Raw genomic sequence first — 60213 nt, 5'->3', positions numbered from 1 at the left:
CTCTCTCCCCACTGCTTTTCTCCCTCACTTGCCCCATTTTAGCATGCTGCATTGACTCCACACAATAGTGCTGCATATATTAAGGGCCAGTGTGTCCCCCTTCCCTGCGCTTCAGTTCTGTCTTTTGCCTGACATGAAAACACACACCATACTCACTTCCCCCAGTGGTTCTATTGTGACTTCATGGTGAAAGACTTCAGACATGTTGCTAACCAACCCCTCTCCTGGCATTAGACTTTAGACCTAAGCTTTAGAAAGGCTTGGAGGATAAAACTGCATTGTAGTGTGGATCTTTTGTTGTTTGTGAATTCAGCCTATATAGAGAATCTATGGCTGAATGTTTACATATAGCTTACTGCTTGTTAAATGCAACGCAGTATGTAGAAAATAGGGCCTACTATTTAAAAATATTATATAAAATATTATGCATAAATAGAACACATGCAAAAAATAAAATACAATAAAATAAATAATACTAAATAAATAAAAATGTATTTAAATCATTAATACATAATCACATTGCACATTCAGTTCACCTTGGAAATAAAATGTTATTTTGTGTTCCATGCTTCCTTTCAAATGTCATTAATGAGCTAAACAGAGTGAAATTTGAATATGTGTAATCTTGCTTTAAGGTTTATGAAACAATATTTGTATTATGGGCCTACACTAGTGTTGTTTGCAGTGTAGCACTGCAGTTCCCAGCATGCACTGCAGGGCCACTAGTGAAGCTACTTTAGCATTCAAGAAGATGATTAAATGTAGAACAAGCAAAAAATAAACATTTCATAATGATAATGGTAATTTTAGATGACCTTTCAGTTGTATTTAATTATAAAACACTTTATAATCTATAATAACATTTATTAACAACTTTTTTAATATTTTCTCTAAACCTTCTTGTATATTTAGACAAGCACCTGCAATTCTGGCCAAATTAAAGATACGTTGTTGTGTGTGAATTTGCACATATTACTTTGCAAAAACGTTTGCAGTTAGTTTTTAATATTACATTCTTGAAGACTCTATGCTTACATTTCTTTTCAGGAGCACTAGTGCTCCTACTTAAAAATAAATTAATCAAATAGAAAATAGGTACAGACCTTCTGATCAATGACAGGAGGGTCATTCCTGGGATTCGGTAACATTTCAAATTGGAATATACATGTTTTTCAACTACATGTGATTCGATTTCTAAATACCCCACATCATTAGGCACATATCAAACCTCCAAAAAAATATTAATCATATTTTAATATATCATATTCATAATATTATATTTTCCCACCTCAGGCATTAAAGACCTTTTATTATTTTCAGTTTTTTCCAGCTTTTTTTCCCCCCCGCAACCCTGTAACGGACAAAATGGGATTGGTTTAAAAAGGATTTTACACAGCAATCATTATATAAACAAACATCTACCTACTGCTCTTGTGTCCCTGATATCAATTTAATGATAACAAATGTAACATTTATCATCATTTTCACATTTTTTATTGGACTGAAGCTAAAAATACACAAATTGTGTGTGTACAGTCTCTTTATTTTTGTCAAAAATATTTTTAATTAAAAATTGTAACTAAAACCACAATTTTATTGTTTTAGCCCTTAACATGTCAGGTGGTAATCAGCAAGAAATACTTTTGTTCTTAATTGTCTTACCTATATTTTTCTAAAAATATTAATGTGACAAGGTGTAATGGGGTTGAAGACTGTAACACATTTGAAGGGATACATTGCCTTAAATTTAAATTTTAGATTTTCTTTCTCTCTCATATTGTCCCCTTGTTTCTGGGTCAACATATCTGCATGGCCAACATTGTCTTTCTGCTGCAAACGTGGGCGCAATTTCTGATTTATGATGCTTGACACCGTTTAAGTGGACATATTACGTCAAACATTCTATTTAAAACAAAAGTATTAGATGTCATGATTTTGGAGTATATATATTTACTGAAACCTTAACTATTTTATATTTTTTCATTAAAATTATTAATAAATGAAGCAAATAACTCATTGTAAACACATTGTATATACTTATGAATTAAAATAAAATGTTAAAAAAGTAATAATTTCCCATCTTAATTTTATATGACAGGGTTGAGTTGTTAAGCTTGACAGTACCCTCCCTGACTATAACATGCCTCAACAATATGAATAAAAAGTATGATACCACTAACCATTTTCTGCACCACTATTAAAGAGACCTGAATGAAGTCACATATGAGTGGAGACTAAATTATTATGGTCAAATAATTGTTAGTGTGACGGGGTTGAGTTCAGATTGAGAGACATAACTTTAAAGTCTGTTTTTTATCAAATATTTTGCTTTTTTTTTTTTTTAGAAAAATATTTTTTACAAGAAAGGAACACAGGTAAATGCTTACATTGTTGCCAGAAATCACAGACACTATGCACATTTTGTTAATAATTTTCTAAGTACAAACTCAGGGACATTACAAAATGCTTGGTTCAAGATGGATATAAGACATTATTTTATGTTAAAAATATAAAAATTAAATACTTATTTTTATTAATTATAATATTAATTATATTCCCAAAGTTTTGTGAAAAGCTTCTAACAATTCATTTTGGTGAACCATCACTTTAGAAACTGACATATTACCAAATCCCAGGAATGACCCAGAAATTAACCTTCCTATTGATATTTGACTCCTTAAAGTTTTTTTTTTTTTTTTTTAAACCTTTGTAATGCCATTTTTCTAAATTTATTAAATGTATGTCATCTTTTGTGCCAAAAGATTTAGATTTATAAACTTTTATCAAAAGATTTTAACTAAACAATAAATTCAATTAAAATAATAAGATATAACAATAACAATCAGGAAGAATAAGTTTCCAGTCAAATGAAATCAGCATCAACAATTCATCTTTGCATGGCACAGAAGAGCACAAATGTGGCATTAAGGAATATTTACAGAATTTAAGAAATTTTTGACAAGACAAAAATGGCATTAATGCATCTCTTAATAACAATGTTATGAGATTAATGTTTTAAATATAGAAATTTCAATGAATTAAATGACTCAATTTATACTATAAAAATGAAACAGAAACTGCCAGTAGGTGGCAGCAAGTCACTGTCTTTGTCACGGAATCATTCATTCAGTCAATTCGTTCAAACGGCTGATTCATTTAGGAACGAAGCCTCTCTTTATGAATGGGTCATTGAATCGTTGCCTCACTAGATTTGTTCAAAAACAGCGCTGTGTCAAAGACTTGCGCAGAGGCTCAGCTGTGACTTTGTTTTTTAACTATAATTTTGTTGACGAAATAGAGAAAAATAGACAACAGTGTTGCTAAAATGTAAGTCACTTAATATTAACTTTTGTATAAAATCCAAAATGTATAAACTGTTGTATAAATTCAATTTCACATTTGCAAACTCTCTATAATCATTAAAAAGCTGTTACCCTCCTTAGTTCATCGCTATCTCACAAACTTCCATTTTACTGAATGAAGCTCTCTACACTGCACACTGAATATATTATTTACATAGTCTCTACACTTTGTTTGTTACAATGAATGACAACAACTGCAGTCTGCTTTCACGATCTGTGCTGTGAGGAGCGGGACGCGCAGCGATAGAGAAGCATTTCTATTGGCTGCAGTCTGCAGGTATTAAATGGCAAAAGACTGCATTGCGCAGCGAACCATAAACATGATGCTACGTTTATATGCAGAACTGGGATCGCTTTTGTAGACTTTTGAATAGATAAAATATAGAAATCACTTTAATTTCCAAATAAACCTAATCAGTTGGAAATGAAAATGCCGTCCCCTCGAAATTCACTCCCAGGACTAAGCCCCCATTACCAGCCCTGGTGTAACACATATTGAATATGTGTTCCCTAATCTGAAGTGTTACCATACTAACTAACTAAATAAATAAACTGGAATCAGTGAATCTTTTGGAATCTTTTACAAGAACCAATTCAATAGGACTTCCCAAAGCTATACAGAGGGTACTCATGTTGAATAGTGTTTTTGGTAATTTATTTATTTATTTTTTGCTGTTGCCGCTGTTTCTGCAGCAACATGCATTTGTTGCTTTTGACCTTTCAATGACGCTATTACCATAGACACTAGTTAGGAACAAAGCACATTTTCATGAGTAGCAGAGAGAGAGAGAGACTGTTCAGCACAAATAAAAGAATAAATAGACTAGTTTTTTTCCCCTCAGCTCGCTCTGCAGTGAAATTGCATTCACAATACAAATGTGACATTAAAACAACAAAGTAATGCATGTTACTGGAAAACTACATTGTTTTGAAAGCAGCTGAACTACTGCTTTTAATTTAAGTGGTTGGAGAGTCACTGTCATAGTGGTTTGTGTGTTGGATGTTAAAAATGCCACATGCTGTCAAACTATACCTTGGCTTTCAATAACTCTTTATCCACAGATCACACAACGGTTATTGTTACTGTGTAAGAAATAATTAATTTCTAAAAATTAGAAAACAAACATAGAATGTGAATAGGTATCTGTGTGAATTAGTGGTGCAACATTTATAGAAATAGCAGTCGAAAGAGTATGAAATATTTGCTATGGAAAGTATTTTTGAAATGTATGATGAGGAATAATGAATATCCATCAGAAAAATGAAATGTGAGGGGTGAATAGTTATTGTGCAAATATATGTAGTTATACTTGAGTAATGTAATGTAAAATACACCTTTCAGCACCGTTTGACAGTGTTTCCGCCTTCAGAACGCCTTCACAGCATGACTATTATAGATACTGCCACTGCCTGTTCAAACTAGTGCCCTGTAACGACATATTGGTCGCAAGCTACGAGAAACTCTATTATCTTGTGGAGTGCAGGAAAAGTCAATGAAATCTTGCTCAGCAGCCATGATTGGTGTGTTTCTCCTTGCGTGTAAGTACTGAAATTACAAAATCTATCGTTGATGATCAATAGATAATAAGCACAAATGCTTGTGGTGTTTGTTTAATAAATGTTGATTATCATTTTCAGATATCTCCGTGAATTTACTCCTTAAGTGTCAAGGTATGTTCCAGTAATGCACTAAATAAACAACTTGTAAATGTAATATTGTACTTATCAGGACTAAAATGTTTATAACTTCTTTTCTTCACAGGTCAAAAGATTCATCAAGCTAAGATTTTCTGTGAAAATACAGAAGTACCAGAAGGTGGTAGACTGGAGGTTACGTGCAGCACATTTGGTTTTACAAGAAAGGCAGTTTATTTATATTTGTGTAGAAATGGTAAAGCTATTGATGCGAAAAACGGACCCACTCGACAAGACACCGCCTTTAAAATAGAGAGAATGGAAATGAACCATTCAGCCAACTACAGCTGTGTGTTTTCGGAAGAGCAGTTGCAAATAAACAAAGTGATGGGATATGGTCATAATTACATCTTCATAAATGTGATTGGTAAGATGTACCGCAATTTTGCTTACATTTTTGTGTGTTTTTGATTCCTGAGCACAGATGAAATTTTAAATTAATTGTGCAATTTAACCACAGTATTAGATAGAAATGTTTGGTATTGTGTGTTTTTGTTTTGGATGGATTTGTCCTGGAATATATTAACATTTAACCATAAGTGTTCTCTTTCTCGCCACAGAATCTTTGATTTTTACACAGATACATTTGCTTAAGTCTGAGGTGCCAGTGGGAAGTAATGCCGAATTCAACTGCACAACATCCAATCCTTTACAAAACAAACAGTCCAGGAACATGATATTGGTTTATCTAATCAAAAATGGAATGATTATTAAAGTTAATATTTGGGACACAGAGAAGATGATGACAACATTCATCCTCAGAGAGGTCCAGATGGAAGATGCTGGGACATACAGCTGTGTTTTATTGTTAAACATACTCCCTTACCATGGAATGAGACTTCGTCAAAATCTTAAAGTTGATCTTCAGATAATTGGTAAGAATGGGGGGTTGCATGCAATTAATTCCACGTAATTGCAATTAATGCTGATTAATTGCAATTACATAAAATTACATGAAAATGTATTATAGTTTATTAAATATATATAGTTTATATAGTGTATTAAATGCAGCTATTCTATTAGCTGAACTTTACAGTAGTTCTAACCCACATAATTAAGACTTATGTGATGTGCAATTTCATAATTCGGTTGTCTGCAATATGGTTGAAGTGTGTACTGATTTATGGCAAATTACAGTCCACTTTATGTGATTTCTTCAGAAACTTGCATGTCACTTATTTAAATATATTTATAATTACACATTCATAATTATGAATTTGCAATTTACTTCAGTGGTGGCCAAAATGATTAGAACACTAGTATTTTTACCAGCTAAAAATGGTTTTAAGTCAGTTATTTCTATCTTTTGCTGTAGTGTGTAAGTAGGAAATATCAGTTTACATTTCCAAACATTCTGACAAAAGCCAGTGCTCCACACAGAGATCTGATCTGATCATCATCCAGTCTGTCTGGAGTGACACGAAGAAACAGAACAAACTGAGACAGACTAAATCCAGTAGAACTGTGGTAACGTCTCCAATATGCTTCAAGAAACCTACCTGCAAAGCTACAGTACTGTTAAAAGTTTTAGGCACTTGTGTAAAAATGCCGTAAAATGAAGATGCTGTCAAACATAATGTCATAAACAGATTTTCTTTATCAGTTAACTAAATTAAATTGACATTTGGTGTGACCATCCTTTGAGTTTAAAGAAGCTTTTTGCCGTAGGTGCACTTGCGCATTTTTTTTTTTTTTTCAGGTAGCTTTGCAGGTAGGTCTCTTGAAGCATCTTGGAGATGTTGCCACAGTTCTTGTAGATTAAAATATAAGAATTAAGTAAACTGTCAAAATAAGACCTTTTTGTGTTTCTGGGTTTTCTTTGACAGCGACATCTAACAGCGGTATTGACAAAGTCATAATTGCCATAATGTGCTCTACCATAGTGTTACTTCTCAGTCTGTTTCTGGGAATCTGGGCACTGACCCGAAAACGAGGTAGTATTTTCTCTGACACATTTCACTTTCTTGAATTGTTCTGTTTAAATCCTAATCCTCTCATTTCTTTCTTATAGGATGCCTTAGAATCCAAAATGAAAGGTTGGTTTGAGAAGTTATGAGAAACTAAATTAAAATATACCAGATATTAGATTTAGAACAATTCTGATGCATTCTTAATCAACAGATCCTCGAAAAACGAGACAGAGCTCAGAGGAACAGAAGTGTTATATGAAGGTATTCATTGTATGGTTCTTGTTTCTTTTTGGATTATTTCCTATGGAAAACAGGAAGCTAAGGTTGCTATACATAATAACTGAGCTCATGGACTTTAATTAACTGTTGTGTTAATGAACTGTTATGTTGTTTTATAACTTTCATACATTGCCGAGTCAACCCGATCTCATGAGACAATCTAAATATACTTTACAAAATGGAAATATCATATGAATTCGTAGTTTTTAGAAAAAAAAGAAAGAAAAAAAAAGTAAGCATGAAGCTTCATTATAGGCCATACACTGTAAAAAAAAAAGAAAAAAAAAAAGTTGAGCCAACTTAAAATTTTAAGGCAACCAGCTTCAGCAGATTTTTGAGATTTCTCAACTTGTCGTTTTAAGTTTATACTTAAACAATTTGAGAATCTCCCACAAAAACAAGTTAAGCAAACTCAAAAATCTGCTGAAGTTGGTTGCCTTAACATTTTAAATTGGCTCAGATTGTATGAATTCATTCAAATTAGCAGTCAATTTGCTAAAATGTAAAATAATTGCCATGATATTTGTCATAGTTAAAAGTTTAGGTATTTCTGTACATAGGATAGTTTAAGATATTTATGTACATAAATTTAAGTAGCAGTGGTACACATATTAAAGCGATAGTTTACCCCCCAAAATGGAAATTCTTTCATCATTCACTTACCCTTATGTCTGATTGACTTCTGTGGAGCACAAAAGGTTAAAATTAGAATCATTAGAAAGACTTAAAAAAAATCATATATAAATAAATTAAATAATTAAAATTATATAAAATAAATAAAATTATAATAAAATTAAAATTAATAATAAAATATATACCTGTATGCATGTATGAATGTAATGTTTTCAGCCATTGCAAGTTAATTGCAAATAAATTAAAACGTGTGTGTGTTTGTGTGTATATATACAGTATATATAATATATATAGCTGCTACAAATATGGATGTTTTAAATATATTATATATTTATCTGCTGAAAGTTAATTTAGTCAGCATTTAGGAGTATACTACAATACAAATAACCTCAAGCTAAATGGACTAAAACCCCCTAAAACTGCAATTTCTCTGCTCTCTCCTACTGTAATTTTGTATCTTACATTAACAAATCTATGTTATAGAAATTGAGAAACCTGACTCATCTGGTACTGGTCACATACCATGTGCTGTCTGGTAAGCCACTAATTTATGTGTGAATATGCTTTGTGCTGTTTTATCTTTGTACTGTTTATTGTGCTATTTTCATCTTTTATTTTACATACTACTTCCATACTGATTTCACAGGTCTTTTATCTTGTCTGTGTCAATATCAGCTTTCACATGAATTATTATTTTTTTTTTTTCTTATTTATTTGACTGTTTCTACAAAAATGCTGTGGATGCGTAAATCAATGTCTATAATGGCTCAGGGCTGCCTCAGAGTCGGATAATTCCTCTTTTAATGGTAAGTCTGCATTGAATGAATGAATGAAGGTAGAGGTCTGCGCGGGACTGTTTTTTAAGTCCCGCTCCCGCGAGGTTATATCCCGCACCCGCCCGCTCCCGCTAAATTTAGATCTCGTTTCCACACTGTAAAAAAAAAAAAAAAGTTGAGCCAACTTACAATTTTAAGGCAACAAACTCCAGCAGATTTTTGAGTTTTCTCAATTTGTTGTTTTAAGTTCATACAACAAAAAATTGAGAATCTCCCACAAAAACAAGTTGAGCAAACTCAAAAATCTGCTGAAGCTGGTAAAAAAATGTTTTTTCTTTTTAAGTTCGCTCAACTTTTTTTTTTTTTTTTTTACAGTGCAGAATCTCACATTTAAATTTCCTCTACTGAAAGAAAGACAGATCGGCTAACAAATAAAAGTGTAGTCTGCACAAAATTGTATTTGTTATTTTATTCGTCTTGTCAAGAGTCTTTTATTGACAGCAAAATGTTAAACGAATTTTGTGTCTTAAGACACGAAATTCGTTTAACATTTTGCTGCCAACACAGTAGGAAAAAAAAAAGTGTCAGAGAAAATAAAAATGTACAAAAATTGTATTCCTTATTTTTATTCGTCTTGTCAGGATACAATTCGTTCAACATTTACAACACAATAAGAACAAGTGTCGCAGAGGGAAACAAAATGTAGGTTGTACAAAAATGGCCTATTATAATTTTATTCGTCTTGTCAAAATACTAAATTCGTTTAACATCTTGCTGTAGACACAGTAGCCTAGGAAAAGTGTTGCGGAAGAAAAATAAATGAATAAATAAATTCGACATCTGTTGAGATGTTAAGGCTAAGCAAAATATAAACAAAACCGAGTTGAGCGTTCTTCAAGGACAGCGCATCCACACATTTCTCCATCTTTATTCTGCTCTGTCACTCATCGACAATCTGCCTGTTCTGTCTGCGGGCCGTATATTCACCACCGGTAGCCTGCTCTGAGCATCGTTATGCACATGCTGCACACAGACACTCGCAAATAAAACGAAGCACTGGTTCATGCATGCAGCGCGTGCATAACAGTCCAGTGCAGGCTGTACCGGTGCTTGAATAAAGCGCAGATATGCTGCTCTGAAAAGACGTCGGGAACGGGATATTGTTAGACCGCCCGCTCCCGTTCAAACTGCACCAGAGTTACCGACCGCAACCGCGTTTTATTCGGGAATTTAATCCCGCGTCGCAAGAAATCTGGACAGCCGCAGGAATGCAGACCTATAAATGAAGGAATGTTGTGTAGTTATGAAAACAATCTTACAGTATTGAAAAACAGTAATATATTCACAGAAATTGAGTCATTTTGTGCTGTGCAAATTACAATGACTAGCTGCGTCTGCATTACACAAATGTCTTGTATTTTTACAGATGAAGAGTATAATGAAGTGGAATGTGCAGTACAGCATCTGCATGCATTAAAGCATGATTAAATTATACTGTTGCAGCTTTGTGGTGTTATCTTTTGCTGTTTTACAACTGTTGCTTTTTGTGGTTTACTTTAGCTTGTTTTTTTAAGTTTCTGTTTTAACTGACTATTATTTGTTTACTGTCATTATTGTTGATTTTTTTTATGACACTGACCAACCAAGTGTTGATCACTTAATTCACTGTGCATATTATTATTATTATAATTATTATTATTATTATTATTTTTATGTAAACATTACTGTAAATGAACTTTCAAGACTGGAAATTAATTCTCAGTATTTATAACAAAATACAATATACATATATGTTAATGTAACATGAAATTGTTGTAAAAACAAACTGTTGTTGGTTTTATTTAATTTAGCTATCTGCAGTGTGTTAGTGTCACGGATGTATGGAAAATATCTCATAATAAAACGCGTGGAATTTATTTCAGCTGTTACAGATCATGTTTCCTAATTTTTTATGCACTATAAAAAAACTTTCATTTTGTCAGACAAAACTATTTAAAGGTTGATTGAACTGTCAAATGTACAAAATGTTGGCATTACATAAAGACTAAATTGAAGTCAATTTTAGGTAATTTAGTATGAACAAGTTACTAAAAAAACTTATAAAACTGAGCATACACTTTGTGTTTAATAATTGGGCCTTTTTTTTGGTTAAAGCATGGGGACTTGTGATTGCAAATATTTGTTATTCAGAATCGGAATATATTTTTAATTCCATGTAGTGTTTTTGTTTATATTTTGCTTTCAAAGTAGAGTAATTCATGTTTTCTTTGGTGAAGTTTCTTCCATTGCAACATGTATACAACTTGTTTTGGATGTAAAGAAGTAACTCTATATAAATTTTTCAGTGTGCTTAAACTGATTACACAAGTTATACTAAGAAAAGAAATAAGGATGTTCTATAACACAATTATGTAATGTTTATGCTCAGCTTAATTTAAAGTGCAGGATTATTGAATTTGTATCCACAAGTAAAAATAATATTTTTTTAATATATATATATATATGTTTTTTTCAAATTCTGATTTGTTACAGCGTAAATGTTCTTTTTAAAAAATATTATCTTTACTATCTCGAAAATATTGACAAAAAAGTATATGCACTGGGAAAGGAAATCTGCTTATACTGTAAAAATATTCAGCTATATGTGTAATTCAAATGACGCTAGCTTTTTTATCATACTAACATTAAAATTTCTGTTCTATTTTTACATAAAAGTACGTAAAATGTACATTGATTCTACATAAAAGAATCAATGTCTTTGCAATGCTTGTAAACTAAACATTTAAAGAGATGAGCAGAATGTAACATCTTTAATTGCAGGAAACTACATGTAATTTAGCAGTTTAGATTCCTAACTCTTTCTAGGTATGCAGACATATGTACAATTCTGCTTTTGTCTGTCTTTGAAGAGGCTAAAACAATTATATTTCAGATTTTAAATTCTTTCACATAAAAATCACCTGAATTCTGATTTCATTACTGTAATGCAGATGTGCATTTGAGATACATTGGGTTTCTTTGTAGATTAGTAGTATTTCAGTGCAAATGCCTGAAATAGATTAAACGGGTCTAAACACATTTACATAAACACACCAAAACTAAAATTAAAATTGGAAATCAGAATGAATGTTGGTGTGCTCACAAATGATTTATTTTTGTTTGTTTACTTGCATACTTGTCTATTGAGTATTTACATACATTATATATCACAGGGAGATGACTTTGTCTGTTCGTATTTTTTTACTCTTTACAAGTATAAAGAAGAACCGGAGAAATGTTATCTTGTGTTCTCTGCCACTTCAGCAGTGTGTTTAAAATTACACCTGATGGAAAATTTGCAAAAGGTTTCAGTGCTAGTGGCTTAAGTGGGTATGACTGTTATGACACACAGTACACATTTATAATAAGTATAGTACAGATGAACAGATGAAACTAAATATGAATTGGCTGGTTAAACTGAGAAAAATACAATCAACAGACAAGCAAAGAGATTTTGGGCTGTATTACAGGTTATGAACTAATGAACAAGTGCATATGTGCACATGTATAACCCTCCCACACACACACACACACACATACTGTATTTAACCACTTTCCTATCATATGTCTCAGCAAATGTCGCCAGAATAGAGGCGAAACTAGAAATAGAGCAAAGTTCTGCATCACACGCCTAGTACTGCATATGTATGTCTACTCAAATAATAGCTTTAACCACAGTCAGTTGCACTGCAGTGGAAATTTACACAATGACTTTCTGTAACTTCAATCCACTGAACTTCAAATGACATCAAGCACAATGCACATATTTGCCTGTGAGAACAGTTACTATCCATAAACTTTGTTCAACCTTTTAATTATTAATATGCAACTTGATATTTGCATACATTTTGTATATACTTGGCTAAAAAGATGTCATTAATCAAGATTTATACCGAGAGTGTGGATCTGTGCCCCAACAATTAGCTCAGGTAATTTAGAAATTCAACCTGTTCTTGATGAAACATATTGCTGGGTATCATCGACAAAACAATGGAAACTAATCCCCTGCCTTCTAACAGTATTTCCCAGGGGAAGTATATGCATATATTGAACATAGTAGAGGGACTGAATTTTGGTAGTTGACAGTGATAAAGAGGAGTTGATAATGTTGTGAGGAGGATCTCCTTGCTACAGGTAACAATTCTTACATTAATTTAGTTGGTATGGAATTACCATACCAAGCATGTTGTTAGTTTAATTTCATTCATTAATTCATTAATTCATTCATTCATTTTGCTCTTTCTGTCCTATAGTTATGAAGCATTGTATTAGTTTTTGGGGAGAGCTACAGTATATGAGACTGCATAATAAGACACTGCCAAAAGTTGTACGTCTTCTATTGTTTTTCTGATACTTTCAGTTTTCTTTGTGAAGAAATTCATTAAGTCATTACTACTAAACTGTGATGAAATACTCTGTTTGGACAATGTCTGTTTTTTTTTTTTTTTTGTTATTCTTGCCACTGTAATAAATAAAAACCTGGGATTGTTTTGATTATTAATGGAGACATTAAGCCCTGGCAACTCTAAATTATTTTTTCCCTCCATTTTTATTTTTATTTTTTATTTGATGGGGGCAGTGACATGCTAGTGAAGCTCACATTTCATTTAATTTTACTTGAATGAGATGTGAGATGAGAGATCTTCCCAACCAACACTCTTGTATGGGAATACTACTTGGCAAAAATTTAATTTATAGTGTTGTTACAAATACATTACTAAGTAATATAGAAATTTACAATAACAATACAATGTGTAAGTGCAAGCAGGTTTTTTTCACGTTTTTAATGTAAAAAGAAGATTGTAAATAGGGTCAGCTTTCATGTTGAATTTAATATGGTACTATACATGTTTTATTTATAGTCCAGGCCATAACTCTGTCGATTTTACACAATGTAATAAAGGATCTCTGCTCACTCAGTCTCTCTATCCACCAAAGGGTCATTAACCTAAAAACTGCTTAAGACCTCTGGTGTACTCTCATTAACATGCATGTTTTGAGCAAGAGAGGGCAGACTTGGGGATAATGGAGGATCCAGGGCTGTGATTGGCTGTTTTTTTCTGTGCGGGAAAATGTGAGGGGGGTGGGCTTGCCTTTCTGGAGAAGGAGGAGGAACAGGAGACCGTGACAGAGTGTGTGTGTGTGTGTGTGTGTGTGTGTGTGTGAGAGAGAGTAAGCAGCCACACACATGCTGGTTGGCATGGACACACGACAGGCAAATGGAAAAGAAAAATTCTAAAGATTCTGCTTCCTTCCAGTCCATAATCAGGTAAGGAAAAGACTGACAAAGAAAGAAAAACGGAGACAGATAGAGGGACACTGGTTGTTTGCACACTGATGAACGTGTGTAATCTCAACAGACAGGTGGATAGATGCATGCTTTGTGTGTGAAGGTCCGCTCACATGTGCATGATGCAGAACATGGTGGTTTTCCTATAGACTATCATATTACATGGCTTGTTTGTGAATAGATATATTTGTGGTCATTTGCACATACATGAAAGACGTAAAAGATGCAGCATGCAGGTCTTCACTGCATATCACATATATGTTTAATGGCTAACAAGCTTGTGAGTCTTCAATAACAGCTCGGACTGTATTTATGCATAATAAAGTGCTTGCACGTTTATGGCTGCTTGCAGGTCTTCTCTGTGGCTTTGCTGCTCCTGATGGTATCATGGTAACAGCTCAAGACGCTGTCAAATCTGTCCTCCTGCTAGTTTGCTGTGCAGTCCTTTGCTCTTCTATAGGTGAGTGTCTCTGACCTTGGCTCAATTCTCCACCTAACATCTGTGCCTGAGTGAAATCTCATGAAACCTGTCAAGAACATGCCCAGGTCATAATTCAACTCAAAATGAAAAGAAATAAATTAAAATTGATATGTACTATATAAATAATTTCTATAATTATTTTAGGACCATTAAGAAAAATTTTCACTAAAACCATTTAGTTACCAACATTCTTCAAAATATACATGTCCAGTTCTCTCTCAGTGGTGGTGGATTTTTAAGTCTGCAGATTGCATTATTACCTAAGTAGGTAATTGAACCACATCACATAATTTTGTGATAAATCTGATTTACATTGGTTTATTATTCCACTTATTACATAGATACTCACCAAATAATAAATAAGTGGATTGAGAAATATTGATTTGAATTACTTGTGTAACTATACAGTAGTTGTATATTATATTTAAAGTTTTTGCTAAGAAAAAAAAAAAGTCTACTACAATGTAGTAGATGAACACTGTAACTATATTTTTCCCGATTCTGATCAGACTGGATTATTTTTTTTTTTTAACAAATCACATCTTTAATATAATTAATAATATAATATAATATAATATAATATAATATAATATAATATAATATAATATAATATAATATAATATAATATAATATAATATAATATAATATAATATAATATAATATAATAAATATTATATAATATAATAATTTTTAGTATTATTTTGGGATGAAATGTGACCTGTGATTCACTCACTCGTCCATCTGTGACTCACGTCTCTTTATCTAATTATTATTTCCAACAGCTCTCTTGCTCTCTGACCCTCTCTGTGATGGAGGCTCTCAGTGACATAGAGGTGTAGATAAGATCACACTCTAAAATGGATTTTCTCTTCTATTTTTGTCAATGAGGGGCTATAAAATCAGGACCAGACAGAAACATAGACTGGTACATATTATAGAAATATCAGGTGCCACAATACTGCATGTGGTATGTACTGTAAGTAGTCACAAAAGCCCCAAATCTATAATCTAAATGCAAAACAATACACTTTTGGAATTAGTAGAAAAATGTAACTTGCAGCAATTGCGAATAAGTGCGTTTATTTGAGGTTTGAAGGCGAAACTGATGATTCCAATCCATGCACACACAGTTCAACTCAGAGATGTAATATCAGGCAGCACTTCTGGATTCAAGTGACACATTTTACAGCATGGTTCTTGAGGAAATAAATTTCCCTTGGGCTCAGCTTTGGTACACTGCAAAAACTCAAAATGTGTATTAGTAGCCAAAGAAACTATTTTTAAACTGAGCTGACCCTTAAAATGTATTTTGTTGGTGTAACCTAATGTGGTCATGTTGATTTAGTAATATTGGATTCTATAATTTAGTCATTACATTTGTGTATTAATGGGATAAAACTGTATTTATGTACATAAAACAGTATTTATTTCTGCATTTATTTCTGTTACCAGCAAATATGCTTTTTGCTGACTGCTTAAAGCCTTATATTTAGCATATGCTTGTAGGCTGTATCATTAGTGGCACATGGATATTACATTTGTTACTGTCAGTCTTTGCATTTCAGTTAGTGACTGTCAATCCAGGTTATTAGTGTGTTACTTATTTTTTTTAATTCAACAAAAAATTACTTTATTATAAGATAAAATATAATGAAAAGCTCAACAATGTTCTTTAAGATGCACATTAAGACCAGAAATTTAGAGCAGAAATCATTATGCCAGGAGTGATTCAGAGTGTTTAAATAAGTCATGATCTACATGTTCACCCACATTGATTATTACTTTATGATAGAGTACATGTCCACTGAATACATTTTCTAATCAGTTTTATATTGATTAAGAGAGACCAGACCACAGATATTGATCAATGGGAAAACAAGCTGAAACCAGAATACCATCCACGGTTGTCTGTGAAATGAACAGTTAAAGAGCATCGAGATTTATAAGCACAGAAACTGAGCTTTGGGGCGGAGATACAATTGCAAAATTCAATCAATATCTAAATACAGAGCTGAATAATAGGCACAGAATGCAATCAATATATGCTATTTGGGTCGTACCACACTTTTTGTAGGATAAATGCAGTACCAACGGCTAACAACCTCAATTTTAGACAGAAATGAGAAAAATGACACTCACAGTGTTTTATGGCTTCTGGGTCAAATCATTCCCTTGAGACTCAGTGAGGCTAGATGATTGATTCTGTCTTATATTACATCCAGCTTTAGACATCCAAAAAACTGAATTCTGAAGAATACATATGTTCACACACATATATTTTGCATTCATTATTCAACATATTTTTACTTACCCAAAAGTAGCATAGAAAATGTGACAAATAAAAACTAAGAAAAAAAGGTCTATAGTGTGCATGCATATGGAATAGTATTGTTATTTTAGCAACATTTTTACAACAAACTCATTTGTTGTGCTAAGTTGTGCTTCTACTATCAATTGTAGAGTTACAACAAGTAAAGCATTCTAAATAAGTCCCTTCTGAAGTTCCATTTCAGTTAGGACACTTTGATTAGATGTGACCGCATATGTAGGCAGCAGACAGCTCACTGGATTTTGGAACGTGTGTGACATTTCAAATTAAAGAACATCCCTCCCACTAGTAATGATAACACAACCCAGATCATCTAAACCAATTTCACACTCAGAGATTCATAAATCTCCATTCATAACTCTACCTGCCCCCGCAGAAATGAACATGTGTTCAGAAAATCATGTTGGGTTTCCCTTAGTGACTCACTGTGGAGATCCTGAGAGGAAAATCTGATCACACAGGATGCTGGCATGATAGCAGCAGCTGCTGGAGATCTAATAACAATGCCAAATGAGCTTTATTAGAGTTGATCAAGTATATGCCGCACAATACAAACAGAAGTCATTTTTATGGCAGCTTTGAAAGTCTCAAGCTCTGATATTCAGTGATATTTCATCCTTCCAGTAAGAATTCATTCTGTTTTGAATGTGTCAATGACAAATTCAACTCTAGTTACCAATATAAAAATATAGCTCTTTATACAATACAAATTGTTTCAAAGCAGCTTCACAGTAATAAACAGGAAATTAACAGAATTAAAGACAAATTTAAATTCTGCTGTAAAACAGCTCTAAATAGACAACAGTTCAAGTCAGTTCTGTTCAATAACTGGGTAAATTTATTTAATTACGGAACAAGTTCAGTTCAGCTATCAGAAGCTCTATAGAAATCATTAGTGTTGTTACTGAGCTCAAATCAGTTCAGTGTTGATTCAATTCAGTTCAATAACAGTAAATTAAAGAACACAGATGCAGCCAGCTCATTTCCACAAGACCAATGCAATCTACCAAGAGCAGCACAAATAAGCAACCATCTCTGGCATGTAAAGTGCAAAATAGTTTAAGACATGCTTATTTGGACATGAAATGATGGTGTAAATACCAGTAAATTGACTTAGTCAATCATGTTGCATGATTTATTTAAATACTCTCCTCCCATAAATTTTGCATCTAAAAGAGAACTTCCTACAAATGCTTCCAAAAACTGCCCATGCCTTTTCATTGCTTATTTTTATGTAGTAAATCCTCACAGGAGATTTTTAATGCCAAAAGAGGGTTTGCACTAATGCAAGCTGTTATTAAATCTGACCCTAAATGTCTTTTAAACCCCAACTAAGAAAAGCAAAGACAACAGTGGTAAGGAACCCAAACTCTATCTGGTGACAGAAAAAACTAATTAGGAGAAACGAGGCTCAGTTGGAGAGTCAATTCTACTCTGGTCTAAATGAAAGATTTAGAGGGGGCAGGTGTAAGGTTGTTACAAAACCTATATATCTTGGGTGAGTTGTTCATTGTGAGATCAATATGATCACTGGCGAAGTGTCAACCAAATTGTCACACCTTCTATAAACCTGTGCGGTCCTTGTGTGTGGGACTGTTGCCATCTAATTACTGTTGTTTAGTGTCCCAGTCCCTCCTGATTGGATTTGAGAGATTAACATGAAGTTGTTGTTTTGTTTAAGGGCCTCCTGTGCTGTCTTCCTATGCCAAGACAGAAGACAAGCTGTTTAAACATCTCTTCAGCAACTACCAGAAATGGGTGAGACCAGTGGAGGATCTTAATGGAACGGTGCAGGTGAAATTTGGCCTGGCTATCTCCCAGCTCGTGGATGTGGTGAGAAGTAGTGATGCTGAAACAGTATTCTCCTCATCAAAATCTTGTCTTACAATAAACATCACATTTAAGTAATCTACATTAGGAGAATGATCTGGGGTTTTTTTTTTTTGGTCAGGATGAGAAGAACCAGCTGATGACAACCAATGTTTGGATGAAGCAGGTAAAGCAGGACTAGTCCATTAAGGTTTATCTGATTAATACGAAATATTAATTGTTTTTATTAGACCTTTATTTTGCTCTTGTCATTGTGTTCTGTTCTGGTAGTATTTAGTCATTGGTACACAACCGACACACATTGCTTTCTTTACTGTTTTATTTGTGTGGGAATCAGCTTTGCAGATAAATCCATGTCTCTCTGCATTCAGGAGTGGACAGACATGAAGCTCAGATGGAATCCGGATCATTATCTGGGCATCACCTCCATCAGAGTTCCCTCAGACTCCATCTGGATTCCCGACATTGTGCTCTATGACAAGTATGTGGTGCCACCCAGTGCCTACTGTATGAATCAGAAAGGAAACCAGACAGGGACTGAACCTGACGTTTAGTCTCGCGTAGCCAGACCTTCAGACTGACGGCTGAAGGTCTGGAATCCATGGCAGCTTTCATTGGCCAAGGCCCACCCATGAGGCCATATGACCGACATGTCAAACAACCAATCACAGTTCGTTTCGTTCAGCTTCACGCTTCGGGGCATGGAAATGTCGCCACAATAACAGACCGGTGTGTAAAACTCTCTGACATATTTTAAAGATTCTATGCTGCGAACTTTAAATATTTCAAATACTTTTGAAAATCCAGCATTTAGTTGATCCTGATAAGCACTCATCATCACAGTTGTAAACACGACCGCTTTCTTCTTTCGTGAGGGGGTTTGGCATCACGGCATCTTTGTACCAGGCTGAACGTTAAAGAACACAACACACACGTCTCCTGAAAATCCTGTATAATTCAACCAATCCGATGACTTTGCAACTCCTGAAGTGTTTCCACTTTTGTGTGCCATGTGCATCAGACGTTTAGCCAATGATCCGTGGGCGTGACATCTGAGGCTGAGACTACCTGACGTTTTACATTTCTGTTAGAACAATAAATACCAGAGAGATTCATAATATTTTTTTAATGGATATTAAGAGTGGTGTTATGTGTACATATACTGCATCACATGACTTACTTATTTCATACATATGCCTAACTTGTGTAACCATTACTATAAAATACCTTTTTGAATCTGAAGAAAGCAGTTTCGTACTAGATAGTCTGTTGAGCGTTGAAATCATTAAAATCTTGAAAAATATTTATTTTGAAGCCTGATTAAGCCTAAATAATTCTAATGCTTGAGTTTTATTTTTGTAACCTGACAAATGAAAACTAAACCTTTACACTGCAAATGTATGGTCTTACAAGTCAAATCCTTTGTGCTCAACCCCTGTAGAAATATCAGAGAAAACGGTTTAGAAAATTATAATTTCAATTGGGTCAAAATTTATTTCCCAATGTCTACAACTTCTTGCCTTGCTTACAAAAATCTTGACTTTTTTGATTTGAAATGCTACTCCGAGTAAGAAAGACAATTTTTACTTTCATTTGACTATATGAGAATGTTAATTTTGGACCTGCCTGTCTCTCAGCTTGATGACTGAGTGATTCTCACCTACAGTGCAGATGGTAATTTCGAGGCCACAGTGACAAAAGCGGTGGTGAGACATGACGGCACTATCTCTTGGACCCCTCCTGCTAACTATAAATCTGCCTGCACCATCGATGTGACGTTCTTCCCCTTTGACCTTCAGAACTGCTCCATGAAGTTTGGCTCCTGGACCTACGATGGTTCCCAGGTATGCTGTTTTCAACTGTTATAGAAGGCAAACCAATGTTTACACCTTGAAAGGAAGAATTTACCTAAAAATTTACCTAAATTTGACCTAATTAGCTATAGTTCATAGTGACCACTTTAATCAAGCACAAGAAAATTAACTGAAATTACTCATACTGTATATTCTAAGTCTTCTGAAGCCATAGATTTTTGTGTTTAATATATGGAAATGTATGTAACAACCGCATAGTATTCCTTTTTTTAAGGTGGACATTCTCCTTGAGGATGTACATGTGGACAAACGTGACTATTTTGATAACGGTGAATGGGAGATTGTGACGGCCACAGGTAGCAGGGGTTTGAGAAGTGATGGGACTTTTTTCTATCCATCCATCACTTACTCCTTTATTATCAGACGTCTTCCTCTTTTCTACACACTCTTCCTCATCATTCCCTGCATTGGATTGTCTTTCCTGACCGTGCTGGTGTTTTATCTCCCATCTAATGGAGGAGAGAAAATCTCCCTCTGCACGTCTGTCCTCGTCTCCCTTACTGTCTTCCTTCTGGTGATAGAAGAGATCATCCCTTCCTCCTCAAAGGTGGTACTCTTTTTATGAATTCAAAGCTATATTAAGTGATTTATATATTTAATTGATGTGTACTGTAAGTCAGTGTGCCATACACATTTTTGAAATATTTCACATTATTGTCAGCAATAAAATTGCAGTGTTTTTCAGCTATTGGATGTTTTACTACAGATGTAAGTTAATTCATTTAGGCATTGAAGTGCTTTTCTGTATTTACTTTGAGGGCCCTTTTGTCATTCTGCAGTTGTGATGGCAGATTCTGTAACTCACTTCTAGATTTCAAAAACTCAAACTGCAATGTATAATTTCTAGATTAAACCATATAAGTAACACTTTTGAATATAAAGAATGGTACATGATATATTGGTAACACTTTAATATAGAGAACAATTCTCACTAGTTGCTTATTAGCACATTGGCTATTTATTAATACTTATAAAGCACATATTCTGCATGACCATATTCAACATCCCTAACCCTACACAATACCTAAACTTAACAATTACCTTACTATTGTTAAGTAGCAAATTAGGAGTTTATTGAAGCAAAAGTCATAGTTAATGAATTATTAATAGCGAGAATTGGAACTTAAAATAAAGTGTGACTGATATATCTATTTCTATATGTATATGTATATCTATGTCTATATCTATCGTATAGTCCATATTTTCAGTTGTTCTGAACAGTTTTTTTTTTTTTTTTTGTGATCAACTTTTTATTTTTCCAAATCAACAAAACAACATCCACTCAAACAAACAACAGGGAGGGGGGAACAACAGACACACCATCAACAATTTCAATTTGTAGTAAACAAACAACAGCGTATAAAAACAAATCTACCTTCATCATCATTCCTGGTATGTTCAATAGTTAAATGTAACTTCCTATCGACTAAGATAAGCACCCCCTTAGTTTTATTACGAGCACAAGAGAAGGCTGCCAGTTTGTAATACTTGTTTTGAAAACGTGCCACATCGCATTGTTTTAAATGAGACTCTTGTATCAGGGCACAGGAAATCAATTTATGGTGCAAACATTCTAACATTCAATGATAAGATATTCAGAACATGCATTGTGTGCTAGCAATGCCAAGATTCTGTCTAAGTGAAGAGAAACAAAACCAGTGCCATACTGCCAGTGACATGTAAACATTAGTATGTATCCTAGATACCAATCCACCTAGATGCATAGTCCTTTTAAAAGAAAATCAGAATAAATAAAAGTATTGATGTCTGTTGAAGGGCATAGAAAAAAAACAAAAAACAAAAACAAGGAACGAGTGTAGGTCTGCATAAACAACAGAAACAAATGTTGATGCGTGACCAGTCCACTTCAACGCAAGACATGTCCCCAAAAGGCCCACTGAGCCAAAAGCGTAGTGATTGAACCTGGGGGGTATTCCAGAAAGCAGGGTTAACTTACCATCTGCTAAACCCTGAACTTTCAGTTGATCAACCCAAACCTTGCTTTCTCGAGGTATGTTGGTTCCAAAAACGAGTCCAGGAGTAAGTTCATTCAACCCAGAGTACGTTCCTGGTTAAAACGCAAGACATTCTCAACAGAGCGATGAATCGACGAGCCAATATGGAAACGGACGCTAACAAAACGTGTGCCATACTGCTTCTTTCTTCTTCTTCTGTTCAAAGTAGTGATGGGTCGTTCTTGAACGATTAGTTTTTTTTGAACGAATCTTTAATGTAACTCGGGAAGAACGAGTCATCTCGGAGAGTGATTCGTTCAGTCACGCATGCGCAACATCCTATAGGTTCTGCACTGAATTAGTTCACCTGTTTCGAGTCTTCAGATTTGAGTCGTTCGTTCATCCCGTGACAGCCCCATACGCGTAACCTATGCAGTCAGAGCCGGAAAGAGAATTGATTAGTTCGTATCCCGAGTCTTCGGGTTTGAGTCGTTCGTTCATCCCGTGACAGCCCCATACGCGTAACCTATGCAGTCAGAGCGGAAGAGAATTGATTAGTTCGTATCCCGAGTCTTCGGGTTTGAGTCGTTCGTTCATCCCGTGACAGCCCCATACGCGTAACCTATGCAGTCAGAGCGGAAGAGAATTGATTAGTTCGTATCCCGAGTCTTCGGGTTTGAGTCGTTCGTTCATCCCGTGACAGCCCCATACGCGTAACCTATGCAGTCAGAGCGGAAGAGAATTGATTAGTTCGTATCCCGAGTCTTCGGGTTTGAGTCGTTCGTTCATCCCGTGACAGCCCCATACGCGTAACCTATGCAGTCAGAGCGGAAGAGAATTGATTAGTTCGTATCCCGAGTCTTCGGGTTTGAGTCGTTCGTTCATCCCGTGACAGCCCCATACGCGTAACCTATGCAGTCAGAGCGGAAGAGAATTGATTAGTTCGTATCCCGAGTCTTCGGGTTTGAGTCGTTCGTTCATCCCGTGACAGCCCCATACGCGTAACCTATGCAGTCAGAGCCGGAAGAGAATTGATTAGTTCGTATCCCGAGTCTTCGGGTTTGAGTCGTTCGTTCATCCCGTGACAGCCCCATACGCGTAACCTATGCAGTCAGAGCGGAAGAGAATTGATTAGTTCGTATCCCGAGTCTTCGGGTTTGAGTCGTTCGTTCATCCCGTGACAGCCCCATACGCGTAACCTATGCAGTCAGAGCCGGAAGAGAATTGATTAGTTCGTATCCCGAGTCTTCGGGTTTGAGTCGTTCGTTCATCCCGTGACAGCCCCATACGCGTAACCTATGCAGTCAGAGCGGAAGAGAATTGATTAGTTCGTATCCCGAGTCTTCGGGTTTGAGTCGTTCGTTCATCCCGTGACAGCCCCATACGCGTAACCTATGCAGTCAGAGCCGGAAGAGAATTGATTAGTTCGTATCCCGAGTCTTCGGGTTTGAGTCGTTCGTTCATCCCGTGACAGCCCCATACGCGTAACCTATGCAGTCAGAGCGGAAGAGAATTGATTAGTTCGTATCCCGAGTCTTCGGGTTTGAGTCGTTCGTTCATCCCGTGACAGCCCCATACGCGTAACCTATGCAGTCAGAGCCGGAAGAGAATTGATTAGTTCGTATCCCGAGTCTTCGGGTTTGAGTCGTTCGTTCATCCCGTGACAGCCCCATACGCGTAACCTATGCAGTCAGAGCGGAAGAGAATTGATTAGTTCGTATCCCGAGTCTTCGGGTTTGAGTCGTTCGTTCATCCCGTGACAGCCCCATACGCGTAACCTATGCAGTCAGAGCGGAAGAGAATTGATTAGTTCGTATCCCGAGTCTTCGGGTTTGAGTCGTTCGTTCATCCCGTGACAGCCCCATACGCGTAACCTATGCAGTCAGAGCCGGAAGAGAATTGATTAGTTCGTATCCCGAGTCTTCGGGTTTGAGTCGTTCGTTCATCCCGTGACAGCCCCATACGCGTAACCTATGCAGTCAGAGCGGAAGAGAATTGATTAGTTCGTATCCCGAGTCTTCGGGTTTGAGTCGTTCGTTCATCCCGTGACAGCCCCATACGCGTAACCTATGCAGTCAGAGCCGGAAGAGAATTGATTAGTTCGTATCCCGAGTCTTCGGGTTTGAGTCGTTCGTTCATCCCGTGACAGCCCCATACGCGTAACCTATGCAGTCAGAGCGGAAGAGAATTGATTAGTTCGTATCCCGAGTCTTCGGGTTTGAGTCGTTCGTTCATCCCGTGACAGCCCCATACGCGTAACCTATGCAGTCAGAGCCGGAAGAGAATTGATTAGTTCGTATCCCGAGTCTTCGGGTTTGAGTCGTTCGTTCATCCCGTGACAGCCCCATACGCGTAACCTATGCAGTCAGAGCCGGAAGAGAATTGATTAGTTCGTATCCCGAGTCTTCGGGTTTGAGTCGTTCGTTCATCCCGTGACAGCCCCATACGCGTAACTGTAAGAGTAAATAATAATGATAATAATAATAATAATAATAATAATAACTATGCACCCATTTGTAAGGAAGCTTGTAAATTAACTAATTTATCTGTCCAATGTTGTCACGTCACGTGACAAAAGAACGAACGACTCGAAAGACTCGGGATACGAACTAATCAATTCTCTTTCCGGCTCTGACTGCATAGGTTTAGCTTATGAGGAAGTTGTGGCTGGACTAAAGTCTGGAAAAAATAGTAGCGTGACATTGTCCTGCGTATATTTCACCAAATATGCCTGCCGAGCACCCCTCAGGATCGTCGATTTCTCATGCCATCTTAGTAAACAGAAGATGCGATTACGCGACCGATTAGAGTTTTTCCTTCCGTCATACATGCGATGGGCCCGGTCAATCTCGATGTCACCGTCTTTCAGGGAAGGGATCCACTTGGAAAGATTAGCTCTGAGGAAGCCAGCTGCATCGGAGCCTTCCACCCCCTCTGGCAACCCCACCAGTCGTACGTTATTTCTCCTGCTCCTATCTTCAATGTCAGTCATTTTTTCGGTGAGTTGCTCCAGCTCATTTCTTAAGTTTGTGACTATCTTGTGACTATCTTTGTGACTATCTATCTTAAGTTGTCTTCCTATCCTCACGTGCAGCTGCTTGAACAGAATCGACCCGGTCACGTGTCTGTTTCGCCGCGATGGCTAGCTTTCGAACTTCTGCTTTTAGCTCTTTTACAAATATCTTTCTAAATGTAGATTACGGAGCGCTGGGGTCAGTACAGAGTCTCTTGCTTCTCTTACAGTCGAAGCCACTACCAAATCGAGAGTACTTTGTTGCTCTTTAAGCGCTAGCTTGATACCGTTAGCTATATCAGCGTCGAGATCCTCTCTGGAGATGGTGGAATCTTTGAATTTTTTATTTTCCAGCTGTCCTTAACTGCTGGGGCACTCATAGTGAGCTAAATAAAGAGTGGTTCAAAATTTACTGACAGGATATATACAATTTCTGACAAAGTGAGCAGAGCGAAGGACTATGTGTACATTGCTGTTGAAGGGTCACGTCATCTCTCAGTTGTTCTGAACAGTTTTGAAAGAACTGGTGTGCCACTGGGAGTGTAAGGAGGACCTAAGAAAATAAATTATTTAAAAAAAATAATGTTTTTGGGCTGGCAAAGTTACCAAATTAACTTAAAGGGACAATAATCCCCAATTCCATTATCATTCTATTCCAAACCTATAAGACTTTGGATAATCTTCAAAACACAAAAAAATATATTTTAATGAAATGACTTTAAGTTTTTTTTTTTTTTTGGACTTCTAAGTTTTGGTTACCTGGACCTTTTTACCTTTCTTTTTTGAAGATTAACCCTAAAAGTCCTATAGGTTTGGAACGACATGAAGGTGACATTATTAAATTTTTTTGGTGAACAATCCCTTTAATTAAAATATTATATAATTACAATTTATTTAATTTTTTTTAAAGACATATTGAAATTATTTATTTCCAGTGATGATTGTGATTATTTTCATCCTTTCGTTCTCATTTTCAAATTGCCCAATTACTTTTTGCTCTGCTCTTGTTTTCTGTCCCAGGTGATTCCTCTCATTGGAGAATATCTGGTCTTCACTATGATCTTCGTGACACTTTCCATCGTCATCACTGTCTTTGCCATTAACATCCATCATCGCTCCTCATCTACTCATCACAGCATGGCACCCTGGGTCCGCCGTATCTTTTTGCACCACCTGCCTAAACTGCTCTGCATGCGTAGCCATGTGGACCGCTACGCCACCACCGCTGCAAGAAACGGAAGAGAAGGGCTGGGCTATGGGAAGAGTTCGGGCCAGGATACCACTCCTCTGCTCAATGCAGAACTTAGTCTGCGGGCAGCCTTAGAATCTATACGCTACATCACGCTTCATGTGGTGAAGGAGAATGAAGTCAGAAAGGTACGATTGTTTTTGACTCACTTTAGACTAAATAAGCTTTGAGTTCTAATAAATTCTAATCTAATGACTCCTTTTAGGTTGTTCAGGACTGGAAGTTTGTGGCCCAGGTTCTGGACCGGGTTTTCCTGTGGGCGTTTCTCTTAGTATCACTGCTTGGTTCTGCTCTTCTTTTCATTCCTGTCATCTATAAATGGGCCAACATCATTGTTCCCAGCTATGCTGGAAGTATCAGCTAAAACACATGAATGTATAAAATTTAAAAATCTTTGGCTTGGATAAAGTGTTTGCATTATTATTATTATATTTACCACTGTAATCCTCAAAACATCTATGCAACTTGTGGCAATTGAGCGCTGTCATTTATGCTGTAACATGCTGCATCACATTATACCTTGTATGCTGATTTCATTACAATAAAATTTACAATAAAAATTACATTGTTAAAATTGTGCATCATGAAGATGTTATTAAAAACTCCTAAAGATTATACATAATCATGGTTTTACTAGGCTGTGATGTTAACTGTAAAGTATGTCATAATACATAAGTCCCACTCCAACTTCCTGTTCATACATAATATGTCCCACTCCAGATTCCTGTTTAATAGAAAATACATCAATACAGGACAAACTTATCAAGTTATTTCATGTGATGAATAGAAGAGCTTTACAGGAATTGTTCAGACCAAAATAAAAGTTTGCTGAAAGTTTCCACACCCTCGATTGTAGATCTGTTTGTTTCTTCATCATAACTGATTTGGAAACATTTAGCATTACATCACTTACTCTCCAATGGATCCTCTGTAGAGAATAGGCTTATTGATAGTCCATTTGTTTTTCTGTATGCAACAAAACAACGGCTTACTGGGAAAAGTCACGGTGCCTATTGCCAGTCCAACCCTGTCAACAGTTAAAACAAAAAACAAGAAACAAAGAAACCTTCTTATTTTTTTTGTAAGACACAATCACATAATTCTATAGTTTGACACACATTAGTAATTATGCTGATTAGACATATTTAGGTACATTTTTTCTCAGCTCATGTCTTTAATAATTCATTCATTTAAACCTGTGACACTGCATTTTGGTTCAAGGGTTAACTCTTGGTTATTCAACATCCAGTCCCTCACTCAGAAGATGTTCACTCATAGTCTTTGTGACACTCGCTTTGCTTCTCACTAGCAAATTCACTTGACAACCCACTGGCTTCATCTAAGAGTAAGAGTTTTTTTTTTCTTCTTCTATTATTTTGTATTTATTTATTTTCTGTTCATATTTCTGTTGATGTGTTACCATTCTTTAAATATGTCCTTATACCTTTTTCTTATTGTATATTTTCATCTTGCAAGTTCCATTCTCCCAAATCTTCTTACTCTGTCTATGCCTTTCACAAATTCATCCTTGCTTCCTATTTACACCTAATTGATGTAATATAAATTAAGTAACTGTTTATGAAATATGCACTTGCAATTCAAATACTGGAGCATGCCATTTAATCTTAGTGACTACAGTATGTAGGAAATGTTCTTGTTTAGATAAGTAAAATAACATTGTTCTAAAAACTGTTATCTGGTTATCTTGCAAAACATATTTTCAGTATATTTTGTCTTGTTTTCCAGTAGAAATATCAAAACAATATAAATGAACAAGTATTGTTTTTCTTGTTTTCCATTAGAAAACAAGATAACTTTACTGTAGAAGTAAAACATTTTTGAAAAACAAAATGTAAAAAACAGAGGTTTGTTTTCTGCTGTGTGCACCAGATTTAAAATTTCAAGTTCCTACATTTTTCTTAAACAGTGTAACACTAGAGAATTGGTCAATTCTGTTGAACCCAAGCAACCAGCTTCACCAGACAGAACTGCAAACACAATAAGCTTGTTTGAGATGACAAACAACTCGCCTTGAATGTAGATGAGAGTAGACGGCTGCAGCCAGAGAAAGGAACCAAATAAGCTGTCAAGAGCTGAAAATTCTCTCTTTACATAGTGGACAGGCAATCTACATGAACAAATGCAAATTATTTTCAAAATATTGCATTCACATCATTTGTTGCTAGCGGATGCATCCACAATGTGTTAGAGTTGATATAGATAACAGAATAACATTAGACAAATACAAGACATCACAGCTGTGAGCCTCGCTGCTCAGCATGAACGTCAAAACAAGTCAGACTGATGGCATTTTTAACCGATGTGGTTGATTGGATCTGATGTATAATAGTACATATTTACGAATTATGATGGCCGAATTTTAAACGATTTTTACCCAATATGCGTTAGCCGATTTGGGTCTAGGTTTAGGGGTGGGCCTTCATTATTTTAGCAAGTCGGCAAGGGGTTGAAATACGCTCATCTTGCCTCCCCTGATAAGGAAACGGCCATTTTGGTTTTGAAAAGACATCATTGGGCCTGTCCCAATACCCACATTTGTGGTCTTGGCCACTTGAGATACACATGACAGGAAAAAAGTGTGCAAAACTGTCTGAAAACGGTCTGAAAAATGCCCTTGAGCTAAATCCACTAAATCCACACTTTCTCTAATGATATCGCTCGGAGTGGTATTTGGGGCTAAGCCAATGTATGTAACATGAATTAAATATTACATATAATTTGGAGGTAAAACATAAAGTGTTGCACATTGTATGTGCAAAGACAAGTGCTCTATGTATATTTTGTAGAACATTTGCAACTGCTTTTAAACACTTCATTACAGGTAGAAGCACCTCAATAAATTTTATCTTGTTACATAGGAACTTCTGAATAGACATTGAGAAGTTTATTCTAAAAGGGCAAACTACTGAAAATCAAAATGTATAAATAAAGGTCTGTGAAAATGTTGCATTCCACACACTTGCGTTTCTTCTTGCTCACTTGAACACTTGGGCCAAAGACAGGAAATACAATGTGTAAGTAGTGGTTGCAAAGTGTGGGCATTGGGACAGGCCCGTTCTCAAAGAGAAAGCTAACAGAAACACAAATGACAGGATACACAAATGACCCACATACCCCCATATCTACAACTGGTCCTGCCCCAAATTAACCCTAACCCTGGTTTAGGATGATCAAACGAAGCAATGATTTGATAGCAGCACAGAGACAGTTTTTATACTTTTCAGGAAAATTAACCTGCAAATGGAGTATACTGTATATAGTTGTCACTGTGCATTGAATAATAATTTATAAGATGGTAGGGGAAATTCATATTTTAGCTTAAAAACTGTTTTGCATTGTTTCTTGAAGGAATCTAATGGATTTAAGAGGGTACTTCAACAGGATCGGGTTTACTGGAACATATGACAAACCTGATCTGGACACTTTACGCACCATCCATAGGCTGCATGTTATGACCATTCCATTTGAGAACCTCAGCATCCACTGCGGGGAGAAGAACACGACGGACCTGAACATCATATATGATAAATTAGTCAAGAGCAATCGTGGAGGCTGGTGTTGTGAAAACAACCTCTTGTTCTCATGGGTCCTAAAGGAGATGGGTTACAAATACACCAAACTAGGCTCCAAGGTGTTTAATAAGTTCCAAAATGATTTTTACCCCGTGGACTCTCATCTCATCAATATGGTGGAGATTGATGGGAAGCCTTACATTACCGACGTGAGCTATGGAGTGTCATGTCAACTGTGGTATCCCTTAGAGATGACCTCGGGTAAAGATCAGCTACAGCCTCCAGGTGTGTTCCGCCTACTAAACGATGGGATGACGTGGGTTCTGGAGAAGACTTCAAGAAAGCAAGTGATCAAAGACAAGGCCTATGCTCATTCCAGCCTCATTGACAGGCGCCTGATGAAGAAAATGTATTGCTTCTCATTAACACCCCGTGATAAAGAGCATTTCGTGGAGACCCTGGATTGCCTGCAGACCAGTCCTGATTCTCGGTTTGTGTTGAAGTCCATTTGCTCCCTTCAGACCCCCAACGGCTTCAGAGCTCTGATTGGCTGGACTTACAGCGAGATCGCATACAACCCTGAGGAGGACTGTGACATGGTGGACATGAAGGAAATACCTGACTGTGAAATAGAAGCTGTGCTGAAGGAAAAGTTTAATGTGGTGTTAGTTAATAAGTTCACACCTAAAAACAAAAAAGCTAATTATTGCATGTAATACAATACTGTACTATGACCCGTAAATATTGTCAGGCATCTCAGTCAACAATCCTTGTCACCAGAGATGGAAAAACTATAAATCCATTTCATACTTTTTAATGCCCTCTAAAATAAAAAAAATAAAATAAAATAAAATAAAATAAAAAACAGCTTCTTTTGAATAGCCGTTAAAGGACAAAAATTCTCATGTGTGACAAATGGTGTAGTTATGGCACCTACCAGCAGGGGCTGACAGGGGCATATGATTTTAAAAATATTTTTTAACATAGAAATATAATCAATACTGTTAAAACATTGTTTAAAAATTATTGACGTATGTTTGTCTCAGTGACTGATGTAAACATGTATGCTCCAAAACAGTGTATTTACACATCCACTGATTAAATACAGCTCCATAGTTTGTGCCAACAACAATGTATTTTGAATTATTGGCTGACGAGAACATAAAAATGTAGATGATATTTAGAAACAATAATAAAATAATTCATAAATTTAATGAAATTTATGAATTATTTTATTATTGTTTCTAAACATCAAGTGGTGAACCATATATATATATATATATATATATATATATGGTTCACCACTTGGTGTCCAATAAAATTCAGGTTAAGGTTATAATCACCCCTTTAAACTATAATCTAATTAAACCTTTACCTCTTCACTTACTAATAAAGTCTGCAAATGTTTGTCCAGGGTGCTGATAAAACAGAACACAGATAGCAATGTGAGTTAAAACTGGTTACTGTTAAGGTCAGGTTAATGTTTAAATTCAGCAGTTTTGAGTTTGCCGCAAGTAGTTTAAAGCTAACATTCTCTCCAAATATTGCAATCTTGGATTAAAAAGTGACCAATTATAATGCATCAAGTCAGTAAATTATACTTGCAAAAGATTTTTAAAATCTCTCTCTCAATTAATAACAGAAGGAAACTGCATGTACAGTATAATAATTATACAGATGTTGAATGGGTTCAAATGGGTTTAGTCACTGCACAATTTGTTTAAAATATAAAATTACATTTATTTTCATTTACATTTATGTCATGTCTCTTTTATAGTTTCATGTGTCTTTTTTAACATTCAAAATTTCTGAGGGCTAAAAAGTCAAATTAACTAGGAAATGGCACTGCACCATACCACATTGTTTTCAGTACAATTAATGTTATACAATTTGAGTAATGTGAATATTCAAAATTGTTTAAGTAATGTTTTTCTGTTAAGAAGATCACTATTAAGACAAATTCAGATACATAAAACATTTGATAAAAAATAAAACTATAGTACATAGGAAAGCATAATTCAAATTTTATTATTCTGTATATCCCATTGAAATTAAACATGAAAGTCTGAATTGTCTGAGATTCTGAGTTAATTCTGATTATTTTGCATTACAGAATTACCATACCTGCTTCCTAAAAGACATTTACATTGATTCATTTAGCAGGCCTTTTATCCAAAGTGATTAACAAATGAGAAATACACCAAGTGATTGATCATAAAGTGAAAATAAACACACAAAGTTCAAGTAATACAAAGTTTTCAGATATTGTTTAGAATAGTACAGCAAGGGAGGATTAAGGAATAGTGAAAGCATACAGGAAGACGTTTTTTTCGGTAAGATGCAGTGTGTTGGTAAATGCATGTATGTCCCATTCTTTACTACTTATGTAATGAGCAGCACACTGAACTGGTACAATGATTAATAAAGACAGTATGTAGAGTGTGACCCAAAAAGGCTTTTCAGACAAGATTCTGCATTATGTCATTATAATTTCTGTACCAAGTTTAGTGTGCTGCTCATTACATTAGTAATAAAGAATAGGACACACATCTAAGATATGCAAATGTATCACTCAGTTTTCCTTTTTCTGCTGCAGCACTTGACACACAGATATTTAACTGTTAAAAATACAGAGAGAGTGAATATCAAAACAACTGCAAATAATGTAACTGCAACATCTACTGAGTGATAGGAGTACCAAGGAAGTTTGTAGGATTCTGAACGAAGGTGAGCAGCACCTTTGTGTCTCATTACAAACTCAATCCAGAAGAGCGCGGTGTCCAAAGGTTTAACTGGCGCGTCTCTGTGCAGATGAGACAGTCTCTGCATATTCAGCCTATAGGATGGATCATTGATTAATTCTTGTAGAGATGCGTGCAGTGCGTTTTGATCTAAAGTTGCGAGAGAAATGATCTTGGCTCCTCCCCTGTCTTGTAATCGAACAAGATTGTCGTACTGGTCAAAAAACAGTGGAATTCCAACCACTGGAATGCCATGATACAAAGCTTCTTGAACCCCATTGGTTCCACCATGTGCAATAAAAACTTTAGTCTTTGGATGCCCTAAAAGATCGTTCTGTGGCATCCAGTCAACCAGTAATGTGTTGTTGCCCAAAGTAGATGGTCTTTTTCCAGTGTATCTCCAAATCACCTTTTGAGGGAGCTGAGCAAAAGCTGCCGCTATTTCTGCTGTTATCTCATCTGGTAAGACACTGATAAATGCCCCCAAAGACATGATAATGACTCCATGCTCTCCAGAACTTTGCATGAAGACTTCCAGGTCATGTGGAAGAGCCTTCGCTGGTTTGCACTGGAAACCGCCAACGTAGATGATATTTGGCATTGTTGGACGTGGAAATTCAAAAATAAAATCAATCCGCATGAGCCATATATCAGCGCTTTGGAGAAGTTCATAAAAACGGACAGGTGGATGGAAATATTTGTCACAAAGTGCTTGGTACTGTGCCAAATTAAAATAGCCATATTGAAAGTACATTATCAAATAATAGAAAATATTTTGTACTCGTTGAAAAAAGTTCATTTTGTCTGTGTTTCCAGATCTTGTGATAGGGATGTAAGACAGCGGTGAGGGAGAGATCTCAAAATGTCCCTCTCCAGGAGTGGTCCATCTCACATTATATACCATGGGTAACTTGAATTTATGAGCCAGGAAAATGCCTGCTCCCCACACCGGATCAGTGAGCACCAGATCATATTGCTTTTCCTTCAGTGTCTTCATAATTTCCTCACTTTCAAACATGTTTGTTATAAGCTGACATATCATTTCATGCATTTTGTAAACGTAATTAAGTGTATCCAAATAAAGCCTAACAAGGCCCAGCCAATTGCTCTTTCCTCTTTTATAGTTGATTTCTTTGGAAAGCATGTCTTCTACAAATTCTTCATCCATTCCTTTGGTGTTAGGTATGGTTATAGAGCCGTAATAAGTTGAATTCTCCTTGATGAACCAGCTATTTGAGGTGCGTAGTACATCAACGCTGTGTCCTTTACTATGTAAAGCCTTGATGATGATGTCCATGTTCACCCAGTGACTTCCCTCCAAAGGCACCACCAAGATTTTGCCGCCATCACAGAGAGAACCAAAAAGGATTACGATTGGTATCCAGAGTGGGACAGAAACCATATTCTCAGAAAATGGTGTCATCTTGCCTGAAAACGATAAAATCATTGGATTTCATAATTATGGACAATGTTATTTGGATAATTACTTGGGTTAATGATGTTCTTGACACTGTGCAGTAATGGCATAAAGTTTATTTGTCACCTAGTTAGTATCAGCAAGAGCATGGAAACAGAAATTCTGATAAGGGAGTGAGAGTTTTCAGATAAATGTTGTTCTTTTATTTTGTAGTGCTGTCAATCGATTAAAAAATTTAATCGCGTTAATCACAGTCGTGGACTGTGATTAATCATGATTAATCACAAATTTAAAATACTAGGATTTACCTGTAAATGTGTTGAAAAAGAAATGCATGACACACTAGTTTAAGGAAACAGAACCTTTCACACTTCCGCCAGGTATGAGACATAATCCTTATTATTCTTTTAGCATTATTCTTTTGTTATTATTCAGCCATTACCATTTATACTGGCAATAAAAGTTTACCAAGCCACATCGCTTCAATCCCAGAATACATTTACCCAACTATTATCAAAAGTATTTCTAAATAAATACAACAAAACATTTCTTGCGACCTTACGTGAAGTATTATGACAAAATGCATTATGAAGAAGAATTGGACCTGTTCTGCAGCTGCATTAGAGCTAACATTAGCATCATGCTACATAAGACAGTTTATGAGATTACTAGTGCACTTTTACTCAGAACTCACTTCAAACCACCATCGAGTGTTTGTAATAACTTGCTTTTGCAATCACAAGTGGAATTTGGTTGTTTACTGTTGTTAAAATATGCTATTTATAGCCTTTTATATCACTGCACAAATTAGCATTTGAGATGTACACATTCTACTAAAAAAATCACATACAGACCATATCTATCGTGATCGTTTGTTTATTATCTTATATAATCTATAGTGGCTGTTGTTATGTTTATTTCTGCTGTGTAAAAGCCTTAACATGTATGCTCTGCCGAAACTCACGTTGTTTGTAATGTTACAACCGCCTCTCCGTTCTTAAGTTGCCAGGGATAAAGATTGCTCCAAGCCTCTACTCTCTTCTTGCTGTAGTGAAGCGTAGTGTAAACCTGTTTTATGTACAATATGTAAATTAAATATATTTATTAAATACCCTTACCTCTTTAAACACTGCATTGCCCCTTATGCATAGGTGTATTTGCCATCTGTACATATGTGTTCTATCTTAGGAATTAGTGTCTTTTAAACATTTTATATTGTTATTATTATTATTTTTTCTATTTTAGATATTTACTCACAAGCTCGGTTTCTCAGAAACAATGATTTGTGTACATGGGCAACAGTAAACATTCAGCTCATGTTTTATACGCTTGTAATTATAAAACTCATTTTTTTAAACTTTCTAATTTGTCATTTTTGTCTTTGTTCTGACACACTCTAACAGAACTAATTCTTTCAGAGCTTCACCTTCTTGCATTATGTGTTGAGATTTAGAAACATTTTTTTATTGTGTAATATTCATAGTAAATACATTAACCTTACAGTGAAAAATGTTTTAAGTTTCACGATTTTCTATAGAAAAAGTCTATAAAAACGTTTATAATAATAACATTAATTCTTAATAATAAATTTACTTTCCAAAAGTTCAAATTAATCATTAAATTAATGTGTGTTTTACTAAATTAATGTTAAGTTATATGGATATTCATATGGATGGTGTAAATTGATCCCTTTAAATGTTCATTTTTGCAAAAACTTTGCCTTTAGCATACAACTTTCTTACAGTATAAAATCAAATATAAAGAACATTACCATCAACAAGCATCTTACTGGGGCTACTAAAGTGCATCAAAGAAAGAAAAATGTCTTTATCAAATTAATTCTTGAAGACTGTAGAAAACTACAGATGATCTCTGAAATAATGAAAATCTTACATATATTCTGAATAAATACCCTTAAAAAAAGGCTGTTGTTTTAATCCATGATCCTTAGATTACTTAAGGTTATATTGACTGTCATATGCTTCTTTGTTCAGCACTGATCTTTATCTTGGCATGTTACTCCATCTATGAAAATGAGCAAACTGCAGTATTACACCATATCAAGCATTATCCTTTGTAATGCAACAAGTCCAAAGTGCAAAGTTTATTGGTAACATGATCTATATGACACAGATATGTCTTTAAAGTGCACACTTTTACTCACATGTAAATTTGCTAATAATAGCAATCAGATAGAGAGGGGTTTTTAGTTCTTTTCAACACTATATCTTTGCACACTTCTTTATATTACGGTATAAAACAAAAGTAACTTTTGGTTGAAGAGTAATTTGGCTCAGTGTCAATTTAACTGGCAGCTATCGGTATCTGGACTGTGAATTTGGGAGAGAGCAATAAAGTGAGTTCACATGAGGTAAAGCATGACTTCAAAAAATGTAATCTGTTAAATTTAAATAAAAAAGTTTAATAAAGGTAAAATAAATGTATTGTTATAAGTTTAGTCCTTATTTCATTGGTCCGATGTTGGTTCCTGTTTTTGGATCGTGTGGATATATTGTGAGTTCTGTGTATTTTGGTTTAGTCATTAAACACTGTTTATATATTAAGCTTTTGTCGTGCATGTTTTGACTACCACACCACCTATATGATACTAATCTCTTAGGTGGTTAAAAAATATGATTATACTGTAAAGTCAGAAAGCATTATTAAAGACAGTAAGGCAGGGAATGTTGCAACATAATGGTAAAAAAAATGCATGGACAGCATGTCATGAATTCTGTCCATAGACTTCCATCCGACTGCCACAAGAGGTCGCCACTTCATCATATTGACTCTTGCACCACACTAACTGTTGCACTTCACTACGGACTACAGTTCCCATCATTCAATGCACTGATTACACACACAGCTGAATGCACTGAGTACCAGTGATCGGAGTAACTGCGTAATAAATGGTGTTACTAACGGCATTATTTTTTTCAGTAACGAGTAATCAAACGAATTACTGTTTCCCCTGTTACAACGCCATTACCGTTACTGACAATAAAATGCGGCGTTACTATAATTTACAACAATTACCGTAAACTCTAGTAGGCGCACGGCTCGCCGTAGCTTTCTCACACGTGCAAAGAAAGATACAGAGCGAGATTTCATAACATCTTTCATAACATGCAGAATTGACGCGCTACATGTAAACGATATTCTTTGTTGTATTTTCCTGTCAAAATAACGGAGTTCCTTTTGGAATTCTTCAGCTTTTATCTAATAATTTTATTCTAATTACTAAAGTTCTATCATCATATAATGCTAAATTATCATAATATCATATTATAATGCTTAACTGACTGATGCTAAGTGTCAGATATTTAAACAAACAAACAAAAAAACAAAAAAACTGTACCGTTTTACAAACATAAGCTTTATACTGTATATATATAATTACTTGATAATATTTACAATAATATATTGAATTTGATAGGTGTCTCTCACATTGTCCCACAGAAATATTAAAATAGATTAGTGTACAATGTTTTATAATAACAATTTATTCTATTTAGTGTCCATTTCATTCATTTAATATCGGGGGCACCCAAGTTATTTTATTTTATTTTTTTTAAATAACGCAATAGTTACTTTCCCTGGTAATTAGTTACTTTTATAATGATGTAACTCAGTTACTAACTCAGTTACTATTTGTGAGAAGTAACTAGTAACTATAACTAATTACTTTTTTAAAGTAACGAGCCCAACACTGCTGAATACACATACACAGCTGAATTCAATCAGACATGCTACATAAGCCATGGACTTCCTCTTTCTCACTGCCGAGTATTGTCTAGTGTTTATCACTCTACTAGTGTTAGCTGCCTTACCGAGTCATTCCGTGTTTCTGTTTTGTCTCTTGTATTGTTCTGCATAGTGATGCAAAGTCTGATTCATTTCCGCGAACCGGTTCTTTTCGGACAGTTCGGCTCATTGAATCGGTTCAAAAAGCAGATTCATCGGTTCCTGACGCCGTCAAACAATCACTACGCCTCTCTTTTCTAACAACTCAGTGTCATGTTGTATCAATAAAACATTCAAATAAAGTCAATTGTGTCAACACATATTGAAACATTCAAATAAAAAGTTATTGTGTGAACGCATATTGCTGATTATTGCCTTTCATTCACTTAAGTTAATGGTGTTTGTGATCACAGTTTCATTCGCGGATCCTTTATGTCAGATACCACCAATATTGACCTACCCACAACTTGGATAAGATTCCGAAACGTTTCGCACCTACAGCACACATTACAGACATGGATGCACAAACGCGGATATGTCCAACATTTCTAAAGTATAAGGAATAAACTTATAAACTCATTGATTTCGCTTAAACAACTTAAAAATAATCTGCAAGCAAGCACAATAAACTGTAGTGAAATTAAATTTTTTGAAATACTTCCTGAGAACCGCCTCAAAAGAACGATTCGTTCAAGAACCTAACATCACTAGTTCTGCATTTATCACTCTCCTAGTGTTAACTGCTTTACGGAGCCTAGTTTCTAATTCTAGTTTAGTCTAGTCTTTTCATGTTGCCTTGTTTCCTGTTTCCTGATTCCTGCCTGTGTATCTTGGATTAACCCTTGTCTCGCCACTCAGACGCCGTTTGTACCTTGTCTGGACTATTGCTCATGTTTCTGGATTACCCCTGTTGTCAAGCCCTCTGGATTTTGTTCGCCAATCGATGACCTACGCCAGCCCTAGGAATATTCTTTGTCTTGCCTTCTACATATCTGTTTGCTGATGCTCAACCTTGCCTGTGTATGACCATGTCTGTGAATAAAGCTTTGCGTATGGATCCGCACGTCTCACGTCTCGTCCGCCCTGTTACACAGTGGACGAATTTAATATGAATTATTCCATTAAATGTAACTATGATGAATGGGAAGATGTAATTTGTATTTTTATATATTTTTGGCATTTTCTTTTCATTGCACATTAGACAGTCAAAAGAGTCAAATAAGTTGTATATTTGTTGTAAGTGATCTACTTCATATGCAAATGTGTCACTCAGTTTTCCTTTTTCTGCTGCAGCACTTGAAACACAGATATCTAACTGTTAAAAATACAGAGAGACTGAATATCAAAACAACTGCGAACAATGCAACTGCAACATCTACTGAGTGATAGGAGTACCAAGGCAGTATGTAGGATTCTGAACGAAGGTGAGCAGCACCTTTGTGTCTCATTACAAACTCAATCCAGAAAAGCGCAGTGTCCAAAGGTTTAACTGGCAGATGAGACAGTCTCTGCATATTCAACCTGTAGGATGGATCACTGATTATATTTTGTATGGCTGCGTGCAGTGTGTTTTGATCTAAAGTGCCGATGGAAAGTATCTTGGCTCCTCCCCTGTCTTGTAATCGAAGAAGATTGTCATATTGGTCAAAAAACAGTGGAATTCCAACCACTGGAACACCATGATACAAAGCTTCTTGTACCCCATTGGTTCCACCATGTGCAATAAAAAAAAAAACTAATGTGTTGTTGCCCAAAGCAGACGGTCTTATTCCAGTGTATCTCCAAATCACCTTTTGAGGGAGCCGAGCAAAAGCAGCCGCTATTTCCGCTGTTACCTCATCTGGTAAGACGCTGATAAATGACCCCAAAGACATGACAATGACTCCATGCTCTTCAGAACTTTGCATGAAGACTTCCAGATCATGTGGAAGGGCCTTCACTGGTTTGCACTGGAAGCCACCTATGTAGGTGATATTTGGCATTGTTGGACGTGGAAATTCAAAAAACATAATCAACCCTCATAAGCCATATATCAGCCCCCTGGAGAAGTTCATAAAAACATACAGGTGGATAGAAACATTTGTCTCAAAGTGCTTGGTACTGTGCAAGATTAAAATAGCTATATTGAAAGTACATTAGCAAATAATATATACTGTTTTGTACTCGCCGAAAAAAAGTTCATTTTGTCTGTGTTTCTAAATCTTGTGATAGGGATGTAGGACAATGGTGAGGGAGAGATCTCAAAATGTCCCTCTCCAGTAGAGGTCCATCTCCCATTATATACCATGGGTAACTTGAGTTTATGAGCCAGACACATGCCTGCTCCCCACCCTGGATCAGTGAGCACCAGATTGTATTGCTTTTCCTTCAGTGTCTTCAGAATTTCCTCACTTTCAAATATGTTTGTTATAAACTGACATATCATTTCATGGGTTTCATAAATGACACTAACCATATCCCAAAACAGCCATACAGCAACTTATGGAAGCTAAGCCAAACTTTGAACATTTTATAAAAAGAGATTAAACAAATGGTACTACTACATTAGATAAAATTAAGAACAAAAAAGCAAGAAAGACCTATGAAGCTTTTTCTTACTTTAAATTGTTGTAATTTTACCCCTGGCATGAATTCACTTTACATATTCTTATGAATGTTTATTTGTTTTTGTACTTGTTGTGAGTTGTATATGCTTGTACAAACCTTTGTATAATTTTTGCATAATAATAATAAAAAAAAAAATACTGCCCACAAATCTGTTTTTAGAAGAGTAAAAGCTTTTTTTTTACTGTATAGTCACAATGTTATAATGAGTCACATTTAATAATAATAAAAACACTGATAAAGGCTTAATGGTATTTAAATAGTACATGTTTATGTTGAACTTTATTCTTGAACCGATGGCCCTGTATTAAGCAGTATATAAAAAGTGTTTCTGTTGCTCATGAAAACATTTCTGAAACGTCCGTGCATTTGACAAATATTGCATGTTATTCACTTCATCTGTGATAAGAGTATCCAAACACCGCGAGAGCATCACTACCGGGAGCAGAAAGAGTCTGACTTCATGTCTCCGCTTTCAATTCCGCCCCCGACTGCAAGCGGCAATTCTCGCCGAAAAGTCTGTGCGGCGCCGCATGAAGTCGAACACACCTATTCACTTCATCTGTGATAAAGAGTATCGAAACACCGCGAGAGCATCACTACCGGGAGCAGAAAGAGTCTGACTTCATGTCTCCGCTTTCAATTCCGCCCCGACTGCAAGCGGCTATTCTCGCCGATAGGTCTGTGCGGCGCCGCATGAAGTCACCTTCAGACACCTTATGCTTTCGAATCGCTCTCGCAATAGTTTGATGTCATACACTGATCATTCTGCGCAGCGCCGCTTCAAGTCGAACACCTATTTTTTCCTGTCCCGTCCCAATCACGTGATTCGTAGCGATTTTGTTTTCCATACCGCGGGATTCCCGAAAAAATGTCAGCCTATACTCCAGTTCAAGGAGACAGCCCAAAATCTAATCACCATACAAGCACAAAGTTCACTTCAAAAATGAAAAAAAGAGGAACCAACGGCCCTTTTCTCAAAAGGTGTTGTTGTAAAAACAGCGCAAACTGAAAGAGTATATTATCTCTGTATATCAAGCATAGACTTCAAGACATTCAATCTACACACATGCAAATGTATTACTTATACACACTTTCAGCCCAGGGTGAAGTCATTATGTTCATTAACAACAATAATAAAACAAATATAGTGTAATTAAATGGAAAACTATGTGCTAAACATATTAATTAATAAATCATACATTGTGTTAATTTTTGTTTTTATAATCAGTTGTAGCTACTAAATTATAATGCTGATTATTTACTATTCATGTAACAAGTAAATCAATTCAGTTTTGCAAACTTTATCTTCCATGTATTAGTGCATTTCTGAAAATACACACACACACACACACACACACATGTAGCTGATAAAAATTCAGCTTTGCATCAAACAAATAAATTATATTTTAGTATATTAAAATAGAAAACTGTTATTTTAAAGTGTACCGTTTCACAGTATTACTGTTTTTTTTCTGTATTTTTGATAAAAATAATTCAGCCTTGATGAGCAGAAGAAAGTTCTTTAAAAAACATTAAATATCTTACTGATCCCAAATTTTTTAACATCAACATATATATGTTCCCACACAATATAGAATCAAATGCAAATAACTATCCTGTCCATATCTACAAGCATTACACTAGAATTACTAAATTGTATTGTCTTTCTCAAAATGAATCGTTGCACTGTTGCAGAAAACTAAAGATAATCTTTGAAATAATGGAAATGTAACATTTATTTTTAATAAATACCCTTTCATTAATAAACCTGTGGTGTTAATCCAAAAATTGTAGATAACTTACAGTTATATTGACTGCTTCTGCTTTGCTCAGTGCTGTTCAGTAATAATCTTTCTCAGAAAATGGGTAAATTACTCCTTTAGCGTTAACATATGAAAGGGTCTCTTATGAAATGTAAAGAGCAGCCCACAGCAATAAAGTTCAAAGTGCAAAGTTAATTTGTATAATGGACTATATGGCAGAACAGACGTTTTTAAAATGTACACTTTTTTTCTCACCTGCAAATTTGCTAGTGATAATTATTCTACAGAGAACAATTTCTAGTATTTCAAGACTGTGACAATATCTTTGCACACTAGCTCACTATAAAACAACATAACTACTGATTAAAGAGTAAATTGGCTCAGCGACCATTTAACAGTTTTTTTTGTCAGTATCTACTGTGACCTTGAGAGAAAGCAATAAGGGAATGAGATCACATAAGGCAATACATAAACTCAAAAGGAGTTCAATCTGTTGAATATCATGAACATACTGCATGCAAAGGCAAACGTCTCCGTAATAAATGAATAGATCATACACAACTTTACTTTCTACAGCAGTCTATAGCTTTTTTCCCCCATTATTAAACAGACAGACAAGATTGTGTAATGGTTGTGATGTTTAAAACGTTCATTGAATGAAGTTTGTGAACTATGTATTTCTGCATTATTTTATCTACAGCCCTATAAAATAAGATTAAGAGAACCCAACGAAACAGCAATGCCTTTGGGTTATTTCTATATTACCTGTTCACTTCTAGAGAGTGCGCCAGGCTGCGTGTGAGTTGCTGAGAAGGAGAGTCACGAATAAAAAATACTGTTGCCGCTATCCTGGTGTTTTATGTGTTCCTAAAACAACAATAGATATAATCAGGGTTATAATAGCATATTGATGCAAACATAACTGAAAAAATAACAAAAGAACATGGTTGCAAATAAAAATGCATAGACAGTGGAGGAATTCAATATTTATTACTCCATTAAATGTATGGCAATATTTGTAATGACAAATTTGAATGCAATTTCAATGAAAAACAAGCATTTAAAAATATACAGATATTTAATATCTCCTTCCCATCACAGAATAAAAACAATCAAATATATATATATATTTTTTTTTTTATGTAAGTGATCTACTTCATATACAAATGTGTCACTCCTGTTTTCCTTTTTCTGCTGCAGCACTTAAATACAGAGAGAGTGAATATCAAAACAACTGTGAACAATGTAACTGCAACATCTACTGAGTGATAGGAGTACCAAGGCAGTTTGTAGGATTCTGACCGAAGGTGAGCAGCACCTTTGTGTCTCATTACAAACTCGATCCAGAAGAGGGCGGTGTCCAAAGTTTTAACTGGCTTGTCTCTGTGCAGATGAGACAGTCTCTGCATATTCAGCCTGTAGGATGGATCACTGATTAATTCCTGTATAGCTGCATGCAGTGTGTTTTGATCTAAAGTTGCAATGGAAATGATCTTGACTCCTCCCCTATTTTGTAATCGAACAAGATTGCCGTACTGGTCAAAAAACAGTGGAATTCCAACCACTGGAATGCCATGATACAAAGCTGGATGCCCTAGAAGATCCCTCTGTGGCATCCAGTCAACCAGTAATGTGTTTTTACCCAAAGTAGGTCTCTTTCCAGTGTATCTCCAAATCACCTTTTGAGGGAGCCGAGCAAAAGCTGCCGCTATTTCTGCTGTTATCTCATCTGGTAAGACACTGATAAATGACCCCAAAGACATGATAATGACTCCATGCTCTCCAGAACTTTGCATGAAGACTTCCAGGTAATGTGGAAGGGCCTTCGCTGGTTTGCACTGGAAACTGTATGTATATATCATATATCAGCCCTCTGGAGAAGTTCATGAAAATGCATAGGTGGGTGGAAATACTTGTCACAAAGTGCTTGGTACTGCGGCACATTATAATGGGTGTACAGAATGTGCATTAGAAATTAGAAATAAACATTTTTTTACTCTTTGAAAAATATTCATTTTGTCTGCGTTTCTAGATCCTGTGATAGGGATGTAGGACAGTGGTGAAGGAGCAATGTCAAAGTGTCCTTCTCCAGTAGCACTCCATCTCAGAATATATACCATGGGTAACTTGAATTTATGAGCCAGGAGAATTCCTGCACCCCACACCGGATCAGTGACCACCAGATTGTACTGGTTTTCTTTCAGTGTTAGAATTTCCTTACTTCCAAATATGTTTATTATAAGCTGACATATCATTTCATGGGCTTTATAAATGACATGAATCACATCCAAATGCAGCCATACAGCGCTTAGCCAATTGTTCTTTCCTCTTTCATAGTCTATTACTTTGTTGAGCATATCTTCTACAAATTCTTCATCCATTCCTTAGTGTTAGGTATGGTTATAGAGCTGTAATAAGTTGAGTTCTCCTTTACGAACCAGCTGTTCTATGTGCATATTACATCAACGCTGTGTACTTGACCATGTAAAGCCTTGATGAGTACTTCCATGTTCACCCAGTGACTTCCCTCCAAAGGTACCACCAAGATTTTGCCACCATCACAGAGAGAACCAAAACAGATTACAACTGTCATCCAGAGTGAGTCAGAAACCGTGTTTTTAGAAAATGGTGTCATCTTGCCTGTAAGTGACAAAATAATTGGATAACTTAAAATGGGATATTATTATTATATGTTGTCAACACTGTGCAATACTGTATAGTCAATGAAACTAGGAAACAGAAAGTTCATACAATTTATACTTTTTAAATAACCTATTAAACAAATTGGGATTTGGAGAACATGCCTTAGTATTTTCAGTTCAATTTATTTGTGTCATCTCAAGTTTACAAATACCATAGTTAAACTAGTTACTGTAGTAAAAACATGGGTAATTTTCCAAAGAGCTTTAATTGAGTTAACACATACACATGCGAGTTCACACTGAATAAAAACTAAACATTTTCTTTGTCATGTAGATCAAGGTGTAGGTAATTTTTATTTACCGTATGCCGATCATTTATCTTCTATGATGTTTGATCGTAGCGCACGGGCGACGTAATTACAAGGCATCACATACAGTTGTCTCTTTAAAGTCAGTGTGGTGAACAAACAGATGATCACACCACACTATAAATATGTTTTCTTTTGTTATCTTATTTGCCTTTTTAGAGCACTTTTAGCTGTGCAGTAGCGCAGACGTTTACATTAATTTAGCGGGTAAGGTCCCGAAGTTGCCAGATTTGCGTTAAAAAAATTCAGCCAAATATCCATTCAAACTAAGGAGGAAAACTGCAGGCTTAGAAATACTGTAAGACTTGGCAACACTGGAATGTCCTGGCAGATCGCAGGTCTAATTTTCGCAGGAAAAAAAAGGGTTCCGTCAATCTGAAAATGCACACACTGGAAAAACTGCGACATATAACGACTTTCTACTTGGGGACATTTATATAAAAAGTACAATATTTGTCTTTCAGATGTAGTGAAGTTGAAGTAGCAAGTTTCCAGAAAAAAATAATACTCAAGTACAGATACTCAAAAAGTGTACTTAAGTACAATACTCAAAGTAAATTTACTTCATTACTGTCCACCTCTGGCATCGCGACATATTAAAAGTGATTATTCAAAATGCAGTGAGTAGCCAACAGCAAGACAGTTCAAAGTGCAAAGTTTGTTTGTAACATTATCTTTATGGCACATATGTCACTTTTATTCATATATAAAGTTGTTAGTGATATCAGTTCTACAGAGAACTAGCCTAGTTGTACTTTTCAACAATATGACTACATGCACAAAACAAAACAACTCATTTGTAATTCTGTATCAGCATGGACTGCGAACTTGAGAAAGAACAATAACAATGAGGGAATAACAGTTCACTTGCGGGAATGCATTAATTTGAAACGAATTTAAAATGTTGAACGCCACACGTACAGTCTCAGTAATAAATCTGTACGATTAGATCATACACACCTCGGCAGAAAGGACATCAGCCCAAGCCGTTAGTTACGACAGTCCAATAGATTTCCACTGGAGAATCAGATATCAGATGCGGAAGTAACCTTATTTCCAAATTGAAAGTGCTGCCTCTGCAGGCAGCATATGCAAGGCAATAAGGCATGTTTAAATCCTCAAACAACTGATTCCACATTTTGATTGCATTTCAAGGGATACTTTTTTAGTATAGTAATTCATTAAAGAAATTACTGTTTTTGTTGTTGTGGTTTTTTTAAACGCCTTAATTTACCTCTCATGAATCTAGTAAGTATATAGTGTTATTTTTTTAGACTTTTTTTTTTTTTGGACTTTTTTTGGTGTTATTTTGGCTCTGTCCTTCACACATTCGATTTTAAATAAAATTATAAGTTTAAAATACAGCCTTTCAGCTTTAGGATGTATTATGAGGATATTATTTTTTCATCAAACTAAAAAAAAAAAAAATTCAAACAAACAAAACAAAACAAGCAAGCAAACATAATTCTAAATATTTATTTAGGTTCATAGAGGCTTGTTTCAGATCAATATTGGTCTTCAGTCTTTGAATAGATTTGGTAAGATGAGAGACATACATGATAATACAGTGCAGGTTTCTCCTACTGGAAGAGGGCTTGAGAATCATTCCGAGAGCATGGACAAATCACAGAGTTGGCTTATCAGAGTTAGCTGTACGCTGCACCATCCTATGCTGCATTCTCACTCAGAGCAAAATGAAATGATTGCATGCATTTCAGAAGAGCTCACAAAAAAAAAAAAAAACAAAAAAAACAACAACATATAAAACGAAAAATTTTAAATATGTATCCTGCGAAATTTGTGCAAATTTAAGGAAAATTAACGCAATACCAGAAGCCACTAACTTGAGTATTTATTCATTTTTCCTCTAATTAATCACCAAGTGTTTTTCGATGATTTTCGAAATAATCTTGGACTACTATCGGCTGAGCTGGTGCAGCTGTCAACAACATGTTGTGTATGTCAGGTGAAGTCTGTTATTGCTGTAACTGACAGCTTCTATGCTATTCTGCAGTGTCTTGACAAAATTTCAACACCAGTGGATGTAGGCCTCTGGTCCAGACTCAAGTTTAACACTGTCTACGTGCTACTGATGTTTTGTAAACTTCTTTCTATTACTGAAGGCCTCCATAATTACCTGCAGAGGGATTCTGCAGACCTGGGACAAGCAGTTCAGTACAAAGCAGCAGGCCACAACTCAACAACCGAGTGCTGCTGTACCTTGTGTGAGGTGAATAACATTCCAGAACCTTCTGTAGGTTTAAGAGTGAAACAGAAGAATGTCTCAGGTTACATATGTAACCATGGTTCCCTGAGTAGGGAACGAGACACTGCGTCCTCTAGGGGTCGCTATGGGGAACACCGTCAGCGTGACCCGTGTCTGAAGCATATATACAAAAACACCACATGTTGGCCGGCGACAGCCTATGACGTCACTACCGGCACGACCACAGTATAAAGGGGCGCCGGGAAAATACGTCATTCACTTCTTCGTCTGAAGCTTGCATCCGAAGCATGGCACCAAACCTAGAGAACGCAGTGTCTCGTTCTCTACTCAGGGAACCATGGTTACATATGTAACCTGAGATGTTCCTTTTCGAGGGAACTTCGAACTGCGTCCTCTAGGGGTCGCTATGGGGAACGGAATACCCACGCCACCATGCTGAGGGGAGTGCAAGCCAAGCACAAAAAGGCGAGCACTAAGTACCAACTCTACCCGGCTAAGGGAGCTGCCCCTGGGACGTTTCGACGGCTGTCAGTGACATTATCAGATTCCTTTAAGGGGATATGACCAAGCGCCTAGGATAGTAACTAGGCCTTGGCCTGTCACCCAGGGGCTACTGCTTGCTCTGCATGAGCTCGCTGAAGGAATTGTCTCAACAGATCCTTGGTAGCAACACCCTGTTCAAGTCAGTATCACTGGGGATATATAGGTAGAGTGGGGCCCAAGGTGAAAACCGGGACCTGACCGACTCAAAGAAAGGGCACGAAGCCGCAGCGCGTAACCCATACCATACAGGATTTTAGAAAGATCGCAAAACACTTGGTGTGCTATCTTACCACAACGTGGCTTTCAGAAAGTGCACAGAGACTAGCGTGCGCACTTACCATAACATGGATTTGAAACACCGTTCTGGAGAGCGGAGAACCCAACTCTCAGCATGAGAGGGGACTCAGATGCTCAGAAGGGAGCGGCATGCTCATAGGTGACCCTCTATGGCGAGGGGAGCAATGCTAGCTCGACCAACAACATAGCTCGGGAGAGCGGAGAACCCAACTCTCAGCATGAGAGGGAACTCAGACGCTCAGAAGGGAGCGGCGTGCTCATAGGTGACCCTCATTGTGAGGGGAGCAACGTCACCTCGACCCACAAGGAGAGCATATGGGACACAGAGCTCTAGGGGAGCGGAGAACCCACCTCTCGGCATGAGGGGGAACCCAGACGCTCGGAAGGGAGCGGCATGCTCATAGGTGACCCTCTATGGTGAGGGGAGCAATGCTAACTCTACCAACAAGGAGACCAACCCAACAGGGAGGCATAGAGAGGCCTAACAACCTGAGGCTGCTGATAACAGAGCTCTGGAGAGCGGAGACCTCAACCCTCAGCATGAGAGGGATCTCAGACGCTCAGAAGGGAGCGGCATGCTCATAGGTGACCCTCTATGGCGAGGGGAGCAATGCTAGCTCGACCATCAGACATAGCTCTGGAGAGCGGAGAACCCAACTCTCAGCATGAGAGGGAACTCAGACGCTCAGAAGGGAGCGGCATACTCATAGGTGACCCTCTATGATGAGGGGAGCAATGCTAACTCTACCAACAAGGAGAGCAACCCAACAGGGAGGCATAGAGAAGCCTAACAACCTGTGGCTGCTGATGACAGAGCTCTGGAGAGCGGAGAACCCAAGTCTCAGCATGAGAGGGATCTCAGACGCTCAGAAGGGAGCGGCATGCTCATAGGTGACCCTCATGGTGAGGGGAGCAACGCCAGCTCGACCAACAAGGAGAGCATAGGGTCAGGGTCACAGAGCTCTGAGGGAGCGGAGAACCCAACTCTCAGCATGAGAGGGATCTCAGACACTCAGATGGGAGTGGCATGCTCATAGGTGACCCTCAATGGTGAGGGGAGCAACGCCAGCTCGACTAACAAGGAAAGCATAGGGCTGAATGACAGAACTCCGGAGAGCGGAGAGAAACAAACTCTCAGTATGAGAGGGAACTCAGATGTTCGGAAGGGAGCAGCATGCTCATAGGTGACCCTCTATGGTGAGGGGAGCAATGCTAGATCGACCACTGACTCAGAGAACTCTGGGAAGCGGAGAGCTCAGCTCTCAGAATGAGAGGGAACTCAGACACTCAGAAGGGAGCTGCATGCTCATAGGTGACCCTCAATGGTGAGGGGAGCAACGCCAGCTCGACTAACAAGGAAAGCATAGGGCTGAATGACAGAACTCCGGAGAGCGGAGAGAAACAAACTCTCAGTATGAGAGGGAACTCAGATGTTCGGAAGGGAGCAGCATGCTCATAGGTGACCCTCTATGGTGAGGGGAGCAATGCTAGATCGACCACTGACTCAGAGAACTCTGGGAAGCGGAGAGCTCAGCTCTCAGAATGAGAGGGAACTCAGACACTCAGAAGGGAGCTGCATGCTCATAGGTGACCCTCTATGATGAGGGGAGCAATGCTAACTCTACCAACAAGGAGAGCAACCCAACAGGGAGGCATAGAGAGGCCTAACAACCTGAGGCTGCTGATGACAGAGCTCTGGAGAGCGGAGAACTCAACTCTCAGCATGAGAGGGATCTCATACACTCAAATGGGAGCGGCATGCTCATAGGTGACCCTCAATGGTGAGGGGAGCGATGCTAGCTCGACCAATAACATAGCTCTGGAGAGCGGAGAACTCAATTCTCAGCATGAGCGGAATCTCAGACGCTCAGATGGGAGCAGCATGCTCATAGGTGACCCTCAAAGGTGAGGGGAGCAATGCCAGCTCGACCAACAAGGAGAGCAAAGGGCTGAATGACAGAACTCTGGAAAGCGACCACTGGCCTAAAAACCGGTAAGCCCTCCAGAGAAGCTGCCACACAAAACTTCTGGGCTCTATACTTAAACCCTAGCAGGGGAGACGCACACTAAGTATTGCTACTTAAAAACCCTCGGAAGGGGAGCAGTCTCTAAGCTAATTCATAGATATCCTCAGATAGCCCTGCACCTTCTCAACCAAAGAAACTGAAGTAAAAAGACCCGCAGGTCCTGGAACTGCAGTGTTGCAAGTGTGGAACACATAAATACCAGTAAAACTGGATCGTACTCACCCATCCATGGTTCCTGCGCATGAGATCAGTCCCGGAGGCGAAATCCTAAGAGTCGGGTCCAGACCATCAGTAAGGTAGTTTCTATGAAACATAGAACTTAACCAAAACATCATAAGTCCAGCATAGAGACTGCAATGATTTTAAAGCGCAGGTTTCTATCTTGGTCCCCACCCAACCTTGGTCAGGTGGAATAAAACGGTGGTTGCAGGGGAATTAGAGAGGGGAAAATAAGGGCAGATGACAGGACCCCCGAGAAAAGCGAGTAGATGTTCAATTCTTACTCTGGTCCGGACGAGAGTGTTGAGAACGCTTCGTCTGGATCACCTCCCTCAGGTCTTGCCTACCTCTCTTTGACCCGCACCTCCCTCTAGCCCTACCCGCAGGCGGGGGAGGGGCACGAGTCGCGACACTAGCCTTCTGTGCCCATCTCTGATCCCCAGATGGAGATGGGCCAGGACCCCTGCGTTGTTCGGGCTCAGACCTGGACCTTCTTGGAATGAAGGTTTTGAAGGCCGCTGAGCGTGCCTTCGCCTCCCTAAATTTCTCGACCGCCGTCTCGACGGAGGTACCGAAAAGCTCGGAAGGCGAGACTGGAGCATAGAGAAGAAAGCCCTTCTCTTTCTTCCCAACATCTGCCAGATTCACCCACAGATGTCTCTCCGTTACCACCATGGCCTCCATAGGCCTGCCCATAGCAGTGGCGGCCTGCTTAGTAGCACGGAGAGCCAAATCCGTGGTGCAGCGCAGCTCAGCTACTTCATCAGGTGACAAGCCCTGACCCTTATCCAGGTCCTTCAGCAGATCAGCCTGGTATGCCTGAAGCACCGCCATCGTGTGCAACGAAGCAACAGCTTGACCTGCTGCTGCGTATGCCCTGCCGTTTAAGCGAGATGTTTCCTGAAGGGGCTTAGATGGCAAGGAGGGAGCCTTGAGAGAGGATGTCTCGCCCACAGAGAGATAGCTGGCCAGCGTCTCTTCCACAGGGGGCATCCCCTCAAAGCCGTTTTCACGCATCCCCTCAATGTTAGCATAACTGGTATGCTGAAACCTATGAATGCGAGAGGAAAACGGCTTTTTCCATTCCCTCTCAACCTCTGCATGGAGATCAGGAAGAAATGGAAGGCTCACTCGAGCTGGGGGGCTATGGCCAGAAAGATAACGCTCATCGAGACGACCCCGTGGCGCCACCATCTTGGCCCGCTTCCACGGCAAGTCAAGCCTCGCCGTGGCGCGTTCCATAACCTCCAACAGTTCGTCATACGCAGGGCAGGAGGATTGAGAGGGCTCAGTCTCAACTTCTTCGCCCTCAGACATCTCCTGCTCTTCCTGGGCATAACCCAGCAGAGCACTAGCCGCTGGATCAGATGATGTCAGAGAGATCGCATCATCGTCATCCAGCAACTCACTCGCTCGCGGCCGACGAGCGAGAAGGAAAGCCCTCTCTAACTCACGAGCCAGCTCCGCCTGCGAGCCCCACGAGCTCATTATCCTCCGTGCCTCAGCAGCAGTGGGTCTTGAGCCGCGGGAAGCAGACGGCTGTCCCTCCTTCCTCGAAAAGAGAGACAGACGAGAGCGGAGCTTTCTCATAGAAAAAAGCTCACAGTGCACGCAGATTGCCCCCTCGAGCACATCGCGTGCGTGCTCCTCGCCCAAACAAAAGACGCAAAGATAGTGTGTGTCATCAGGTGTCAAATAACGAGGACACGGATGAACACATCTCTTAAACGCCTTGCTAGTGCTCGCCATAGTAGGAAATCGTTTCTTACCTGTAGAATACACGCTTCAAACAAAACAGTCACTGAAGACGAAGAAGAGAATGACGTATTTTCCCGGCGCCCCTTTATACTGTGACCGTGCCGGTAGTGACGTCATAGGCTGTCGCCGACCAACATGTGGTGTTTTTGTGTATATGTTTTTGTATATAAACTTCCAAGATGGCGCCTTGTGTGGCACGCCGTCTGCTGCTCTCCTTGTCACCCTTTGTTTTTCTGTTTTTATGTGTGTCCTTTTTAATCACAAGTTGTGAAATGGTGATGGTTTACGACCGCCAAACGCTAATGGACATTCGAGTGGCCGTTGAAACTGCCAGGTGTGACATTTGCGTGTCTAGCACTTCTCTTCTGCCTACATATTCATGTCTCCCTCTACATCATTGTTGGAGTTTGGCTGATTTGCCTTGGAAAAGGAAGCACCGGAGGAAACGTGGAAAGAGGAGTGGAGTCGCTGTTCGGCTAAGATCCCTCGCATGGACACTGTTTCCGTTGTCTGATGGGCCTGGTTTGGCCTGTGAACGCGGTGCTTGCCGGGGTAGGCTGGATGCATCATATCGATGGCTTCGACCTGTTGTACCCAGCTTTCTCTCCATGTCTTCGCGCCGTCCTCCTTCCCGTGTTTGCTGCCGTGGAGTGAATACCCTCAATCTACCATCGTTGAGTCGGACAACACAGTTTCACGAAGATTCGTCGATGTATAAGGTGGCATTGATCAACGCGCGCTCTCTGGTAAACAAAACCTTTTTACTAAATGACTTCTTCACTTCACATGCCTTGGATATATTATGCATTACGGAAACCTGGATTAAACCCGGAGATTTAAGTCCTTTTACTGAGTTGGTGCCACAGGGCTGTAATTTCTTTAACTCCCCTCGGTTATCTGGTCGTGGTGGTGGATTGGCGACAGTTTTTAAAGACTCTCACTCTTGTCGTTGTTTATCAACCGGGACTCGCAGCAGCTTTGAAGTTCAGTTGTTCTTACTTTGTTTGGATAACCCAGTGGTTTTTGCTATTATATATCGGCCACCTCATGTAAACAAGGATTTCCTCAATGAATTTGCCGAACTCTTGGGGGAAATTGTTACTAATTATGATAGAATCCTGATCATGGGGGATTTTAACATTCATGTCTGCTGTGAATCCAAGCCACTTTCAAAAGACTTTCTAAAGCCTAGTTCACACTACATGACTTGATTGTCTGTTTTTAAGTCGTTGTGGTGTTCACACTACGTGACTCTGTGTAAATGATCTGCAACCAGGGGTTACACACTACACCAGCTGACAACAACTCTGTCACGCAAGGACTCGATTCGGTCCCTAAACCACATTTTGTCATGAAAACACGCGAGAATTGACCGTTAGCAAAGAGCTTGATTGACATGAGATCTGACCAATCAGAAGGCTTATATTATGCGCAGCCACTGCTGCCTGTCTTCATAGAAATCCATGTTAAAACGGGGTAAAAAATATTGACTGAATTGAAACTTTTTCAATATAAATATGTGAGGAGGGTTAAGCTGTGCTGTTGTTGGCTGCCATGGTAACGGCAATAAGCTAAGGTATTCCTTTAAAGTCTACTTGTTTTGTGCACCAGAAAATCTGTCATGTCCGGCGCTGTATGCATGGATAAATACTGAGTGAGAAATAATAAAATAATATATTTAAACGTGTGCTCTTATCATTCTGTGGACAAAATCCCATGAACTTCGCCCCGAATAGGAGCTTTATATGCACATGTGCGCTCATCTGTTTTCAATGCAGTTTAACTGCGACGCTTCATGTCATCTTCCCACTCATTAAACTACGACAGGTCCTTTACTGCAAAAAGACGGTCACTGCGACACACTAAAGTGATGAAACTACGACGCCATGTGCTTTTTAAAACCATTTTTATAGGTTTCACGTTATATTGTTGGCTCGGGAAATATGTAAATGCGCATGCCCAGTAGCTGCAGCTGTATCCCTTCTAGCCTTAACCACAAATCAGACAGAAGAGCAGATTAACTTCGGTGGACTTCAATTTGAAAAATGGTGTGTTTCATGTTGAAATAAAACACTTTCTGATGTTTATTCATATTCATTTTGTGCATTAAATAAATATGAAAAGACAATTGGTTCATGTGAACTGAGGCAATACAGTGATCTGTCACGACACATTGAAAAGCCACAAAACAGTATTTATTGTTTGAATTTCTTTAAAAATAACTCAATTTATAAGCTGAGAGTCCTGAGATCTTGTTTCATATCAGAAGTAACCTGCTCTGTCTTCTCTGTCGGTGTGTTGTCAGTTTCCTCTTTGATCTGCGATGTATTTTTCACTGCGTGAGAACACGTGTGTAGTGTGAGAGCTGCATTGTTTGTCGGTCATGGCAACAGTAATAGGGTGGGCGGGTTTTGCGAACGGTCTGCCTTGCTCTTTCATTGGCTGTAGCTCATCACCACACCTGACACCACGTGATTTCGAGTCGGCCGACCGGTCCAGATATTTGGCATGCTAGATATTTGTTTTGCGTCGGCGAGGCGTCAGCGACGAGTCAGCGAGCGTCTTTGATGCATCGTTGTGTAGTTCACACATAAAGATTGCGGAGCGCCGATCACCCGCTGATTTTCCCCCGATTACAGCCCGACCTGTCGGCGAGCTCATTAACTTGCAAATCGGGCTTAAATCGGGCTTAAAATCCTGTAGTGTGAACTAGCCTTTAGTCTACTTGACACCTTAGATTTTCTGCAATGGGTGTCTGGACCAACTCATGTCCAGGGCCATACTCTGGACTTGATTTTATCCCGTGGGTTAACTGTCTTGGACATTAATATTGATGATACAGGCTTGTCTGATCATATGCCTATATTGTTCTCCATTCCATCAGACGGGAAAATTCAGAGACATTTTCCACTTCCACGTTGGACTCGTATCATCACTGATCATTCAAGTGACGAGTTTTCCTCCATGTATGTACATTTAAGTGCCAATCAGGATATGATTTCCACTACACATCACTTGGATGCCGATGAACATCTAAGTCTGTTTAATGCTGTCCTAATATTTTAAACTCTGTTGCACCACTAAAAGTTAAAAAACATAAACAAAATGTAGTACCTTGGCAAAATGACTTTACTCGTTCTCTTAGACAGACCTGTAGAAGGGCTGAACGTAAATGGAAAAAAGATCAATTACAAGTGTCATGAAATTTTAAAGGGCTCTCTTTCTGCCTATCAGCGAGCTGTAAAAGCTGCAAAGTGTAGCTATCTCTCGGAGTTAATTTAAAAAAATAGCCATAAGCCAAACATCCTTTTTTCCACGGTTGAATCTGTTCTTCACCCAAATGTTAATCTGTTTCCTGAGACATCTGTTTCTCTTTGCGAGGATTTTGCAAGACATTTTAATAACAAGATTTCCCAAATTATATCTGTGATGCCTTTGACGTCATATAATTTGCCATATATTTTAATCACCTCTTCCACCTGGTCTGTCTTTGAGCCTGTAAACTTGAATACTCTATTCGAGATCATGTCTACTCTAAAACCTACTATGTGTCCTCAGGATGTAATTCCTCCACGTTTTCTTGGACAGATTATTGAAACTATTGGCCCTGACTTATTGTCTATCATTAACAAATGTCTCTATACTGGCACTGTACCTGGTAACTTTAAACTTGCCACTGTGCGGCCTCATCTTAAAAAAACCAAGTTTGGATCCCACATTACCGGCTAATTTTCGTCCCATCTCAAATTTGACTTTTCTTTCTAAAATTTTAGAGAAAGTGGTTGTAAACCAACTTCAGTCTTATCTGACCGTCAGTTCAATCTCTGAAAAATTTCAATCTGGTTTTAAATCCTGTCATAGCACTGAGTCAGCTCTTTTAAGAGTTTTGAATGACATCATGCTAATTACTGACACTGGCCAGTCAGTGGCTTTGGTTCTGTTAGACCTCAGTTCTGCCTTTGATTTAGTTGATCATAACACACTTATATCGCGTCTTGAAACATGTGTTGGCCTTCGGGGCACGGTGTTGCAGTGGTTTCGTTCATATCTCACTAATAGGAGGTACGTTGTTAGTATTGGAAACCACTCCTCATCTGAAATATCTTTAAAATCTGGTGTTCCTCAGGGCTCGATCCTTGGTCCGGTACTGTTTTCTCTTTATATGCTTCCCCTAGGATCTATTCTCAATAAGTATGGGGTCTCTTTTCATCTTTATGCCGATGACACGCAAATCTATATTCCTTTGAGGCGTGATAACAAACAGGCCTTAAAGCCTATTTTAGACTGTTTGGATGAACTAAAACTTTGGCTTACAAGTAACTTCTTAAGCATCAACGAAAGTAAAACAGAATTTATTTTGTTTGGCTCAAATGATCATTGTGTACACGACTTTGAATTAGGACCTCTCACCCCATATAGTACTACATATGCAAAAAACTTGGGTGTATGGTTTGACAATAATCTTAAATTTGGTAAGCAGATAAGTGCTGTGGTTAAGTCCTGTTTTTATCATCTTCGTCTTCTGACGAAGGTGAAGCCAATTTTGTCTCTAAAGAAGTTTGAAATGGTTATGCATGCTTTTGTAACATCTCGAATGGATTACTGCAACTCACTGTACATTGGTGTTTCTCAGTCATGTGTTTCCCGTCTGCAGTTGGTTCAGAATGCTGCAGCTCGGGTTCTTTATGGGAAGCGCAAGTACGAGTCTATTACGCCTGCCCTGGTTTCATTGCATTGGCTGCCGGTCAAATACAGAATTGATTTTAAAATCCTATTGTTTGTCTATAAATCTCTCCATAATCTGGCTCCACAGTACCTATCTGATCTGTTACAACCTTATACTCAGTCAAGAGTACTCAGATCTGCTGATTCTGGTTTGTTGCAAGTCCCTAGGGCACGTCTCAAAAACAGAGGTGATCGTGCCTTTTCTGTTGTTGGCCCCAAGCTGTGGAATAGTCTCCCAATTCATATCAGAACTGCCTCAACATTATCTGTTTTTAAGTCTACTCTTAAAACTTATCTCTTTTCCTTGGCATTTAATATTTTTTGACTTGCTGTGGAATGACTTTATTTTAGTGAATCTCATCCATTTTACATTTTTTGTGTTATAGTCTTGTTTTATTGCTTATAAACTTGTCGACTTGTTTTTGTTTGCATAATCTGTGAAGCACTTTGGTCGACTTCGGTTGTTTTAAATGTGCTATATAAATAAACGTTGTATTGTATTGTATATGCTTCAGACACGGGTCACGCTGACGGCGTTCCCCATAGCGACCCCTAGAGGACGCAGTTCGAAGTTCCCTCGAAAGGGAAGCTGGATGATTATGTGGTGGAGGGTGTAGATCCTAAATGCTGTCCTCTCCACACAATTATCTAGCCTCTTGCGTTTCTTGTGTTTCTGTTCTACATTGTAGGACAGCCTCAGAAATCAGTTCCTCAGATGACCTCAGGTGTACATTATAGGCAGTGGGGATTTCTTTAAGACTGCAAGGCAAGCTCGGCTTCCCCTATAATGTCAAAAAAATAATGGTCAAATATGTACTATTGTGTTAACATTTTATTGACTAAAAATGCGTTAGAACACGTTCATCTCGAAGACCAGTTCGTTCAGAATCAGCTACATATAGCAGGACGGCTGACTCGATTTCCTTCTCATACATTCCCGTAGCATCAGTGCATTTCCATGCTGAAGCCTAGCGTCCATTGACTTCAATGGGGCTGCTTTGAACAGTTTTTTTCAGTGCTTCGAAACTAGACGGTCATTGGATAAATGCTGCGATTATGTCCCGCCCACGGACGCTCAGCGTCTCTGGGGGTGAATGGAGGAGTGGGCTGGCCTGGACTCCGGGCTTCTGCGTGATGATTGGACAGTCTGTATCTCCTTTTGATTGACAGCGATTTTGTACTATAAAAAGTCGCTGACGCTGAAGCTATTCGAGCTCAGTCCCATAGCGGCTTTGCACTTGGTTCTTATCAATCATTATACTTTTTTAAATTCATTTATAATGTTATGTTTTAATATACATTAAAACATAACACTTCCGGCTTCGCTACTGTTCGGACGCTCCTGCTTATTGCTCTGCGCTTCGCTCCCTATTCATGCACTTTTCTCAGATTTCTCTAAGATTTTAACTTCAGCATATCAGCACAGTGCTCAAACAACACAGTTTTTAGAAAAGGAAGACTCTTTGCCTCCCACTGCCAGCAGTTTACATTCCGGAGACAGGAAAACACAGCTGCCTACATTCAAACAGACGGGAAAGAAAATGCCCCTTGTGGAATCTACTTGCTGCATGAACTGCCACAGACTTCTACAAAGGATTGTGGTTCTTGAAACAAAGTTACTTGCTGTACCTCCAAAACAGGTGGAACACACAGCAGATCGTCATCACGGACCCCCGCAGCATACAGCTGGTGAGTCCTATGAATCTAGTGAATCTCAACAGTTTATACAAAGTGTAGAAGAACAAGCTGATCGACAGACAAATCGATGGCACAAACAGGGAGCGAGACCCAAAGGCACTCGAGACATCAGATTGTTACGAGTATCTCGTATTGCTGCGGTAGCATCCTCTACCCCAGATACGGCTATGACAAGACTTGTAAACACTGGCATTTTACAACCCCCTATACATCTTGAGAACCGATTTGAAGCATTAATGAATGTGGGTGAGGAATCCCCAAATGTGACAAAACATGGATCGTATCAGCCAGCAGCTAACATCGCTACTAACAGGCGCTCAAGGTCGAGCAGACAGCGGCATTCAGCTCAGAGTGCAGCCGAGCCCAGGACTCTGATAGTGGGTGACTCTATTATCAGAAACATCAGTAGCAGGACTACAACTACATGCTGCTTTCCTCAAGCAACCGTCTCTGATGTGAACAAGGAACTTCGGAACATTCTGATGAAGCACAAGACTGCAAATCGAATCATCATCCATGTGGGGAAGAACGATATTCGGAAAGAGCAGTCAGAACTGCTTAAGAAGGCAACAATGGAATTTCAGTGAACTCTTTGAAACACTTCAAAGACTTGAAGTTCAGTCGTTCATCAGTGGACCACTCCCAGCAAGGGGAACTAACATGTTTTTACGGCTGCTTGGGCTGAATACATGGCTACAAAGAACCTGCAGTACAAAAGGAGTCAACTTCATCGACAACATCAATATTTTCTGGGGCCATAGACAACTGATTAAACTGGACGGCTTCCACCCAAACAAACTTGGTGCGAGAGTGCTAAAGGACAATATCTATTTCTCCCTCCTTCATCCTTCAGTGGTGTGTGCCAATCCACTCGGCCTCAATGGCACACACACACCTGGAGAGAATATGAGTGACCACAGGACTTCATGTCAGCCTCAGAGTCATCTTGTGGTTGACACATCCCACAAGGACACTGATAACACCACGCAGCCAAAACAAGCTCTCCTCACAGAGACTATCCCAGCTGAGCCCTGCCCACACAGCTCATCACAAACAGACTGTGACGTACTACATAAGCTCCAAGACTCAGCACCCAAGGACAACTATCTGGAAAACAGCCAGGGAAGCCAGGACAACATATCACAGCCACCGGAAACACCAGAGCCAGAGCCCCGCTCGCCAGACACAC

General features: G+C 37.9%; 4 protein-coding genes and 2 pseudogenes across 5 annotated transcripts; 3 read left to right on the top strand and 3 right to left on the bottom strand.

The window, feature by feature from the left end:
- Positions 1–4781: 4781 nt before the first annotated feature.
- On the top strand, positions 4782–10555 carry LOC131524586 (uncharacterized). Of its 2 annotated transcripts, none has more exons than XM_058751804.1 (10): positions 4782–4901; positions 5001–5033; positions 5125–5424; positions 5618–5932; positions 6884–6991; positions 7069–7093; positions 7179–7228; positions 8363–8414; positions 8651–8685; positions 10082–10555. In XM_058751804.1, the coding sequence occupies exons 1-10, from the start codon at positions 4856–4858 to the stop codon at positions 10141–10143; spliced, it is 1026 nt and encodes a 341-aa protein (XP_058607787.1). In that variant the 5' UTR covers positions 4782–4855; the 3' UTR covers positions 10144–10555. The 2 variants fall into 2 exon arrangements, with proteins under 2 accessions (XP_058607787.1, XP_058607788.1); XM_058751805.1 differs by having other exon boundaries at positions 8662–8685; positions 10082–10091.
- A 3299-nt stretch (positions 10556–13854) lies between these two features.
- chrna5 (cholinergic receptor, nicotinic, alpha 5) lies at positions 13855–27720 on the top strand. The gene is made up of 9 exons (XM_058752326.1): positions 13855–13963; positions 14337–14444; positions 18476–18627; positions 18746–18790; positions 18996–19105; positions 20291–20468; positions 20713–21045; positions 26487–26843; positions 26921–27720. Exons 2-9 carry the CDS (start codon positions 14372–14374, stop codon positions 27077–27079), a joined length of 1407 nt encoding a protein of 468 aa, XP_058608309.1. The 5' UTR covers positions 13855–13963; positions 14337–14371; the 3' UTR covers positions 27080–27720.
- A 255-nt stretch (positions 27721–27975) lies between these two features.
- Positions 27976–32000, top strand: zgc:101040 (Arylamine N-acetyltransferase, pineal gland isozyme NAT-10). Its single transcript, XM_058751591.1, has 2 exons — positions 27976–28060; positions 30085–32000. Exon 2 carries the CDS (start codon positions 30092–30094, stop codon positions 30962–30964), a length of 873 nt encoding a protein of 290 aa, XP_058607574.1. The 5' UTR covers positions 27976–28060; positions 30085–30091; the 3' UTR covers positions 30965–32000.
- A 133-nt stretch (positions 32001–32133) lies between these two features.
- LOC131524453 (UDP-glucuronosyltransferase 2C1-like) lies at positions 32134–46585 on the bottom strand. The gene is made up of 3 exons (XM_058751590.1): positions 46491–46585; positions 43286–43387; positions 32134–34417 (listed from the first exon to the last, which is right to left on the bottom strand). The coding sequence occupies exon 3, from the start codon at positions 34410–34412 to the stop codon at positions 32817–32819; it is 1596 nt and encodes a 531-aa protein (XP_058607573.1). The 5' UTR covers positions 34413–34417; positions 43286–43387; positions 46491–46585; the 3' UTR covers positions 32134–32816.
- Positions 39416–40894, bottom strand: LOC131524084 (UDP-glucuronosyltransferase 2B10-like; annotated as a pseudogene).
- LOC131524454 (UDP-glucuronosyltransferase 2B31-like) lies at positions 43545–46425 on the bottom strand (annotated as a pseudogene).
- Positions 46586–60213: the final 13628 nt, after the last annotated feature.

The sequence above is a fragment of the Onychostoma macrolepis genome, chromosome 18 (genome assembly GCF_012432095.1).
Source record: "Onychostoma macrolepis isolate SWU-2019 chromosome 18, ASM1243209v1, whole genome shotgun sequence".
Taxonomy (NCBI): Eukaryota; Metazoa; Chordata; class Actinopteri; order Cypriniformes; family Cyprinidae; genus Onychostoma; species Onychostoma macrolepis.
Note: the sequence above shows the minus strand (reverse complement) of the source record. Positions and strands in the feature narration are given on the sequence as shown.

Excerpts from the sequence above, each read along its gene's own strand:
- LOC131524586 (XM_058751804.1), top strand. The coding sequence starts at position 4,856 with ATGAAATCTTGCTCAGCAGCCATGATTGGTGTGTTTCTCCTTGCGT. Across the intron at positions 6,992-7,068 it reads GGCACTGACCCGAAAACGAG|GATGCCTTAGAATCCAAAAT; the intron begins GTAGTATTTTCT and ends TCTTTCTTATAG. Across the intron at positions 7,229-8,362 it reads AACAGAAGTGTTATATGAAG|AAATTGAGAAACCTGACTCA; the intron begins GTATTCATTGTA and ends TCTATGTTATAG.
- chrna5 (XM_058752326.1), top strand. The coding sequence starts at position 14,372 with ATGGTAACAGCTCAAGACGCTGTCAAATCTGTCCTCCTGCTAGTTTGC. Across the intron at positions 18,628-18,745 it reads TCTCCCAGCTCGTGGATGTG|GATGAGAAGAACCAGCTGAT; the intron begins GTGAGAAGTAGT and ends TTTTTTGGTCAG. Across the intron at positions 19,106-20,290 it reads GACATTGTGCTCTATGACAA|TGCAGATGGTAATTTCGAGG; the intron begins GTATGTGGTGCC and ends TCTCACCTACAG.
- zgc:101040 (XM_058751591.1), top strand. The coding sequence starts at position 30,092 with ATGGATTTAAGAGGGTACTTCAACAGGATCGGGTTTACTGGAACATAT.
- LOC131524453 (XM_058751590.1), bottom strand. The coding sequence starts at position 34,412 with ATGACACCATTTTCTGAGAATATGGTTTCTGTCCCACTCTGGATACCA.